The sequence below is a fragment of the Pinus tabuliformis genome, chromosome 8 (genome assembly GCF_031772625.1).
Source record: "Pinus tabuliformis cultivar Carrire ecotype Pingquan chromosome 8, CPIR1, whole genome shotgun sequence".
NCBI classification, from domain to species: Eukaryota; Viridiplantae; Streptophyta; class Pinopsida; order Pinales; family Pinaceae; genus Pinus; species Pinus tabuliformis.
Window position 1 is genome coordinate 1283595578 of NC_142294.1, and position 72089 is coordinate 1283667666.

Here is a 72089-nt window from a genome sequence, read left to right on the forward strand (position 1 = left end):
AATAATATGTCGTTCGCTGAAATATTATACAATAACAATAAGCATGTACAAACAAACACTCTCGGTAGAGCACATCACAGTGGAAATGTTAGCAATACTCATTTAAACAATTATGGCACAAAGATATCGTCCATTAGCTAAACCATGGTCACATAGTGAACTAGAATGGAATCTTTTGAAAAAATTATACAAATTTTGTCGCTTGTAGCAAAAAAAATATTATTTGAACTCAGAGATTTTTTGGTCTTGTTCAAGAACCATTAAACAATTATACATTGTTGTCAAAAAGAAGTCTTACCTTATATACATAAAAGGGAAATTTGTCCACACAAATTCCATAACCCCAGCCATCTGAATTCTTGCATAGAGAAGGGTAGAAGCCAAGAACTTGGAACAAAGAAAATTCCCCAGATAATTAGTTGTCGTGGTTGAAGAAGCTCGACTTGAAAGAAAGAGAAACTGGAACTGCAACTAGAGACATGAAATGGGTATCTTAGAAACTATACAAAGTTGAGAAAGGCGTGCAGAGGTTTACAATCATAAACCTTCAGGAACCTTACCAAGAACATTAAAGTCAATACCTATAGAGATTCCTGGAAAAATGGCAGACGTGGGTGATTTCATGGAAAAGAGTTAGGGTTAGTAACATAGCTGAAGACAACAAGAATACAGGGAAAAGAAGATCAAACCCTATGAAACCCATTACCTGAAATGAAATACCTTGTCGCATGTTGGTGAAGGAATGCTGAGAGAAAATGTGGCTCCAAACTGCTCTACCAACATCACCAAAAAAATTAAATCCCATGAAGAATCTTTGTAATTGATCCAAGCGGATGTTAGTGGCCACCTGCCAATTCCACTTGGACCCCCACCATTGTTTCTTTCAGTTTTTCAATTTCCTTAATTGTAGCACAATTTACTATTTTTAGCAGTTTTTCGTGTCCTAAACTTCCGGAGCAGTTTTGAGGACCTAAACGACGTTTTTTTGGCAAAGTGATACAAACATTTTCTATCTAAATTCGTCTTTTTTGTCGTAGTCCTCGAAGAGATCTTTCCAACGGGGTATAATGTGTGTCAAATATAGATAATAAGAAAGTCGCGACCCAAGGAAGTTGGCTGACCAAGGCCCATAAACTCTTGGTGTTACATCTCCTCGGGCTAGGGTTTTGGTTGTTTAGGGTTTGCTCTTATTGTTCAATAATAAAAAGGCCCTTGAGCCTCATTGTAATGTAGTTCAGAGGCATGTAGTTGCCACATCTCTTCTTAGAGATAAGCTACCATCGCCCGAGCTAGTTTATTTCTATTTCTTTTTGTAAGCATATTTCATTATTTTACATTAATGAAATGAAGTATTATTTCTATTGCATCTTTGTATTTTTGGTTATCTCTGTAATTTGTTGCGTTCCTATTTAAATCCGGATCAGTAATGGTGCACGAACAGTTGCAGGGATAACCACAACAAACACACTCACATGAGTGAGAATTAAGCGGAAGAACGCCCAAAACCCTAAAAATTCTGGAAGTTGTAGAGCTGTGTCGACAGGCAGATCAAATGTGGATAAAAGTAGGCGTCTCGAGTGTGAGCGGTTGCCATAATGGAGCAAACACCTTGTCACCGTCAGATGGAAACCCAAAGATCGGATGTTGAGAACATCGACATTTGGATTCCACTGAAGGTGACATGATCACCACGCTCTAGAGAGTTCCTTGAGTTGAGGATCATATTCATGCATTTAAAAATACCATATGGAAGAGTTAATGTAACAACCATAGTGTAAAGCTCAACCAAGGTGTGAGTCAATAATGCCAGCAAGAGACATAACACATTTTATTATTGCTATGACAAATCAAGGGTGTGTTCTGTATCAACAATTACAAGAATTCTTTACATTTTGACCAAGTAATAAATTATATATCCATGTGGGAATTAATCATGTGTAATTTTTCTTTAATGGATAGTTTTTTCGATGGATAGATGTTACGAAAGAAAAAAAATAATGACTTTTATTCACGCACGATTTTGTTTTATGAGAGAATACAATTCAATGCAATATATTTTACCTGGTTGAATTATAATGAGTCTATTAGTGAATCTAAAGATGTGAATATGCAATGGAGAAAAGTGACACCAGTCTTAGTTAATTGGCCGTGCAATCATCAAAGTTGTCTTATGCAAGTGGAGATTAGTAGAACTCATACATGCACTTGTTTAACTTTCTCATGTAAGTGAAGACACTCCTAGTTAATTAGCCATGCGCTCTCATGTAAATGGAGATTAGTAAAACTGATACATGCACTTCTAAAATAGCCTCTTGATAATAATAACAAAGTTGTCATACATGACTCCACTCACTAATCTAACTAAAGTACAATTTAATATATATTATCTCTATTAAATCCTAACCAAAATTACTAAAAACTTTAAAGTGGATTCAAATGATTATTAAAATTGTGCCAAGGCTTTTCAACATGCCTTTCAATATATTCAAGTGGAAACAAAATTGATAAAAAGACTTTGGATTAGATTAAGTGGCCAATAATAATGTACTTATAATAATAGTAATAGATTTGAACTTTACCCCTCTTTTAAGCATTAAAGATTCTTTTCTTGAACTATCCACCTGTCCCAAATATTATTATTTTTTTACTTAACCCATACCCATTGACAGATACCTTACTAAATTCTCCTCCTATCTCAGGTATTAGGTGTTAAGAGATACCTTGCTATACTCTTATTTTCTTTAAAACTTTACGCTTCTCTCAAACGTGAAGATACTTTACTAAACTTTACAGTTAAAGAAACGCATCAGGGTACTCTTTATTAAAGGCTGCACCTGTTCCATTAACAGTTCATTTACCGCGCAAGAGTAAACCGCGACCAGTAAAACCATGGAGGATGGTACAATTCTTTACTCATTCTATTCTTGTTTTGGTTTGGAAAATTCTAAAATTTGTGGGCGGGCTCTGGTTTTTCACTGTGCGTTTTGACGTGCTAGCAGCACAAAACGAGACAGTGAGCCTAATGGAGAATCCGCAGTTTGACAAGTCTAAGTTTACGTGGGCAATTCAACATTTCTCCAGCTTGAATGGAGGAAAGTACTGCTCCGAGATTTTCAGACTTGGAGGACATAAATGGTGCGAGTGTTTCAGATTTTTTGTTTACTCATATAGTTGGATTGAATTGGGCTGTTATTTGCATTTATGTAGCTAATTTATTTCTGCATTTGTCACGCTGCAGGCGTCTGTTAATATTTCCCAAAGGGAGTTACAACCTGGACTGCTTGTCTATTTACCTGGAAGTGCCAGATTCAGCCAAATTACCACATGATTGGAGCAAATATGCCGATTTTAGCCTGGCCGTTGTCAATCAGATTGATCATCAGTTAACCGTCAAGAGAGGTATGCCCATAATTGGTTTGAATTGAATGTACAGGTTGCATATGCTTTATTTTCAGCTTTTCCAAATTTAAGCTTGGATTAGAATGGGAGGAGTTTCACTGGATGAATTGGGTTGATTGAGTTGCAAATGAAACATTTTTTTTTTGAAAGGGGAAGTGGTTAGAAATGTCAGAATTATGTTTAAATTATAAAGCTCTTTTAGTAATTTTTGAAAGGGAAAGTCGTTACAGAACTTGGAATTAAGTTTAAACGAAACCTTAACAAACTCTAATCATTATATAGAATATGCTATGTTGTATGAGTTTTAGGAATGTAGGTATATTGTGAATTTAGATATCGGTGTGGGGAATGGTTAGAAGTTTTTCGAAAATTTACTGGAAATTGCTAATCAGGAGCGATAATATTATATAATAAAAATATTAAAAATAAAAAATATTTTTTTAATTATATAATTTATATAATAATCAAAATTAATATTGAATCAAAATATTCAAATATTAAAATCAATTTAAATATATAAATAATAAATATATAATCTCTATTATATATAAATATATTCTTTGGGTGTTTTTTTTTCTTTGAGTCTCTCTCTTATATATATATAAAATATTAAAATGTCAAGTTCATTATGACAGATGACGAGCCTTTGAAACAATCTGGCTTAAAAATACAAAGGAACAGTTTTACATATATTTCTCTAGTTATTATTAAGAGAAAAAGTAAAGCAACTCTAATGTTTAAGCATTCACTGCCACATACAATATGCACACACAATCTTCTGTGATATTATTACATAAACAACAAAAGAAATACATGACATCTCAGATATCGCCCTTACATCCAGGTGCCACACGCTTCCTTAACCCATCAAGAGATTGCTCCAGTTTCTCAATTAAGAATATCTGTGTTAAGTATGCCTTTGGCCTTTCTTCTTGCGAATGTTTCAACTTAGGCTCATGTTTTGTGGGTAGTTCAACAGATTTCTCTACAGACTTTGTATTCCCCAACCCCAGGAAACCTAGAAACTCCAAAAAAATTAGTCTTCAAAGCTCCCAGAACTTTCCCAAATTGCCATTGCAGCTCCAACACGGAACATTACCATATAGTTCCAAAGCTCCCGAAAGCACAGGAACCAGTGGAATGGGTTTCCCAACTCTTGGGAGCAGTTCCGTGTAACAGAGAGAATATGTGATTAAGAAACAATAGGTAAGAATGCTAAAAAAATAAAATATAAGTAAGAAACATATAGGTAAGAATGCTAATCTAAGTTTCAGAGATATAGGTAAGAAACATATTATATCAAAGATTTATAACCCTCTATTAATGGCAAGATTTTTAAGTATTAGATAGACTTATCTGAAATGTTTCTCTGGTCACTTTGATTTTATATTTCTTTTTCTGCTTTGAATTTCCGAGAACATTAAAATTTTATCTATATTTTTGTTGTTTTAAAATTGAGGTGAATTTTATGTTGCAGGTAAATTTAATGTTAAGATTTGAAATTTTTTGAAAAATTTCTCAAAGTTTGGTAAATTTTTTTGTTAAAAGCTATAATTTTGATAAAAATTTTAATGATCAAATTTTACTTTTTTAACATTTTTTAGCCATTTTAAAATAAATTAAAATAATCTATTTATTAACAAACTCCATCCAAAAATTTAAACCAAAATATTAAAATTACAAATTACAAATAAAGAACTAATCACTTCAATGTTTCCACAAAATATAGTGACCGACTCCAAGCATTTTTACTCTAAATATTTCCAACCGTTCGAATTTTATACCCATTTTATACCCAGGGTCCGTTGATGGTCCATCTTTTCTGTTCACCAAATTTCAAAATCTTTTACAATGAGAACATTCTTCACATTACACAAATTCCTTTTAAATTTTATTGAATTTTGTATCATTATTTTAGTAAGGGTTAATTTTTATTAATGTTAATTTATATTAATATACTTGTACAAATATCACAATTTTCCTTGCGTTATAAAATCCCATCCCAACTCAGGAGTATATGGTTCTACCTATCATTTCCAAAAATAGCAAAATCTAAAAACAATATAAGTATACAATTAAAAAAATACCATAGCCAAAACAGAAATAGTATCCATGTTGAAAATATCCCATATATACAATACAAAAGTGATGTATCAGATCCAATATATAGATATAGAATACATGACCGTCAGAATTAATGAATTCCAGTTCAGCTACATGGAAGCTCTAATGAATTCCAGTTCAGCTCCATGGAAGCTCTAAGGTGTCCTCAGCAATGAGTGCTTTGTGCTCCAGGAGGCCAATGTTCCTCATAAAGGCCTTAGCAGAGAGTCCTTTCATAGACATGGCATAAGTAATGGTATTTCTTTCCCTGTGAATGTGATGCAATGTGGTATTTCTAGAGTAGGGATATTCTTTAAATACTAGGGATATTCTTTAAATACGTTGCGTTAGCAAGGAGATAAAAGGGTAGGAATGATTTAGCAATAATTTCTAACCAAATTTAAATATTAGGGATATTCTTTAAATACGTTGAGTTAGCAAGGAGATAAAAGGGTAGGAATGATTTAGCAATAATTTCTAACCAAAATTGTTTTAATGTCTAATAAAATTCAATATAGATATTTTGATTTTGTTGGTAAATTTCTTTTAATATTTGGTGAATAAATTTCTTTTAATATTTGGTGAATATTTTTTTTTTAGCATTTTTAATTGATAGTGCAATTTGAAAATTCTAGTGTTTTAAAGATTTTTCAGTGGAACTTGAATATATATATATATAACACCATAAAAAATTCACAATTTTATTCAAAATTATATTACAGAAATCTTAAAAAAAAAACACTGAAAATTCTACAAAACTATGTAATTAAATTATTCAAATGATATTGATAATCATTTTAATAATTTTGAATAATTTATTCTAACAAACTACTAAAATCTATTCTAAGAGATTGAAATAATAATTCTATTATTTTCTATTCTAAGAGATTGAGATAATAATTCTATTATTTTCTACTTAATACATGATGGGGGCTGCTGATAGCATTTTGATAAATGTAATAGTCTAAACATTCAATATTTGAAGATTGTTCACTGGTATATTTTTATTAGCCTTTAAATAATTCATTCATTTCTCTCCCTCGCCAAATTTTGCAATGTCGAAGCATTTTGGATATTTCAAGAAATTGAATGCAAGTATTTGGATATTTTTTTTTGTGACCTCTGCTGTTCTCTGTACTGGTTCAAATTGCACACAATTACTTTGATGTAGTAGAACCAAAGACATGATTTATTGTTTTTGTGCAGAAACAAGTCATCTGTTTAATACTCAAGAGAGTGGCTGGGGCTTCCCATCATTCATATCTCTACGTAACGTTCATGCCCTGACAAAAGGATATCTGGTGGATGATACCTTGATTGTGGAAGCAGAAGTTAGTGGTCAAAGGGTAATTGACTTTCAGGCAGATGATCTAAGAAAACACACAGGTGCTAAAATCACTTCCCTGCTTTTTTTTGCTCTGTAAATTTATGTTTAACCTATTTTGTCCTTTCTTCTGTTTCAATCTTTTGATGTACTTACAAATTTCCCCTGAACCATGGGTTTTTAATTGGTACTGCTTTCCACTTTTGACATTGCAGCAGGTCAAAGAGGGGCAGGTAGGCCGTCGCAAATCAGCGAGGTGAATCCTTTTCCCTGTAACCTCTTTAATGGCCTTCTGATGTTACTATATTTTTATACAGTGGCTTGACCTATATTGAACAAACATCACCTTTTTTATTTAGTTATTAATTACCATATCTTTTTTATATATTGATTTCACAAGTGGTTAATTTCATTTTTTTTCATGTAACTTCTTTAATGGCCTTCTTTTAGTGTAGGACCTTGATGTTACTATATTTTTATACAGTGGCTTGACCTATATTGAACAAACATCACCTTTTTTATTTAGTTATTAATTACCATTTCTTTTTTATATATTGATTTCACAAGTGGTTAATTTTTTTTTTTTTTTTTTATTACCAGCAGATGATTCTAGAAACAAACAGATGTGTAAATGGATTGAAGAATCAAGAGACTAGAAGTTACATTACTCCTTTGTTCTTTTAAATATGCAAACTTAAACTTTTTCATACTTTATTATTATTATTTTTTTTTATGCTTTTAAAAAATTCTGAGTAATGTTTTTTTCTTAATATTGCCTTTCACCTATGAGTAGGGCAAAGTTCGAAGCAGGGCTTGGATCCTTTTTTCTTAATATTGCCTTTCACCTATGAGTAGGGCAAAGTTCGAAGCAGGGCTTGGATCCTCCGCCTTGTTTAAAGTTTAAATGTTTCTTTAATTATTTTTTTAATCAATTTTCTAAGTTAGGTTAAAAATTGAAAAATTTGTAATTTAAGTTATCCAGCTTGAGATTTATTTAATGATAAAATTTACTTTTTCTCTAATCTAAAAAGAGGAATCAACCCCACACAATATGCTTATTTTAAAAGTTCAACATATCACTTCTAATAATTGAAAATGGATGTGAAGTATAACAATAATTTTTCTTGACTATCCAAGATAAACCTAATTCAAACATTGATTTGACATACATTAAGCTTCATATTTTTATTAATGATATTAGAACATAGAGAAATTATGATCCACCAATGAATCAAGAGACAACAAGAAATGTGATTTCTTTGTTTCATTTTAAAAAGAATTTTATTCTCCTCTGTGAATTTAAGGAAGTTCTAATCAATTTTGCCCAAAATAATTTAAAATTTAGAAATATTGTTATATTTATATATGTGGATGGTTGAAATTGCATAATTTAGATGACCTAAAGGTTTTTCGGATGCTAAAATTATCTTTATATTCAAAAAAGACATTTTGAGTACTGAAAAATTATATTTTTATAAACAATCATGCCAAAATTTGATAACGATTATTTAAAAAAAAGAGCTAAGTATTTACATTACTAAAAATTATATATATTAATAATATTATTCTTTTTTCATTTCAATTTTTTCTCTAATTAAACCTTTTTTTTTATTACACGATGTTAATGTCTTTCCCAATAGTAAGTAAATCCCCGTCTTTAATGACTTTCTTTAATTGCAATGACTTTCTTTAATTGCAGGAGGTTATATTATATTTTGTTTCACTGTTAAATATGTTTCATATTCTCCATTAATTATCATATTTTATTTATTTATTAATTTGAGAGATCTTAAATTTAACAAATTTTCAATAATATAATGATCTAGAAACGGAAAACAAATAAATTTAAATAAACTAATAATTTAAACACCACTCACCTCACCTATTTATTTATTTTAAATAATTTTCTCAGTGAACTTACCATTATTTCATTTTTTATCTCTTTCAATTTAATACATTTCTGCCTCTGAACTATTACTTTTTCCCTTTTTTCGTGTCGTACAAAGTCGGGGAATGAACCATTTCTCTACTAATTAACATATTTTATTGTAATATGTTAATGTCTACTGTATTTATACTACGATTTATAAGTGAGTAATAAGAATTTAGATTTATTAATTTTTTTTTGGATATAACATCATACACTCTCATATTCAAAATATTTAAAATATTTAATACTTTATAGTCCGATACTTATTATTAGTTGTGATTTAACATATTTTTTTTTTTTAAATTGAAATAGTTTATTTTATGTTAATTATGTATATATTAAGTTTTGTTTTTCTTAATTAATTGTTTTAGTTTTGATTAACCACAAACTTATATTTACGAATATTTCTTAACAATTTTGTGCTCCCTTCTTTATTAATGTGGTAACCTGAATGTCCAACTTGTAATGATAGCTCCAAAAGCAAAATCAATATTTTCATTGCACATAATTAAATTAGAAGACAACCAAAGATGGATACAATAAATATTTTATTGTATATAATTCAATTAGAAGACAACCAAATCAATATTTTCATTGTACATAATTCAATTAGAAGACAACCAAAGATGGATACAATAAAAATATTTATTGTACATAATTCAATTAGAAGACAACGAAAGATGGATACAATATTTATATTAGACATTATAAAGTATAATAAATGATACACTAAGAAATATTTAAAAATGAATATTTTCTTGAAGGATTTTAGCATAAATAAATCATTGATGGCCATCTTGACAATTTTAGTGAGAACCTCATCAAATTACGGACTAGTTTCCTTTTAGTTTTCACTTTGTTTTGTGTTTGTATTGGATGTTTGTTTTTGTCCCATTAAGCCACCTTTTGGGGTAATTAGTTAGACATTTATAAAATTATATTATCTATCGTATTTTATCTTGTTTAGTTGATACAAATTCCATTTATACAAGACCTTAAAGCTAGCAAAACCTACACATTTCATAATATTGTTCATTGTGTTTGATTAAGCAACCAAACTTCCGTCATATGCTTATTAATATCAACCTTGAATGTTGTGAGGGATGGGTCTTTTTACTTTAGATCTCCCCCAAAATCACCTAGGTAGGTCTTGTTGGCCTTAGAATTTTCCCTATATGACATTGTCAAACTTTGCATATTTGTAGTGATTTGGGATGATAGAGATACCTCTTCTCCTTTTGTCTCTCATTGTACTTATTCCCATATTTCCCTCTTGAGTTGAGTTAGGGCTTTGAATCTTTTAGGGTTTTGCACTTTTGTAATACCTAATTCAACTAGTTCTCACTTGTTTAATGTCATTTGCATCTCTTTTACTTTGTTAGTTTTTCATTACTTTTCAAGTGTGTTCTTGACATTCATAATTCATGGAAGATTTGTTGTACTTTCTAATCCCATTGATATTTTCTTTGGTCCTTTGTGGGCATTAATAAAATTATCCTATATTTTCTCATCTTCATGCCTATAAAAATGTACAAAGTACACATCATATATTTTCATTCCTTGGGTTTAATAATGTTTCATGGAAAACTTGAAGATTTGTAGTTAGATTTATCCCTTCCACACGATGAAATCATATGAATGGGGATGCCATTACAAAGTGTTAAGAACCATTTGATTCGACCAGGTAAGAAAGAGCAAACAAATAAAAGTGAAACTAAAAGAGAAGGAAAAGGCCATATATAGGCTTACCCCTTATGGGGTCTCCCCTCTCCTAATGTTTAATGGTGATGGTAAAGAAAAATCTTATCCAACCCATTGTTGAAAAGTAGAGTTGGGAATTTGAGGAAAATGGAGGTGACTTATGTTGGCATCATGCTACTAAGGGATAGATTTTGACTCTTCTAGAGATTAAAATGCACACTATGTGTGACATTTGTTTTTTATTTTATTTGTAAGATTAGACAATTTATATTATATTAAAAAAGTATATAGCAACCCATCAACTATTATTGGTCTGCCATAGGGGAAACCAAACCAGTAACAAAGATTTAAATTCTTAAGATTGTATGTCAAAAAAATTATTAATTGAATGCTCTTGACACAATTCAAGCCATAGTAAATGAACATGCTTATGATTTGCAGAGTCCTATTATATCTAAAAAAGTTAGCCTCATGGCTAATAGAAACATAACAAAACATGTATCTATAGACCGTATTAACTAGAAGGAGAGTCCACTTGTGTGGGGGGAGATAGATCAATGCCATCTTTTGGTGCAATGACTAGAATGTCATCTAGCCTACTAGAATTGAGACTCTATCATCTAATTTTTGCACCTTTTGAAAAACTTCATCAATGCACAGCAATAGTTTTCTTAGAGTCTCTGAACACTCCACTAGAACTTGTTTCAAGAGAGTTTTGATATGCCAATAAAAGTCAATTGTTTACATATAGCGGATTCGGTGAGCCTTGGTATTGTTAGTTTTAGGAATCTCACTGTGATTTTCCATCACATGTTGATATGGGATAAATCGTTGACAGAAACACAATTTCTCTTCCATGTTTGGAATGATGTTGCGAAATTCCACTAGGTTGGACTCATTATATCTTTCCATGGATCATTGAGCCTCCACTTGGGTGTCTGATTACGAGGTTAACAAACCCCTCCTTGCTCCTTGGCCTCTTAATGAAGTTGCTCGTTGCACCATATTGAGTAAGAAGCCACGTAGAAGACCACCTATCTCACTTGTAAGAAAAAAAGCCACACCATGACAAAAAGCGAGCATAGTAGATAAATAAAGGCTAGAAAGGACTAGGTACCAATTGTACCAAGTGATCCCAAAAATATTACAACCTTTCCAAAGAAACTATAGAGCCCATAAAGGAGAAGATGAGATGGAATTCCAGACGAGACAAAGAATCAAAACCCCCAGTTGATACTTTAAGGAGCGAGAATGAAACTCATGTTTAGGAATTGAGGAAGTAAAGTCAATGGGTGCACTAAACCAAAATCAATTAAATTCCCATAGGTTTAGAAAGGAGACACCCGACCAAAGAGCCAATTCCTATAACTCAAAAGAAAAACAAACTTGCTCAAGGATAAAGACCTAGAGCCAGTCAAGAGAATCAACTAAGTGTCAAATTAGACAGGTACAAAAACAAACCAATGCCTAATGACCAAGGGCACATAGAAGACAATCAAACTCTTCCCCAACTTAGAAGCAAAGAATAGGTCAAATGTGAAAGGAATTGTGACACAATAAATAGATGGGAATCCATACTACATGTCTGAATTACAAAGAAATTCTTCTGAAATAGAATTAGGTTAAATCAAAACAAATATGTCAAGCTTGGAATACCTCGACCAGGTGCAAAAGTGTTATGAAAACATGATGCAGTAGTCCATAATACTTCCCTTTAAAATTTCTGCAAGAGTGTACATTGATATCCACCACCTTGCTACATGATAAAAACCTCCCTTCTTACCACCTTCCATAATAACGATGAGCATTACTAGAGAGTAGAGAAAAGATAAAGTTGTCTTGCAAGGACAATCCACTTCCCAAGCCTCATCATAATGTAGACTATCCATGTGAGGCTTTGAATGCATGTTGGATGGTACTTGTGGGGTGGTTCATGCCCCCTCATAAAATCAATTGCCAACATCTAGAGAAAGGGGTTGGGATCCCTTGACTTGACACCCACCATGGGGAGGTGTGAAATTTGTTAAGAGAAGATGAATTATGAGTTCCATTTTCAATTAAAGAGGCATTGATATAACAATGGAAATATTCAAAGGGTTAGAAATTGTGAGGACAAATTTGGGGGATGAGTCTCCACACCTAGTAATCCTACCTCCCTTTAACCATATGAAGACATAGATCACTTCTGAAGATTGGGAATCTTGACCATAACATTAAAAAAGTAAGAAAATACCCACGAGACGTTCAAAAAAGAAAATAACATTTGAATTTAGTCAAAAGGGGAAAAGAGTAAGGGTACTAGGCCCAAAGATAGATGGAAAAAGCTCCAAGGCTTTGAATCTAATGGAAGTATTGAAGAGTAAAGGTAAACGAGATGAGAGACAAGTCAAAGGAAGTGTAAAGGGGTTGGTGGTGGTGTATCCAAAACCTTACTTTCAATGCACATTAAAGAACACCTTATGATCAAAGCCAAGGGAGATGATGACCATAGGAACTCTAAAATATGCAAACCAATGGAAGGTAAGGGATAATGAAGGAGACCTGTTGAAAAACCATATCTAAGGAAGAAAATTAGGGTTCACTCCTCTCATTCTAAATGATCCAGATGGATATTGGTGGCCACCCACCTATTCCACTTGGACCCCAACCATTGTCTCTTTTAGTTTCCTTGATTGTAGCACATTTTACTACTTTTGGCCTTTTTTTGGGTCCTAAAATTCCAGAGCCATTTGAGGCCCTAAACGATTCTTTTTGGGAAACAGGGAACCTTATAGATAAAGGTAAGGGTTTGAAGTTGAAAGTTGTTTTCCTCGGATATATATTTCTAACAAGGTAGCATCAAACGAAAGTCATATGCCAAAGTTATGACCCCATGAAGTTGATGTACCAACTAACCCCAATAGGGCCCATAAACTTTTGGTGCTTCATCTCCTAGGGTAAGGTTTTTGGATGTTTAGGGTTTTCTATTATTTCCCATTAATAAAAAGGCCTCCGAGCCTTATTGTAACATAGTTCAGAAGACATGTAGCTGCCACATCTCTTCTCAGAGATACGTTGCCATCGCTCGAGCTATTTTATTTCCATTCTGCATGTAAATAATTTTCAGTACTTTGTTATTAATGAATTGAAGTTCTATTTTTGTTGTAGCTCTATGTTTATGTTTATATCTATATTTAATTTCATTCCTTCGTAAATCTAGATCAGTGGTATTAGAGCGGTCTGCTCTTTCTCTATTTTTTTGTGCATTTCCCCAATGATGTCGGGGTATAAGGACTTGGGACTAGAAGAAGAAAAGGAAGATGAGGGACCAAGAGATCCTATCAAACTGCTACTCGAAGAACCCCTTGAGCGACAAGGGAAAGAGATGATGGAAAACTTTTCCCAGATCCTTTGGTGGATGCCCACCGATGATGCATCTTCATCCAACAATCACTTCGGAGGCATCGCCCCCTTCAAGGTACACATGAACTTCAATATCCCTATATTTGAAGGTCAAATAGATGCAAATGTTGTAGATAAATGGTTGAATCTGCTAGAGGGTTATTTTACAGTCCATAGTTTCTTCGATAGGGAGAAGACTACTTTTGCACGGCTTAAGGGCAGCCCCCATGTCAAGGATTGGTGGGAAACTTAATGTGAGAAAAAGGACAAGGAACTCTCTTTGTTCATAGTCAAACCCTCTTGGAACTCTTTTGGAGACGTTTTCAAGGAATAATATTACCCTGTGGGGAGCGATGAGGACAAGTATATACAATGGACCACACTACAGTAGCAAAGGGACCAATATGTGTATGAGTTCACAAAAACTTTTCATACTCTACGCACAAAGTTGAGTATCAAAGACTCTAAGCGACATTTGGTAATTAAGTACCGCGACTATCTGCACAAATATATTCAGGAAAAAATGGAGTTCCTAGACATCTCCTCGCTTGGTGCAGCATACTGATATGTCGCCTAGATTGAACACAAATTTAAACAAAAGAAGTGTGACTTTGGATATGTGAATCAGAAGTAGGGCAAGAGCACCCCCAAACCGCAAAACAAAGGACATAGCCAATGTGGAGCAGCCCAGGACAACCCATCGAAGCCGCAAGCAAAGAATGGCACCACAAAAATAAATTAGGACACAGGGAAGTGGTGTGAGTTCCACAAAAGCCCCACTCACAACACAAATGAGTGTCACACCAAGCAGTCATTGGTGGATGAGTTGAAAGCTTGAAAGTCTGATGAATGTTCTGATTCTTAATTAGAACTCGACAAGGGGAAGCAGATTATTGACGTAGAACTCAACGCAACTGTTTCTGCCACCAAGGTCCAAAAGACTGAGCCTAAACATCCAAAGGAGGGGGAGCGTCTCTTCCACTCATAGATGTGGGTGAAGGGTTATTCGTTGCAGTTTATTTTCAACAATGAGAGCCAAAAGAAACTCATTTCAGCAGAGGTTGTTAACTAGTTGGCCCTGACAACCTCACCACACCAGAATCCATACACTATCGGGTGGCTCCACCAAGGACAAGATCTCCGTGTCAGCTAGTAGTGTCACCTCCCCTACAACATCAAGCCCTTCACGGATGAGGTATTGTGTGATGTTGCTCCTCTTGAAGTTTGTGATGTGTTAGTAGGTTAGCCATACTTGTGGAAGCATCATGCTGTGTAGGAGTCGAGGCCTCGCACTGTTATTATCACTTTGGGAAATAAGTTATACGGGATACTGGAGGTAGACCCGCCTACCGCCATCTATTTGATCTCTGTTAAGAAATGAGGTAAGATCATCTCCTAGATCGGGAAATTTGATTCCTTTTTTATTTGCTCTCAAAGTAAGGGGAAGATAGTGGCCACATCTATGGCCCACGAGAAGGGTTCCCCCACACAGTAGAAGTAGGTGGATAAGGTCATGGAAGAATACAAAGACATCTTATCCTCACCCATAGGGGTACCTTTGCACTGTCAGGTCAAACATTCAGCGATCTGACTCCCAAAGCATCTCTACCTAATGGGATGATATACCGCTGCTCCATTTTGGAAAATTAATAAATCAAGTGGCAAATCGAGGAACTACTACAAAAAGGGCACATTCAACAAAGTTCCTCACCTTGTGGAAGCCCGATTGTATTTGTATGAAAGAAGGATGGAACCTCGATGTTTTTCATTGATTAATTGACACTTAGTAAAATCACTGTCAGGAATAGGTATCCAATCCCACATATTGATGTCCTTCTTGACTAGCTCAAGGGGGGCAAGTATTTTAGAAAGATTGATTTGAAGTCTAGTTATCACTAGGTTCCCATAGATCCCACATATGTATGGAAGAACACCTTCAAATCCAAGGAGGGCCTTTTCGAGTGGTTGGTCATGTCTTTTGAGTTGACAAATTCACCTGCAACTTTTATGAGGCTAATGAATGACATCTTGTGGCCCTTCACAAGCTCATTCGTGGTTGTATATCTAGATGACATCCTCATCTTCAACAAGAGTTATGAAGAACACCTACAACACATTCAACAGGTCCTTCAAACCTTGGGTAGCACAAACTATGTGCCAACTTGGAGAAATGCACCTTTGGAATGAGCCATGTCCAATATCTAGGCTACATCATTAATGCACAAGGCATGCACCTGGACTTGACTAAGATCTATTTTTTTCGGGATTGGCCAACCTCGACCACTCTAAAAAATATTCGCAGCTTTTTGGGCCTTGCCAATTTTTATCAGAGGTTTGTGTTGGAATTCTCTCATATCACTTGGCTTTCGAGTCAGGTTACCTAGGGCGGAGCGAAGGCAATGCTTTTCTGGTCTGAGTCCCAACAAAAGGGATTCATTGGGCTGAAGCACTACCTCTACTCTGCACTTGTACTCATATTGCCAAACCTACAACAACCATTGGAAATTGAGATAGACGCTTCTAACTATGCTATTTGTGTAGTTCTCACCTAACAAGGGCATCTGGTGGCATATCACAGTGAGACACTTTCCGATACGATTCAAAAATACCTTACTTATGATAAAGAGATGTATTCTATCATGCAAGCGTGCCGACAATGGAAACATTACATTTTGGGGAAGGAGATGGTCATCCACCTTGATCACTGATCTATTCCATTTATACAGACACAAGGGAAGTTGTAGAACAAACGACATCAGAATTGGTCTACATCTTTGCAAAAATTCCACCTGAACATTAAATACAATAAGGGAAACATCACTCATATTGCAGATTGCCTTAGTTGGCCCCCAGTTGTAGCACTGACTAATGTTCTCAAATCGTATGGCCATGCGACCTCTAGATGGTCGCAACTATACAAAAACAATCCAGAATTCACCACCACATACCAGATGCTAGTGGATAGCAAACAAGTTCCAAATTTCCACCTCTAGGATGCCTTATTATGCTACCTAGGCCACCTTTGTGTTCCTTTAAGTGAGCTTTCCAAGTTGATTTGGGAGGCACACTATAGTTGGGTCGTAGTACACTAGTGTGGAGAAAATTATGGTTGTACTACATAAGTATTTTTATTGGCCAAAACTTCGACAACACATTGGAAAATATATTAGATCCTGCACTGCCTGTGCCATCACCAAGCCAACCATAAAAAACAAGGCATGTATACTCCTCTTTCTACTCCCAGCCAACCCTAATAATCCATCTCCATGGACTATTTGTCCTGCCTCCCTTCTACCAAGCATAGTAATGATTATGTATTTGTGGTTGTGGAAAAATTTTCTAAGATGACTACATTGTGGCTTGCAAGAACAATATCACAATAGAGGACACTACTAAACTCTTCTTTGAATGAATATGGGTATATTTTGGGATCTCGTAGACCATTATCTTAGATCAGGATAGTCGGTTCCTGAGCACATTCTGGTTGAGCATCTAGACATTATTATACACCAAGCTCACCGAGTTGATTGCATTCCATTCCTAGACTGATGGCCATACAATAGCCATTAACAGGATGATAGTGCACATACTATGCATGTAAAACTCCAAGAATCCACAAACCTAGGATTAGAGCCTTCCTTATGTGCAACACAATTATAATAGAGATCTCTGTAGCTCAATTGGCCACATTCATTTTCATGTGGGTCTGGGATTTCAGCCATTGTGTTCGATTAATGTTGTCATGCCTCATGCAATTACACAAATAAAATCTGCACATGTATAGTCTGAGGTTGATAAAGCAACCCAGTTTATTGAACACATCCAACACATCCACTAGTAAGTGCATGACATCTTGGATAAGTCCAATGCCAAGTAGAAGTGGAATCATGATCAACATCAGGTGCCACACAAGTTTCAGGTGGGCAACAAAGTTTGGTTGAATTTGCAAAAAGAAAATCTTGCAGGAGCCCATAAGAAGCTCAAATCACTCCAATGCGGGCCTTGCACAATCACCAAGGTTGTGGGAGATAATGATTTTGAGCTCAACTTTCCCCCATTCATTGGCTTGCGCCTAGTGTTCAATGTGGACAACCTTCGATCATACTTTCCACCATTACTGGGAACATCAAACATTGCAGAACAACTACCACCTGTAGACTGCATCGAACAGACCACAACTGATCACATCATGGACACATAGATCGAGAACATTCGCTAGCAGAAGATCCAACTGTATCGCTTTGTCAAATATGGACAACTTCTGCACTAAGGAAAGTGGCTCATTAGGGACCAAGTTCAGCAAAAGTTTCTCCATCTCATGGAGGCACTCAACACAATGGGGACCGTTGCTTCCTAAGGGGGGAGGACTGATCCAGGTGAATATTGGTGGCCACTCACCTATTCCACTTGGACCCCCTCCATTGTTTCTTTTCAGTTTCCTTGATTGTAGCACAATTTAATATTTTTGACATTTTTTTCAGGCCTTAAATTTTCGAATCCACTTTGAGGCCTTAAAATATGTTTAAGTTGTTTTCCTTGAATATATATTTCTAACGAGATATTGCATGCATCAAAAAAATTTCGCTCGTATGCCAATGTTACAACCCTGGGAAGTTGATGTACCAATTAACCCCAATAGGACCCATAGTCTTTTGGTGCTTCATCTCTTAGGGTTGGGTTTTTGGAAGTTTAGAGTTTTTCATTGTTTCTCAATAATAAAAATGTGTCCAAGCCTCATTGTGACACAATTCAGAAGGCATGTAGTTGCCACATCCCTTTTAAGAGATAAGCTACCATCCCTTGAGCTAGTTTATTTCCATTCTGCATGTAAACAATTTTTAGTACTTTGTTATTAATGAATTGAAGTTATGTTTGTTGTAGATTTGTGTTTCTATTTATATATGTATTTTATTTTGTTCCTTCATAAATTCAGATCACTAAAGGAGAAGAACAATTACAGGAGAAGGTTGGCCCTCATGCAAAGGCCAAACTAGTGGTTAGAAGAAAGAAATGAGTATGGGTTAATCAAGATAAGGTTAAATTAACTTTTAGTGAAGATCTAACCATGAAAGAAATCTTGTAGCTAAGTGAAAGTGCACTAACATAATTCTTTATGCTATGTTGGTGGTTGATAAATCCTTGTACTAATGGATGGGAGTGTGTGGAATAAGAAATTAGGATGTATGCCAAAACATCATTTTCTAATTAATGGATAATTGGTTTTTGAATTCTAAAAGGGAGAAGATTCAACAAATTTTTTGCAAGAGAATTATTTTGGGGGTCCTACTGTGTTGATGTTGAAAATATTGTCAACCTATTTTGAACCAACATAGGAGAGAATAATTAATAGGTTTTAATTTATAAGTGTGGGGTGTAAGGTTATTGAAATCCATAGGCAATAGCCTCAGGAATTTTATAAATTATGATGAAATTTCTTTATCAAAATCACACAAGGAAATACCAAGGATTTGAGATATGGTTTACCAGGCCTCATGGAGATAGTGGTATCAAACTTGAATCATAATTTTAATCTTCTATGCCATAAAAGTGTGTGTAGGATTTATTTAATGTCCCTAGAAAAGAGAAACAACAAATCAATTTCTAGAAGGAAAGTAGTAGATTATTAAGGTGTCTCTTATAGTAAAAGTGACTTGGCCATTGTTAAAACATAATCATCCTATTATCACCGGGTTGGAGCAGGTTGGGCTGTGTCAAACTTCAACCTAGCGTAACTATTTCAAACCAACTTTGACTGGCCGTCAGCCCTTCCAATCTGAGAGGATACTCTTAATATACTTAAAAATTTGACTATGATAAGCTCAAAAATAAAGATGGTTAACTCTGTGTTTCGTGTGATTTTGCAAGTGAAAGAGTGTGAGGAAAATCACCATTGGACATGGAATCAATTAAAGAAAATCAATTACAAACAACACTGTTTTGTGGAAGCTGAGGCATTCTTTGGTTTATTAATGTGAATATGGACATTTACAGTAATCATAACCAAATTGAAGGAAGTTGGAGCAATATAACATTGAATTCCAAGTAATCAAACAAACTATGAAAACTTATAACAACATAGGAGCATGATAGGATGGAACTGAAACCAAACATGGATCTTAGGTTAAAACATAGTATTTCTACAAACTTTATTTTTATTAACAGAAAGTATACAAAAGTGGTGTTCTCACATCATTGATACCCCTTTTGAAAGTCAAGAAACCACCCATATATAGAGTGAGATCTTCTTTTACAAAATATTCCCCCTAGGTTGGATTCGATCGACAGCTATAATATCCAATCTTATTTGAGTTACAAAACCTTGAGCCATTATAGGGATATTACGTTTTAATAGAGTTTGAATACAAATGGAAGTCGCATAAACAAAATCTATCCAATTGTTACAATAATTTAGGAAAAAATTGCAACTGTTGGTAATGTTGGCACTGCATTTGTGGAAATTCATACATCTGGCCTTCGAATCTTGATGTGATTTTTGTTGATTAAAACGTGTTGAAAGTGTCTCTCTATCCTATGTGTCTCACTGCCCTCTTTTCTCTGCATTCTGTTTCATGATCGTGTTGCTGGATATACTCCGAAAAACACCCTTGTTGTACCATTGAGCGGAAGCAAAATGGATATTTTGATGCTCGTTGATCTAGGTCATTGATCTGGGCTGATTCAATATTGTTTTTTGATCTAGGCCTGTTGTTATCACAATCACAATACATGAGGGGGGGCCTTTTAGTATATTCCATAATGTTTTGCCGATGAGCTGGACCCAAAATTGTAACGAACTGCAATATATAAAATATCACATCCATCATATAAAATATCACATCCATCCAAGTCGGAAGGGGCTTCAGTGGAGGAGGAACTTGTGACTTGAGCGATCCTCGATTGTGATATCGCAATTGGTGGGGGAGGACATATCGCAATCGGCAGGCAGGACGAAACTTTATGCGATATCACAATCGACAGGGAGGACTTGCGATATCGGCAAAGGTGTGGTGACAGGACTTTGTGATATCGCAATTGGTGGGCGGGACAAAAGTTAATGCGATATCGTAATTGGTGGGGAGGACTTGTGATATCGGCAGAGGAGTGGTGCTGGGAGTTTGCGTTATCGCAATTGGCAGGGAGGACATGTGATATCGCAATCGAAAGTGGAGGAGTGACTTATGATGTTGCAATCGGTGGGGCACTTTGCCATATGTGATATTGCAATCACAAGTGGAGGAGGGACACGGGCGGATATGGTTTCGAAAAAGGGAAGGGGCCAATAGAGATATGGTTTGCGGGTCCTAACCCTTTAAAAAGAACAAAAATTAGAGTTAAAAAAGGGATGCGGCTAGAGTTTAAATACGGGTTACTGCTAGAGTTGAAATATGGGATGCAACTAGAGTTTAAATATGAATTACGACTAGAGTTTAAATATTGAAAGGGAAATGGTTAGAGTTAAAAAAAAGGATGAAATGGGATTAGTGAAATGGGTTTTAGAGAATATGGGAATTTCTCCAAAACAAATTAGACTGGACCTGTCCTTCCTCCTTTAATTTCCAAATGCAAATCACAACAACCTTTATCAAAAGAAACAGATAGATACAAAAAGCAGTAGTGAAAAAACCTTATATAAAATGACTAACCAAACTAAAAATGATTTCTAAGGGTTATCATGAATAACTCATCCCTTCCCTCAATTCCAACAAAGTAGTAGCCTCCCACAAAACAAATTATCCCTTAGGAGGTTGGTGGAAAAATATAAACCTAAAATAATACTTATTCAAGGAACTATTTGTGAAGGGGAAAAAGGTAGAGGAATTCTTCTCCATTTTTAAAAGATTAGAATTGTAAATCTCTAAACTTAAATGGGAAATTTTGAGGATTAATTATATGTTGGAATAACTCCTTTAATTATATTGTTATAAATGTTCGTTTGATCATAAAGTTGTGGTCTCTATAATTAAGGAGGTCCTTCTATATCATAAACATGTATGGGCCCCACGATGATAGAAATTATTTGAGGAAAACCTAATGGATCAAGAAATTTTCAATATGGATCATGTTACTTTTGGGTGGGGGTGTAAATCTCATCTTAATGAAAGGAAAAGTTTAGGAAAATGCTCAAGTGGATTCAATGGAAAACTACTTTATCCACATCCTTAATGATTTAGCCTTATGTAATGTGGTTCCTCTAAAACTAGAGCCAAGAATGGAAAATTGTAGGGGCTAATATTCGCAAGTGGGCTAATTTTCCATGCTTTTTCCAAAAAAACAAGATTCTCTAATTTCCAATTTTTTATAAAAATGATTCGCCCAAATTTTACAGTATAATATTATTTTACCTTTAAAAACGCCAAATTTTTATATAGAGACTATATAAAGTTATTATACATTTGAATATTTTTACAAAAGTATCATCAAATATTTTACAAATTGCATATTATGGACTGGTGAGATTGGCCAAGGTTTATAAACTTTAAGATAAATTTCCATCCTTAAAATTTTCCCTAGAGCCAACATGAATTATTAAGGATAGGTGATGAAGGAATCTCAAGGTTAAATAGGCTTATGGTTTCTAAAAATCATGGTAGAGGAAGAGAGTGCTTTTAGATCATCTCACAATCCTACTCCAAATATAAAAGGTTGAGAATAAATCCCAGGCCTTTTGTAAATTCATTCCAAAAGGGTTGGAGATGAAGTAATTTCTCGGTAAAATTCCATTGGAAAAATTATGATCCAATTACACATATTATGCAAGTTTCCAATTAATAAAAAGTTTGAATGTGGATAAAAAAGTTGTAGGTGAATGGGTAAAATCAATGTTTTAGATTTTGAAAAGTGAATTAAAGGAGGTGGATACTTAGGCAAAAGAGACGTTGCATAGGAATGTAAGAGTACCTTTCACAGAAGAAGAAAGAAACAAGTGAAAGTATTTTGAGGAAAATAAAAGGAAGATGTTGGAATGAGAGGAGGAAAAGTGGAGGATGAAAAATAGAGCAACATGGTTAGCAAAAGGAGATGAGAACATAGATCCTTCTCAAAACTATTCAAATAATATGAAAACCATTATCACAATATGGGAAATGAAAAAAGAAGATGGAACAAATTCAAGTTGTTAATGGATGTGGAGGGAGTATTATATTTTCAAAATTTCTATAAGGAATCTCCCATAGAAAAGATTAAAGATATTATAAAAGGTCACCCAGTAAAGGAAAAAAATATGACATCAACTATAAAATTAAACTAGAAGAGTTGTGAATTTATAAAGGAAAAGAAAGAAAACTACATTACACTAGTCACCTAGGTTTGGAAGTAAATAAAAACAAATGTTGTATCCTTTGCAATAAATAGAGGGGTGTCAAGGAGGTTTAATTTTTTAAACAATACCATTTAAGGATGATAGAGTCATGTACCCAGGTTATTATCTAAAGTTAAATGAGTACACATTTAAGAACTGGCTCTAGCTTTATGTAAAATTATAAAATAGCGTGATAAACCAATGTTAAATATGGATTCCTAAAGGAGTTAGACTCACATTTTTTTGTTTTTCAAGTTTCCCGTGACCCTCCAGGATTGACCTGTGGCTTGAGAAATTGTGACCCACGGGCATCTAATCCGTCAAAGTCACCCGGGGATCGCACCTGACCTGGGCCACACCAGCCCTAAGCTAACTTGATTTTTTAGCATGTCTCCCCCCCTTAACACAAACACAACCACCCTCGTGAGGTTTGATCTTGGGCCACCTTTCTAACAAGGCCCATCCTCAACCGAATGAGCTAGTGGGACTTGCCGAGTTAGACTCATATTGATTTTAGTGTTAGAGACAAATTTTGTGTATTGGAAATCACTAGTTCACATAAAGTAATTTTGGAAAAAAAAAGAATCACTTTAACATTTTATGGATTGGAAAAAGGGAGAGAGAAGGCATTCCCTCAATGAAATAAAAGAATATAGGTAAACCTAAAGAATATATGGGATGTGTTATGGAAAACACTCATCAATTTGGTCATGCTTTGGTAGGAAAAAGTTTATGGAGTCTGATAAAAATAAAGAAATGTAGAAGTAAGTGATTCTTTGAAATGCATTACTTCACAACCCATGAACAAATGGATAAGAAAGAAAAAAATATATTCACATGCAGGTCTATTATTTGGAATGCATTAGTGATGGATTTTCCAATGGAAATTAAATAGATGACATGGACAGTTAGAAACAATTTAAAGATAATGGTAGGAGAGGACCCACAGGTGAATTTTATAGGGTTGCATGGACTCCCAAAACATTTAATCCTCATCCTTAACACTAATGTGTTTTTTATTTAGAAAAAATAGTATATCTAGAGACCAAGTCCTTTTGGATTCAAGGGTGGAAAGAAGCTAATATACTACAAATTGAAGGAGAGGAAGTTGAGGTATGTATAGAATTTATATAAAGGTTGAAATAGATTTCTATAAGGTTAAAGGAGATAGATGATCAATTAGTTTGTTCCAAAAATTTCTTATGAGGTAGTTTCACATGAGTAAAAAATGGGCACCGACCAAGTTTGAGAATGAAGAAGAAGGACTAGAAAAGTGGTAATGGAAGAAAATTTGGGAATCAAAGGCTCCCTTGGAAACATGAATATTTCTATTGATTCTCTTGGCATATAGAGTTTTAACATAAGGCAATTTCAAGAAGATATTAGCATAGGTTGGTAATATTTATATATGCCAAAAAGTAGAGGAAACAATCTCCCATATATTCACTAACCATCCTTTTATGGAGAAAATTTGGAGAGAGGCCTTGAAGAAGATATGAGACAAATAAAAGTAGGAGGAATCTACAATGTAGGAAAACATGGGTATCTAGTTCAAAGAAAAGACATTAAGAGAACACATATATTTACCTAGTACCATCCATTTGGCTTTATGGTTAGCAAGATATGACATGATCTTCTAAAGTAAGGAAATAATGACACTAGAAATAGTGCGATATATATATATATATATATATATATATATATATATATATATATATATATATATATATATATATATATATATATATATAGATATGAATGAATATCAAAAAATTAGAAAATTTAAAGACCTTAGAGTTATAAAAAATGCTAAATTGGATAAATCTTATGCAAGGGAAAATTTTGATGGAGCATGCTAGAATGAATCGAGGAAAACTAGGGCGGGTGGATTACAATTCTTTAGGGAGGAATAATAACGTATGTTTAAAGGAAAGTATAAAGTTGCGAAGGAAAAAATAATTGGATATAATTAAATGCATTGTGGTTGTCATTGAAGTGTGCAATGGAGATGAGTGGATAGCCACAAATAATGGGAGATTACAAAATTGTGATCGATTGGATAATGGGTAAAAATAGTTTGCAAAACATGACTTTAGCCTCAATAATGTATTTAATAAAACAAAATTAAAAAAAAAATGATATTTTACTCATATTCATATAGAGATAAATTCAATATATGATAGTTTCTCTAAAAATAAAGCCTCTCATTAGGTTGTTTTAGATCTCAAGTGGTTAAAGTTGGAGTGTAGCAAGGAGCCTCATTGAGGTCCCTATTTTACTAGATTTGTTTTAGTTTAAGGAGGAAAATAGATAGATAGATAGATAGTGACTCTTTAGATTATTAGTTGGAACTCAACATCCTTACTATTTCTAGCTATGGAGAAAACCCCGTTTTAGAATAAACATGTATGTGTGTCTATTTTTGGGTATGCATCAATGAAAAGAGAGAGAGAGTTAAGAGTTTAAGTTGGATGACATATAACTCCAATATTAGACAAGGTAAGGAGATATTTCAATATTAGTTGGTGCCCTAGTATATATCCTCTAAGTTGTATTTTTAACAATGCAAGGATGGGTTTCTTCACCATTTTAAAGTCGTGGTAGGGTCATGGATTACTAAAGGGTGTGGTATTTTTATCTTAGTTTAACTAGAATACCTAATTTGTGAGAACCAGATGAAAGACTCAAATGACTAAAGGAACACGAACCCAAAACCATGCTATCGAACTAGTCTACTATTTAAAGGTTAATTGATCAATTGAAATATAAGCCAATATACTCATAGTCACTAAGTGTCCAAGACAAATAGTTATTTCTAAGCCCTGGCAATAGATGGTGGTGTAAGATACAAGGAGGGCTTCATAATATGGTAATGGTAAATGTATGATTAAGAGGTATCATAGCCTCGAGGGTTAGCTCAATTTGTTGAGTCACCATTTCTAAAGTACCTCGTCATTGGGAGGTCACGAGGTTAATTCTACTCGACATCCTCGAGGTTATGCTTTGTTGGTTTGGCCAACAGGATGTGATCCATTTGGGTTGATATGCCTATATTTTCCACAAAAAAAATGATTAAGAAGGATAATGAGAAATAGGATGATAACATTTTCCAAGTAAGCTAAGGATATATGTACAATTAAAAACCATCAAAACAACCTACAAAAATGTTAGATCATGTAAGGAGTTGTTAGAAATAATTATAAACTAATGAAATCAACACACAAAGAAATGCAAGATAGTGGAATTGGATAGTGTCATTGCTTTTCCCCCAAGCTAATAAACAATGCACGTGTCTGTCTTCATGTTTTGGAATTCTAGGTCATTGTTTGATTAAATAAATTGCAAAAATAGATTAAAGGCATTGAAAAATAATAAAAACTGTTTCCTATTTGGAAATATTGAGAAACATAAAAGGAAGATACCAAAAAATATGTGCATGTATGAGAAGTGATGGCAACAAAAATTGTAATTATGAAAAAGCAATGTAAAATTAGAAGGGTAATTCCATTTTACTTGATGAGGCAAGGGAAACTTGGTAAATTGTTGAATCATTGGCGATCAGAACTATTGAAGAGGAACGATCATGGCATAGGTAAAGCTTCTAAGACACCAAAATTGATATTGTTGGATTATTTCACAATTTTATGCATGCTCTAGGGTTAGGGAAAATTTTAATTTTTGATTATTTTTAAGCTACATGCTATAAAACTTGAATTAATTGAAAAACAAATATTGCTATTTCATTGTAAATCTTTTATGATTTTATTTTTATTTTTATTTATTATTATTTTTTAATTACAATTCATTTTTGTGAATTTTGTGTTATGGGAAAAATCCATAAGGGGCATGTTTCATTAATGGGTTTTCACATTTATGTCATTAATAACAACATGAAAGTGCACTCTAATGAGTGAAAACATGAAATTGAATGAAACCACATTGTTTTTGGAAAAAAAATGTTCTATTTTTCAATAAATTTGACTATGAGATTCAGTAATGGTTGTTTTAATTGTCTATAGGATGTTGGGACTACACTTGAAGAGAATGATTATTTTGACATATACATCCAAGCGAGTGATCATGAGGGGGATCCACAAAAGAGACCTAAAAAGCACAAGGGTGGAGATGGAGGAGGGGAAGGAAATGCTCATAATGTACAACAGAGAGGGGTCCTACCAAAAGATCCTAGAGGTATGTGTAAAGCATATAAAAATTGATATTGCATTTTTCTTTTCGGTCCTATGTTTTGATGGAAAGTAATAATGCAGTGTGTTTGGATGTAGGCACACTAGGTAAGACAATGACAGAGGCACAAATAACGATAGTTTTAAGAGACATCACTAGAGGGTTGATACCTACTAACCTAGAGGATCTTAAATGGCCCTCTAGTGCTGGGGAGATGGCTCCAACATTTTATCCTGTGGTCAAATTGGTTGATGAGTTTAGGGCTATGAAAGTGGAGTTAGAGAGACTACGCACAAGGGTAATGAACCTAAGCGATGCCATGAAATATTGTGTTGAGAAGGTGTAAAATTTTCGTAGGTATTCTGTATTTTGGATTAAGAAGGTGTAACAAAGCCACACATATATGGACTTGTCTTTTGAGACACTCTAAACTTTTGGTTTATGAAATTTAACTTTTATTTTTGCAAAAGATAAGATTTATGCTTATAATGACATGTAATGTAAATGAAATGACATTGAGTGACATATGTTTGTCATCTAAATATTATGTTTTCATTACATTTATTTATCTCAAAATGTATTGAAATTAAGAATAAAATAAACAATATAAGATGATAGTGACATATAATTTATTGCATGTGAGGAAGAACAAAAGAAATAATGACAAATAACACAAACATGTAAAACAAATTTAAACTTACTGAGCAAAGAAATGTGCATAAAATACATTTTTTTAAATTTCTCCCCTTTTCCAAATTGAAGGTTGGTTATGTTTCATACAATCCATCATGTGGGGAAATGAATCCTTGATATGTGGAACAATGTCGCTAAAACAAATCTTTAGGGAAATTGGAAACACATGGTGTTGGAGAGAGAAAACTAAAAGTAAAATGAAAAATTGTAGCAAGGAGTACAATGCCAAGGGAAAGGAACAACAATTCAATGTAGCATATGGGAACCTTCTAAATAACTCTGAATGCGAAGTTAGGGGATAAAAGAAGGCGAAGAATCATTTCTATGAAAAATTGGTCAAAGCATGTAAGTGTAATATTTTTTGATAACAATTTAAAGGTTGTGATCTCTTTGTGGGATAGATTTGGATGAAGAGACTTCGTTTAAGGGGTTAGTATTTTCAATCATAGGACTCTTGAAAACATGATTTTTTATTTGATTGAGCTATAGGTGGGCCCTTATATTGGGCTGCCTTTTGTTTATTGGTTCTTTGTTAGGTAAGATAATTGTTACTATCTTGGCTTACAAATTGATTTAGGATAAAACAACTGTTGAGATTGAATGGAGGAAGCTTTCTCTTATGGGATTGGTTAGATTATTTCTTATTTTCATTCTCTTGTTTTCTTTTGTTTTGTTTTTGGAATTTGTGTATGTCTTATCAAGTGCTCTACGACTTCATCTCTAAAGATGCTAATGTCTCATCCTACATTAGAAGGAGGTTTTATAGTAAAGTCTACACCTATGCCAAAATTAAGTCTTTATGCTTACTAAGTAAGGCACTATTTTATGGCATTCTCATATGATGTTGTATGTTTAGTGAGCATGTCAAAGAAAACTTGGTGTTTTCAAGAATTATTGAACAATTTGGAAAGTTGATAAGAGTTAAGCAATGTCCAATGTGAATGATTTTATTTTGGTACATTATTTTGGTCAACACATGTAAGTAACACCTTCCAACATGGAACATTACAATGAATAAATTATGTCTCATAATTACTAGAAGCAACCTTTCAACTAAGATGCAACCACTAGGGTGTATATTTTCTTGTTGAATTCACCTAGGAGTTTTACTTGGACCATGTTAAGACCTATATAAGCCCCAAGTTAACACTAAAAAACCTTATTAAACTCTATATATTAAGTGATTATATTTATATTGTTATATTGTTATGTAGTCTAGAACCTTTCATGGTCCCATTTTATTATAATTGTGCCCTTTGTCTCTTATATATACCAAGGAGACTTAGTCATAGGATCATCAAATATTGTCTTGTACATTGTTTTCATTATAAAAGGAGGACCTACCTTCGAATTGGACTATATTATTAGTTTATTATCATTTTTAAGGTGCAAGGTTCATAGCATTTGATATTAGAGCACACAAGCCTAGGGTTTTGCTGCTTCAAATAGGTCATCGTGGAATTTTTGCAATAACTTTTTTTTGGAATGTTTTAGATAGTCAAACTTTGAGGATATTGAGGAAATATCTTGGGGAACATTTGGTTAAAATTTCAGATTACAGTTTGCTATAAACTTAGGATATACCATCTATAAGCTATGGTTTGTAAAGGGTACTGAAACGAATTTCAAAAAAGTGAGCTTGGTATTTTCGTTATAATTTTTTTTTCCTATGATGCCTTGGAACTATGTATTAGGTGGACTAATCCTTCTTGCGGACAAGATGGATCTACCTAAATCTCAAACAAAATCTAGTAGCAAACAAGAAAGGAACTGCTACCTTTCCTTAACTTATGATTGATTGAAACAAGTAATGTGCAAGATATCACTTACCAATTTAACGAAGTGCCCCTTGAAGTCCTTTCATTTCCTTCCATAGTTGGCTTCTCCTTGATGCTTTAGACACCATTCCAACTCTTTCCACAACTTCTCCATGATGTTTCAAAGGACATCTACATAGATAGAAACACACAAAGGATCAAAGCATCTAGTATATAGAATGAAAGATAAATGAAATTCTTAAATCAACATACATCATAAATTGAATCAATAACTAGTCATAACCTATGTGAGTGATCAAGGAATCTCACAAATGATATCATAATAGACATGATTAGGAAATAATAGTTGTTTTTTATTGAATAAAAAGGAGAACAAACTTACAACCTCATTGCCTTGATGTTACAATCCTCTTCCCACGATCTCCAACCTTCTCCTTGGATGAAAATCCTCCTATCCCTATTTATGCAACATAAGCCTACTTTTAGTGGTCCTCTCTAATCCTATGTGCTTTGTTTTATTTATAGGCCAAGAGGAGGAGGTTCGGGATCCTCTTCCTAAGCGATGAGACCCATAAATAGTGGGATAGGGGATCCAAAAATAGAGGGAAGTAGATCCATGATGGGAGGGATCAGGGTTGAGTAATCATCAATTTAGAGTTATTAGTTAGGAAATATTCAACTAACAAAGCTTCTAGAATTTAATTTTTATTTTTACTTGCATTGAGTCATGTGCATAGGCCACAGTGTAAGACAGTGTGCACTTTTCCACAGACTCTAAAGGAAACTTCTACATATGCATAGAAACTGATTAGGGAACTATGCAGACAATTAGAAATAGGCTTTTGGGCCTTGAGATCTAGGAATTGCATTCTCTTTGGAATTTTTTAGGTTCTAGCCTTTCAAGGGGATGCTTTGGAACACTTTGATGGATAGTGAAATATCCAGATTGACAGTCATTTTCCTAATGCGACAAAATGGCGTGTAACATATGGGGAGTATTTTATCACAATCGGAGAGCACAAATATTGAATTGCATAACCATAATCATGATTTTTCTCTACAAGATCCTCATCATCAAGGTTTAAATTCAACACCAAGGAACTAATACATCTTGAAGATCGATATGAGGAAGTTTGAAATTAACGATCCTATAACATGGATATTGTAGATGAAGTAATACTTTGATCCAAACTAAGTGTCAACCTTGTAAAAGGTAAATATTGCAACCATGTTTTTAGAAAAAAGTATCAAAATATATGGTATCAATGGATTTGTGAAAGGAAAAAGGATTCTATTATAACTTGGTCCATTTTTATAGAGGAAATGATATCACATTATGGGGATATTAAGAGAAATAAATTCTTAAGGCAATTGGTAAATATTCAACAACAGGGTTTAGTTATAGAGCAGATTCAATTCCAGAAGTTGAGCCTCACGATAAAAAACATTTAAGAGGATCATTTGATAGACCTATTTATGGGAGTTTTAAAGGAAAGTATCCAACAAGAGGTGCGTATCTTTGAAACTAAATCTTTAGAGCATAATTTGAGTCTAGCTAGAATAGTTGAAAGTAAAAATATGGCTACTAGAAAATTGGTCACTAAGGACTATAAAGAAAATCATGCTTGATCGCCTAAATCAACAAGGTTGACACCTAAACAAATTGATGAAATAAGAGTATGGGACTATGTTTCTACCATGATAACAAGTATAACAAGGGGCATAAATATAGTGAGAAAGAATTATTCTACTTAGACTGTGAAGATGAAGGAGATCAAGAAGTGGAACCATCCCAAGATTTAGAGCTATAAGAGATTACTCCAACAATATATTATCATGCATTAGTTGGTAGCAATATTCCAAAAACCTTGAAGATAGAAGGATATATAAAAAATAAAAAGGTAACAATATTAATTGATTTAGGTTGTACACATAACTTCATCAATTACAATTTGACAAACCTTTTTAATTTCTTTGTATATCAAGCACTAGAAATTGTTCAAGGAAGTGCCATAGTATTAAGCTAATATGGAGGGATATTTGTGGGATAGTTCCATGATTTCAATCCAAATGAGTGATGTTGATGTTTCTGCAATAGAGGTCCAACGGTTACAATCATTGGGAAAAATGACCCTTAATTTTCAATATATTTTCATAATATTTTTGTCAGAAGGAAAGGAAATTGAGCTTATAGGCATCCAAAGGAAACATTATAAAGTGATAAGCTCTAATAGGATGTAAAAATTACTAAAAAAGGACAATGGAAACCAAGGTGTAATTGGAAAATGTGTTCATCAAATGTTCAAACATCTATATCCTTTGCTCCAGTGGATCTCCAGAAGTGATTAACAATCATTCCAAGATATTTATAGAGATACCTAAGAGTCTTCCACTCACTTAGGATCATGGCCATGCTATTCATTTGCAACCCAGAAGTGTACCACCTAATATTAGGCCTTGCATGTATCCATATGCACAAAAGATTGAGATTGGGCGCATGGTTCAAGAAATTTTATAGGTTGGCATCATTCAACCTATCCAACCTTGATTTCTCTTTACCAGTGGTGATGGTCATAAAAAATTATGGTTTATGGAATATGTGTCTAGATTGCAAACAACTCAACAAACTAACAATCAAATATAGGTTTTGTATTCCTATCATTGATGAATTATTAAATGAATTACATCAAGCAATTTTTGTTACTAAGTTGGATATTCTTTCTAGATATCATCAATTACGAATGAGGCAAGAAGACATTCCCAGAAACAACCTTTAGAACACATGAAGTTAATTATGAGTTTTTGGTTATACTATTTGGAATTACAAATGCAACTTCAACATTTCAAAGCTTAATGAATTCTATTTTCAAACCATTCCTTGGAAAAAAACTCTGATGACATACTAATGTACAACAAATCTTGGTAAGAGCATGTACATCATGTTTATAGGATCTTAACAATATTGGAAAAGCAACAACTATATGAAAACCTTATAAGTGTTCCTTTGGGGTTCGAGAAGTGGAATGTTTGGGTCATATTATATCCCATGATGATTTCAAAGTGGATCCTAACAAAATCAAAGCTATGAGGGAATGTTTGATCCCTAAGACCTTGAAGAAACTCATAGGATTCTTAAGATTGATAGGTTATTATCATGAGTTTTTCAAGAATTATGGTAAAATAGAAACATCTCTCATAAAATTATTCAATAATTAATCATTTTCTTGGACTAGAGTAATGAAATCATTTGAAAAACTTAAAGAGGCTATGTGTACAACTCATGTCCCAATGACACCTGACTTCACCAAAAATTTTGTTATGGAGTGTGATGCCTCAGAGCATGGTATTAGTGTAACTTTAATGTAATAAGGAAGGCCCCTTGACTTTGAAAGTAGTAAGCTTAAAGGAAATAACTTACTCAGACCCATTTATGAAGAAGAAATGTTGGCCATACTACATGCAGTTAAGAAATGATGTCCATACCTAATAGGAAGACACTTCAAAGTGAGATAGATCATGATAGTTTGAAGTACTTCTTGGAAAAAATAATATATTTAGAAGAAAAACAAAAATGGGTTACAAGCATGTTGGTTTATGTTTTTGAAATTGTATACAAAAAGGTAAAACAAAATATTGTAGTAGATGCACTCTCAAGGAAAGAGGAAGAAACAAAGTATTTACTATGTGCTATTCCCATAACAAAATTTGATTGGGTGGAAGAAGAAAGGACATAATTCAAGCAATATGATAAGGTATGAAAGATCATTTAACAACTACAGAAGGAACTTGAAGCACTATGAAAATTTATGTGGAAGAATGATTTGTTGTGTTATTAATATTGCTTATGCTTATGTAAGTATTCTAAACTCAAATAGAGGGTCCTTTTGGAATTACACACTATTGTAGACAGTGCTAATACTTAGGGGGGCGATGAATTAGTATTAAGGCTAATTTAATTTTAATGCCAATATATATTTCCTTTTACTTGGAAACCATTCATGTGAGATACCATGAGCATGTTATGTAAACAAAAATTCAAATCAACACATGAAAATACACATCAACACCATGAGAAACATACACATATAAACACAGAGGATTTAATGTGGAAACCCAAAAGGGAAAAACCACCAATATTTGGTTATTATGATGCAAAATGTGAACTCTTATTCTATTTACATCATATGTCTTTATGAGCACCCACTCACAGGCAACACTAACTCCCTTACATTGTTTGCTATCACCCACTAGCAGGAAGCACCAAATCCCTCTTTTGTAGACACCTAACCAGCTTACCACACAGAAGAAACTTCATTGATTTTTTGCAAGCACCAACTTTTAGGAGGCACCAACTCCCAAGATATAGTTTACCACGAAGCACCAACATCATGGATTTGTTGCAACACCAATTTGCAGGAGGCACCAACCCCCAAGCTATCCTTTATATATCCATTAAGACAGAAGCACCAACTCCCTTTTATTGTAGGCTCCAACCCATAGTCATTAAGGAAATTATTTTATCTCTATTCTTGGTTCACTCAACCTAGTTTCAACACCTTGTATTTGACAACTCTTGGCCCTTTGTCCTCTTGATCATCATACTCAGATACACAACCCAATTTGTCTATACCTTCTTCTCTACAACAACATGCTCATACACAAATCACTCTTCAACAGCACACTCAAATCTCACCCATCATACACTCTTCATACCAACTCAAGGTCATGGCTATTCCACATGCTCTCTTGATCTCTACAACACACTCACTCAACACTTTGTTGCATTCCTCCCATAATGCTAATTTTGTGTCCAGAGTTTTGTTCAATGAAAACATAGGGATTGATGTTGTCTTTGATTATTCACACTCAGTGTTTATAGTCCTTCATCATGGTTCACTCTGTGCTTCACACTGCCTGGGTGCATTCTCCTATAATGCTTACCATCCTGCTATTACATCTAATTAGTAAGCCACTGCAAAAATATTAAATCAGAGAATGATCTCTGGTGTTTTTCCATACTGAGAATTGAATCTTAGTCCACATGTCGTCTCAAGGAGTCCTTGAATTAAATTCTACCTGGTAAATCTCTGAACATCAATGTGTCTCTCCATTGTTTCTCTTTAATTCTCATAGGGATCATGATGTACTCTAACATGACTGTGATCAACTCCCCATTACTCTCAGGGATTTATTCTCATTTAATTATTCATGGCATGAGAAGCACCCATGTTTGACTTGTTCTATTTGATCCAAGAAGTTTAGTTCCATGTCCTGCTTGTTGTTTTGGAGTCAATTTCTACCTCCAAAAATTGTGGTCCTTGCAACCCTAATTCTATATTCTATACTACCATATTTAATAAAAGTTATGCCTTTTCCATATTTAGTGAAATCGCCAAATAAGACTTTCTATTCTAAAATAATTATCAACTCATTCAAGACTCATTAACCATGACTATAGTGAGCTTCTCTTTTGGAATTATAGCCAATTTATTTCCAAATAACCAAATATGGCACATATTACCAAAGCTGCTGACTTGCTCAAGCCTTTTAGACATAAGCTCGTAAGGTAAGCCCAGAGTTCTTAGGGCTTTTAAAATCATGTGTGTACGATGTTTTTCATTGTAATAAGTCTATAGGCCCAAGGTCACTTACCATACAAAAACACCACAAAACCGATCCTTGGGTGTGCCTTTGGCCACTTGATAGAAGTGACGTTTGATGAGAAAATTTATGTCACGAAATCTATTTACTCGATGATTTCTTATGGTGTTCCCTCGAAAAATTCCAGGGGATAACCACCAGGGTGATGAGTCCTATGGGGCCACCCTAATGAAAATTCATGCCAATAAAAAAAAATTGGGATTGCATGTCCTTTTCATTGAGCTTTCCATGATGTCTTAATGCCTCACCATCCTAGAAAATAAAACTCAAGTTGCAACTGAAACTCCTAGGGAATAATCATCAGGGTGATGTGTCCTTGCAGGACTAGCCCCTGCAGTCACAAACTAATTAGAAAATAGTTACATGTACCTGCCACCTTTCCACCAGGTCCCACGCTCCCTACCTACGATAATGGGAAAAATGCCAGGGGTTACGTGTTTTTCCAACCCTACTAACCTATCTACCACTTGTACTTCTATGTGATGTGACATGCTCCAAGTGGTTCCACATGTCACTTGTTTTAGGCCCACTTGGACACATGAAAAGGCTAAAGCTACATGCCACATGTCATCATCCTATAGTTCCATGTGTTATGGGATATTCAGATGCTAATGTCATGCTAATATCATCCCAGAGATTTGAGATAGTAATGTCATCTGCCACCATGGCACCATGTCATTTCTATCTTCTAATCAAATTGTGCCATGTGTCCTTGCTCTTTTGGTCCAAGCTATCAATCATCTTAGGTTGGGACAAGAAATCATTGCTGCAATCAGTAGACATATTTCCGTTTCCATAGAGTTGTTTCCCTAGAAATAAAACTTACGACTCAAATGGAAATCATCAGGCTTATGTGTCTCGTGGGGTCCCTAGCTTTGATGGCTTGTGCCAATCACTTGCTGCATCCGACCACCTCATCTGCCTCGTCACCTTGTAACATAACACTTGATCTCTTTCAAAAAATTATGGGGTGACGTGTCCCCTAGTGGGACCATGTGCCATCCTTCCTAAGCTTTCCATTGGTCAACCTTCTCGCCCATGTGGATACTCTTGCCACTTTTATGATGACTATGATGTGGGGGTCATGGCCAGAACACAAAAATTTGACTTTTAACCTTAGAAATTTGACTTGTAATAAATTTTTGATCCAGGAATCCTTTTTTAGACTTCCACATACAGTTGGAAATCTCTTTCCAAGAACTATCCAATTGTGCCACTTCTAGGATCATATGAACTGATCTCCTGAGGTAGAAATTCCTTCAAAACTATAACTTCCCCTTTGACTTTGGTCAAGGCTCCAAGTCTGATGCAGGGGAATTCGTAAAAATCCAATTGACCGAGAGGTCAAAATCCTTTTACCAGAGGAGTTGGTTCCTCAATGTGTGGGTATGGTAGGATGGAGTTGTTTTTAATTGCAATGTAATGTATTAAATTTATTAAATTGTTGTAATTTGTTCTATTATGCCAAGAATGGCCCAATCGATCCTAGTTCCATGGATCTAGAGCAACATGTAATGTATTCATATAAATATTGATTTAGTAAAATTAATTAGGGTAGTGTAGAGAACGCGATTTTTTGATAATATATTGTAACTAGTCCTTTTGCAATCATTTTTTATTATTAAACACATGCATATATATATATATATATATATATATATATATATATATATATATATATATGTATCTGTTAATATATATATCTATATATATATATATATATATATATATATATATATATATATATATATATATTTATATATATATATAGATATATATATATATATATTAACAGAGTTGTAGGGGTCTGTGTTATGCCCAAGCCTTGATTTGAATCCCCGTAACCAAAGACAATGGTGGATTCAGTTACAATAACCAAATGTTCAAGATCTGTACGAGTTGGAGACCTGTAGGGGTGATGGAGAGAGGTAGGAGTGGGGAATAAAATAGAAAGACAAGGACTTAGTTTTTTTTTTCTTTTTCTTGCAACAAAAGTTTGTTTGTTGATAGGCATTGGGGAGATAAAATTGGGTTTTGTCACGAGAGTATGTTATGAGATAAAAATCTCAAAGGAAAGACACCTTGGGGGATTTTCCAAGAAGCACCTTTACTTAAGTTGTGAGAATTTACACCTGATAAAAAGCAAGAGACTGTCCGTCAAGAATTTTCTATCTCATAACAGAACCTCAGAGAAAACCCTTTCCTTAATCGTTGAGATTATGAAGGATAAAGAGACGAGGGAAAGGTGGCACATGATGGGAATCAATTTCCATCTCGAAACATACTTCTTGAAAGAAACTCCTTGGATGAAACTTCCGAGAAACCTTTTTCAGTAAATGTTGATATTTCAACACATAACGGGACTGAGTAACTAAAAAATGAGAGATAGTTGATGGAATAATCTTAGAGTTTGTGGTCTAAGAATATTGGAGCAGAGACACAACAATTTGGGTTTTTGGCGAGGTGTTATTTAACCAACTCAAAAAATAGAAGAAAAGATATGTCAACAACTTAAAATTTAGCTTCTTCAAGGGGGCAACCCCCTTTACATTACATAAATGAAAAATTCTTGGATGATACAAATGACAAGGCCTACTTGGTATATATAGGAGTCTAAGGGGTCACAATATAATCAAAGATTACATAACAATAATAACAATAGTGGACTTCTTTGGGGCACAATAGTAATAATATGGGGAATACAGGGGTACAACAATAACAATAGGGGGCTACACTAACAATAACAATAAGTGGGCCATACTAGTATTATGGGGACCTAACATGCCCCTATCCTTCAAAAAAGTGTTGTCCTCAACACTTGAATAGTTATGGATGCTTTTGTATAAAATTCTCATCCTCCCATGTGGAATCTTCAGTAGGTAAGTTCTTCCACTTAATGTGATACTCTGAAATTGATTGATTTCATAGCTGTCGGGTTCTTGTTTCCATGACTGCTTCTTGCTCCAATATGATTTTTCCTTCTTCATCAAGTTCTAGAAGTATTATTTGAATGGGATGCTTGTCATTGATGACCTTCTTTAAGCATGAAACATGGAAAACTGGGTGTACTCGATAAGATGCAGGAAACTCCAATTTGTATGCCATAGTACCAATATTTTACAACACCTTGTAAGGACCATAGTTATTGGGTGATAATTTATTATCCTTCTTATCTTTCTTGAGGGACATTTGTTTATATGGTGTAACGGTAAAAACACCTAGTCTCTTACATCAAATTATTTATTTATTTATTTTTTTAATTTATTTAATTTTTTTTTTTAATTTATTTTCATGTTGATATGCATGTTGTTTCATTCGATTATGCACTAGAGTGAGGTTATCCTTTAAGAGTTGGAGAACTTGTTGTTGATGCTCAATGTGATCTTCCACTGCTTGAACCTTATAATTTTCTCTTAAATATGATGTGATGGATGGTGGATGATATCCACAAAGTGCCATAAATGGGGTCATTTTTGCTGCAGTATGGAAGGAAGTGTTATACCACCATTCAGCTAGAGGTAACCACTTGACCCATTGTGTTTTTTTATCAAATACAAAGCAATGAAGATATCCTTCCAAACATTTGTTCACTATCTCAGTTTTCCTGTTAGATTGAGGATGATAAGATGAACTATGAGCTAATTGAGTACCAAGACAAGAAAATAATTTTGTCCAAAAATTTCCAATGAAAATGGGATCTCTATCACTTACAATAATCTTTGGGTTTCCATGTATATTTTGAATTGTTTCCATAAATGAAGTAGCAATTATAATGACTTTAAAAGGATGAGATAATGTACAAAAGTGTTCATACTTGGTAAGTCTATCAACTACCACCATGATGACACTCTTTCCTTCAGACTTGGGTAAACCTATGATAAAATCCATTGAGACATCCTCCCAATGCTGGCTTGGAATGGATAAAGGTTTTAATAGATCTGGGGTCCTAACTATCTCAACTTTATTTTGTTGGAAAACCAAACATTCTACCACAAAGTTCTGAATATTAGATCTAAGGCCATCCCAGAAAAGTCCGTTCTTGATCCTATGGTAAGTTTTTAAAAATCTTGAGTGCCTTCCTAAGGGGGAGGTGTGCAATTCTAAAAGAATATTTTGTTTGAGTTTGGAATTCTTACAAAGATGTAAGTGATCTTTATACCACAATGAATAATTTTTTCAGATAAATGTATCAGACGTACTTGGATCTTGTTGCAACTTTTGAATGAGTGTCCACACCTCTTCATCATTCTTCCATTCATCCCTTGCTTCAGTTATCCAATCAGGTTGGATAATTTAAATGACACAGAGTAATGCTTCCACATCCTCATCCTTTCTCGAGAGTGCATCTGCAACAAAATTTTGTTTCCCTTTTTTTGTAGATGATTTCAAATTCATAACCCAACATCTTTGTGACCCATTTTTTTGTTGTTCTAAAGATAATCTTTATTCCAAAAAGTATTTAAGACTACTGTGATCAATTTTTACCTTGAAGTGTCTTCCCATTAGGTAAGGTCACAATTTCCTTAGTGCCTGTAGTATTTGCAACATTTCCTTCTCATAAATAGGTTTATGTAAATACTTTCCATTGATTGGACGACTTTCAAAAGAAATTGGTCTTCCCGTGAGCATTAAAACAACACCAATTCCATTTCTCGAGGCATCACATTCCACAATAAAGATTTTTTTGAGTTCTGGTGTAATTAAGACCGATGCTCATTACATTTTCTCTTTAAGTTGTTCAAAGGCCTTGGTTTCTTATGGAGTCCATGAAAATGCATCTTTCTTCAATAGTGTTGTTATAGGCACTGCTATTCTCCCATAATTCTAAACAAACTTGCAATAATACCCTACTAACTCGAGAAATCCTCAAAGATGCTTTATAGTTGTAGGGATTTTCCATTCCTTAATGGATTTAATTTTGTTAGGGTCTACCCTATCACCCTCATGAGACACAATATGACCCAAATATTCTACCTCCTGTATTCCAAAGAAACATTTGGATATTTTTGCATATAATTGTTTCTCCTCCAATAGTTTGAGCACCTTGTCAACATGCTGAACATGATCCTTCCAAGAGTTGCTTTAGATTATTATATCATCAAAAAATACTAACACAAATTTTCTAAGGAAGGGTTTGAGAATGGAATTCATCAAACCTTGAAATGTGGAAGGTGCATTAGTAAGGCCAAAATGCATGACCAAAAATTCATAATGACATTCATGAGTTCTAAATGCTATTTTTCGAATGTCTTCAGAGTTCATTCTAATTTTATGATATCTTGAACGAAGATCTAACTTAGTGAAGTAAATTGATCCATGTAATTCATTGAATAATTCATCAATGAAAGGAATGGGGAATTTATCTTTAATAGTGAGCTTGTTGAGCTCCCTATAATCCAGATGCATACGCCATGATCCATCCTTCTTGTGCACTAATACTACTGGAGCTGAGAAAGAACTTGGACTAGGTTGAATTATACTGACCTATAGCATTTATGCAACCATACATTCAATTTCACTCTTTTGGGCACATGGATATATGTAAAGCTTGATGGTTGGAGGAAAACTTCATGGAATCAAATGAATAGCATGATCATGATCACAAATAGGTGGGAGGCCTTTGGGAGTCTCAAATACTTTGGAATGATTGTGTAATAATATTTGGATATTTAGAGAAACATATGATTTTTATGTTTGAACATCTAGTGAGCATAATTGTGCAATTATGACATTTTGTTATTTCTTAAAAATATTTGTCATGCCATTAGAGATGATTATCTTCACTGGTTTCCCTGTGATACCCCTTAACTAAATTTCCTTTCCTTCCCAAAAAAATTTCAAGAAAAGTTCTTGAAAATTAAAATCTATCTTCCCCAAAGATTGTAACCATTGGAATCCTAGTAAAACATCAGCACCACCCATTAGAATGGAAATCATTGGATTATTCAATACATATTCCCCCATGGTTATCTTGATATTATGGCACTTTCCAGAGCACTTTATAGTTCCTCCATTTCCAATAATTACTTGACACTCTGGTGTTGGATATAGAAAGCAATTTAATTCCTTGGCTATGTTAAAATGAATTAAATTATGGGTACTACCTGAATCAATAAACACTATTACATTTTTCTTTTTGATATATCCTTCTATCTTGAGAGTTTGAGGAGTGGTAATTCCCGCCAATGCATTACAAGATATGGTCATATTCATTTCTTGTTTTTCTGGGGTTGGTTCCTAGTGTATATCCTCCTATTTTGATGTTTCTTGTTCCTTTTCTTCCTCCTCTTCACAATCTATGTAAAATAATTTCTTCTCAACATACTTATGACCTTTAGTGTATTTTCTATCACAACTATAACAAAGCCCTTTCGTTCTTTTTTTCTCCAATTGTTGTGGTGTCAACCTTGTAGGTTGTGGAAGGCTAGGAGAAACAACACTTTCATTTTTATAGTTGTGAGTGGTAGACTTCCTTGTTGCCATAATTTTTTTTCAACTTTTCTTTCCACCTTGAAAGCTTTCTCCAATGAATCAGGTTCCCAAAGGTGAACCTAATGTTGGATGTTATCCTTTAAATTCCCCATGGATACATCAATCCTATCCTCCTCTGGAATATCATTTACCTTGATATTCAAACTTTGGAAGTCCTCAATGTGCTCCATCATTGAAACCTTTTGTTTGAGATTATCAATTGGCTAAAGAAGGTATTGCTCTTTGTATCCTCATAATGTTCTACTTGTTATTCCACAAAAATTGTCCAAGTGACAATTGATTTACGAGAATAAAGCCATAGATACCACACAAAATGATTTTGTTCTAAACAAAAATATGCAATGCATACCTTTTGTGTGCAAAAAATCATGTAGATCAAATAATTTCTCCATCTCTAGTATCCATGTTATCAGATCCTTGCCATCAAACTTCCATCAAACTTCCTCATATCAATATTTGTAATGTGGTGGGTCTTAAATCCAATGTTTGAGTCTCTAAAATCATATTTCATAGACCTTTTATCCTGGTCCTAATTTTCATAGAGTACCATGCCATCACTAGAAAGAATTTCTTGTAACAATTTTGTCAAACCTTCCTTCAAACTTTCCATGTTTGCTTTCAAACCATATATCTTAGCTTCCATGGCATCCTTCAAACCTCCAGTGTCTAATTTTAAAACATTATTCAAACCATCCATCTTAGCTTCCATTTCATTTTTGGTTACTCTTTGCAAGAGAAAAATCTGTTGCATTTGGTCTCGTAATTTTGATATATCATGTTGCATTTCTTCCTCTTCTTCATGCGTCATAGTAGAGATTTCTGGTTTCTTACTGTTGGAAATAATACTGAGAGGGGGGGGGGGGGTGAATCAGTATTATCAAGTCAAATATTCCTTTCAAAATCAAATGATATACGCTACTTCAGTTAATTAAACCCGTGTATATACACAACTATGCAGAAGGAAACCCGCGTATACAATGCAAAATTTTAAATGACTTTATCTTCCTGTTGTTGATTATTAATTTGTGTTTGAGAATCAAATAACCAGTAACCAGAAACAGTAAAATAGAGCAGAAAGACAATCGCACACAAGAACACAAGATATAAGGTGGAAACCCAATGTGGGTGAAAACCACCTGCTGCAATTCGTCTCTATCTTCTCTTTAATTAGAAACTTCTTTTTACAATTGTACTGGTGCAGTCCTTTACCAGTACGCAGGCTGCAACCTGTAGAGAGCTACAACTCTCTCTCGTTTTCCAGCTTCTCCTGGAAGGGAGCTACAACCCCCTTAGCTCTTGCACTAGCCAAGATACTAGTACGTAGGTGCTGGCCTACAGAAGGCTACAACCTTCTCTTTCTTTCAGGGACCACGTTTCATGAATTTTCAGACTGGATCCACAAATAGCATCAATCAAACATCAAGAATTTCTGCATCAACCAATCACCTTTTCACCAATCAAAACTAAACACTTCTCTAACGACTGTACCCTGATCACAGTAACAGTAACCACACACCAAATCTGAACCCAGAACATTGCAGCAATAAACAGAAGCAACAAGATCAAAATATATACACTACTTTAATAGCCTGAAACCTACGTGCATATGCTTCTGCGTATGGAACAACCTGTGTATACGCTGTTTTTCTTCACTGAGACAGCGTGTATACGCACCTTCGCTTCACTGAACCTGCGTACAGATCTATAAAGGATAATTCGCTCTTTCAGATATTCAAACACTAATTCACCCAGATTATCAGTTTTATAGATCATGCAAGCGTCACATATAACAGATCAAAATCATACAAAAATACTATCATTCAAGCTTAAATATTATGATCCATCAATAGAACTTATCCTTCTCTTTGCGCTAAGGTTCCTCCTTCATTCAGATCCAATTCTGCACCATAACCCAATTACCAGTATTCCAGATCTAGCACTTTATCAGATATTCAACAATAATTCCGATGATGCTTTGCCAAATGATCTCCTTCCTCTTTTATAGTCTTAGGCCTTCCACAATACCACGGTCCAAAACCATAATACACCAATACCACGGACCCAATACTTGGGATCAATACTTCTAACAAGGTACCATGGTCCAAAACCATAGGTTCAAATACCGAGGACTAACTACCACGGACCAAAGGTAAGTTCTCCAACATATACGCGCTTTTCCTTGCATGAAATTGCGTGTATAAGCGTACGCGCCTTTGAAACGTCTAACCCGCGTGTATACGCATCTTCGTCTAGATGAACCTGCGTATATGTCTTTTCCTTCATTCTGAAAGCCTGAACTAAGATCTGTTACCAAAGAGAGTTGCCATCAAGGACAACACATGTGCCATAGCTCCAACACTTACTAGGTGTTTCATTTCCTTGATTCAAGTAGTTTTGGAACCAAATAATGATAGTTGTGCTTCACTACACCCTTTGAATCACTTCAAACTGTTTTTTCAAACAAAACTTATGATTTTTTTTGAACAAATACACACATTTTTCTTATTTTTTAGGAGCTCGATATTGAAGCTATTGTATATCTGTAATTTCGGATCTCCAAGGTATCAAATTTATTCCCATGGGAGCCTCGTGAGTCTTATTTTTAACCCTACAAGTTATATTGAGATTGGATTCGTGAAGAAAGAGTTATGCCCAATATCTCACTATGACATGATTATAGACTGGTTTAGTAGATTGAACTCGTACATAATGCCACATATCATTATTTATACCTTTGGCTATGAAAATGATAAACAAAAAAATACAATTCGTGTAATTTGAGTCACTCTTTACAAAATTCAAATCTGATGCTCAAAGATAAAGTTATGATGATTTTCCCCAGGCACCTGTTTGAGACTGATTTCTAGAGTCCACAAAAACCCTAAATTCCTCGGATTATATCTCCAAAAATATAGCTAACCAAGACCTCAAATTCATACAAAAAATTTACCAAGATTTCGGCTCCATATGGTCACCATTTCAGCTTCTGAAGCATCATAGAAAAGAAGTTATAGAAAAAATTCCAAGATGACATGTTTGAAGTAGCGAAACACTAGAATCCAAAGCTCTGGTACCAAATGTTATGGAACCAACTCACAAAATAGAAGAAAAGATAGATCAACGACATAAAATTTATCCTCTTTGAGGGGGAAACCTCATTTACATTACATAAATGAATAATTCTTGGATGATGTAAATGACAAGACATCCTTTGTATATATAGGAGTCTAAGGGGTCACAATATAATCAAAGCCTACATAACAATAATAACAATGATGGGCTTCTATGGGGCACAATAATAACAATAGGGGGCTACACTAGTAATAACAATAAGGGGGATACAATATTATTATAGGGACCTAACATGAGGTCAGAGATTTAGCATGGTGGTCACATGTCGGGTCATGTGGGTGGGTTCCTCGCACTGAAGTTGAAGTAGATTGGCTGTGTGTTGGCTACGACAACTATTAAAAAAAAAATGCTTGAGTCTAATGGTTTTACTGTAAGGTAATCCTCTCCTCTTTTGACTATTATTCGATCTTAGCCATGGTGGTTTTAGATTTCAAACATTTTGGGATTAAAGGATTAAATCCCACCGACATAGAAATTAAAAAGTTAATGCTTGCACCAGTTGGTGTTGAGAAACCAAGATGCTAATTAGGGTTGATTTCTCTTGATAATTAATTGTGAATTTTTGTTGACTTCTTATTAAATTTATATTCTCTTCATCAAGAAATTATTAAAATGTACAAAACATGAAGATCACAAAAACACAAAGGACACAAGAAATTAGGCTCCAAGCCAGGGCAAAACCCCATAATGGGGAAACCCAAGAAACATCTTCTTATAGAATCATATCAAATTGATATATCCAATACCCAAGACCAATACCAAGACCAGGACTACCACAAATATCCCGTGTAATCCCTCAAATTCTCCTCAACAAGTCAAAGTCAACAAAAGTCAACACTGGTCAAATATTAATGAAATTTGGTCAAAATAAAGAAAATATTAGACCTACAGTGAAGGTTGAATTTTAGCCTTGTAACAACTCTGAAAAACTACAGAAAAACTCACATATGTGGACAAATTAGGCTAGAAAATGAGAATTTATCTTTCCTCTGACTTCACTCTCTCTCTCCTTTGACTTTTGATGCTTTTCCTTCCTCTTCTTTCACAAAATGAAGTGATGGATGGATGATTAAATGTGATCAAACTTCCTTGTATTTATACATGTCTAGGAGGTTGAATAACTTTTTCTTGAGGCTGGATTTTCTAGGGAGGAACGACTTTGTTTTGTCGAGGACAAATTGATCCTTTGAATCAAATAGAAATCTATATATTTTTTTCTTTTCTTACAAGAAGTCCAAATGGGATTTTGACTCAATTAAATTTCTTTGAATCATAATAAATTCTCTTTTGACTCAATAAATCCTATAAGCATGAAGAACATGATTTGACTAAAAATAAAATAATAATGATGAATATAATATTAACGATATATTTGTATTACATTATGAAGACCGACACTAGTTACATTTCCAAAACTCCCTCTTAACTAGGGAGGTATTCATAATGAAACAATAAAGTACTCTCAAATTGAAATATTCTCATAAGAAGGTATTCAAATTGATAAGCATCATCATAACCATATTGTAAAAAATAGCAAGGCCTTGACTGAAAAGCTCTATCTCTCTACTAGATCAAAGCACAATGTTGGGAGGCCTAAATTTGGACACGACCACCTCTCTAGGAACATACCCCATAAAAATGTTCACTAGGTATGCCCTCACAGGACTATTTTTGTCTTCGATAACCATCCTCAAAGAATACCATTCCTTGGGATTATTCTTACCTTGGGTACAAATTGTCAAAGAATATCAGTCTCAGATTATCATCCAATTCACCATTCTCCCTACCAGTGCCTTGACTAGGCTTACAGTTGTTAGTCCTAGCCATGGTGCTTGAAACATGGAGAATACAATGTCCATCCTCACTCTCTCTCAACTAGGGAGGAGATTCTCAATCCCTGTTAAGGAGAAATTACCACAAGCCTAAGCTTGTGAAAAATACTCGTCAATGCATCGACTACTTGTTCCTCTGTGGAGATCTTATTGTAACTTCTTGTATCCTATCAATATAACGTCATAACAAGCTTGGACCTTCCTAGTTCTATGACAATCTTCATGTGACTTTGAATCCAACATGTCATCAAGTAGTTCATCAAACATCTTATGGAGCCAAATTTCTTCACAACTGATTGCACAAGCCCTCACATCTTCTTTCTTCATAATAGGTTTCTATTATCCTTAATTTCCAATAAAAAATAAAATCTCTATCAACATCAATACAATCAACCCAATAAATGTGTTCCTAGATAGAACTAATCAAATGTCGGTACAATGATATCAAAACTATTCAACTTCCTTCTACAAGATATTTCCCTAGATCATTCATATTCTTGTTTTGGTAAAAAAATATTCTTTGGTTTTCCTTTCAAAATTCAATTAATATTATATCCATCAAAGATCTTATAGCTCCCTCTTTCCATTTTAGGTAGGTGAACTTCTTCGTTTTCATGTTGCATACTTAAAATAACTTTCTCTCTTTTCAAAATCTTCATGCTTTACTATGTTATCCCAATTCTTTCATATGTTAATCAAGTTTAAATAGTTCTTGTCTTGACCTGCAAGCTTTATTAGAATACCATGAAAGAACAAGAGACAAATTACAAAGACAACAACATTAGTAGTAATCAAGGAGATGTAGAGTACTTATCTTTTGAAGAAGGTCAAATCCCTCTTAATATTTGACATCAACTTTGTCTTCACATTAACATGATGTCATTCTTGTTGTTGTTTCCCTAGAGACAATTCGTAGATGAAGGGGAACTAGTGCCTAGGAAATCATTTTAAATCTGATAAATTTGTTTAGAATCTTGCCCAAAGACAAACCTTTCTATGGGTAATGAGAAATTAATTTTAGGGTTTGAAAAACAACTCAAACGGGCTTGATATTATTGATCATAACTTTTTTGAATTTATATAATAGAGAGAGGAAACATAAAATAAAGATTTTATATATTGGGCTTTACATAATCCAATTTACTAAACCCTAGAAGAAAATTTCTTGGCGAAATGAAAAAGGATAATGCAATGATGGAGTAGTGGAGTGCTTGTTGAGGTTTATGCAATTAAATTCATAGTTATCTTCTGTAACCCTTAAGAAACATAAATAAATATGTTCATTTAAATAAGAAAACATGTTGCATTCATACACATACTTCAAATAATAGAAAACAATGATGAATGCATTACAAAAGAGATGTTGGAGAAATAGGGAGGCTACTGAACTAATGTAATTTCTCCTTTATTTGATAATTTCTTGTGAAATTTATTGGCTTCTTATTAATTAATTTATATTCTTCTTCATCAAAAAATTATCAAATGTAAAACATGAATATCACAGTACACAAGAAACATAGGATATACACTCCAAGAGAAAACCTAGAAAATTCTCTTATAAAATCAGATCAAATGAGATATCCAAGGCCCTTCAGCCTTTTTGAAGCCAAGTAAAACCCTCCTTTATAAAATCCATCAAAAACAAGAGACCAACAACACGTAGATCATTAGAAGAAATCTTCAACAATGGATATGTCAAGGAAAAACTTCCACAAAATTGAGCTGGAGATAAATATTTTTTTCATTTTCCTATTTAGATTGTGACCCTTCTCTCTTTCTGCAAAATTTCAGATCAGATGCCCCAAATTGTGTTGCCAAAATGAGCTCCAACTTTCTTCTATTTATACTTGTCTAGAAGTGTGCAAACAATCATGTCTTTTGTGGCATGGCTGAATTGATAGGTAGGCCAATTTTATCCAAAATTCATATTGAAAAAATCATTTTTCCTTTTCCTTTACAATAGGTCCAAATAGGACTTTGACTCTTTGAATCATCAAATCCTAGAAGCTTTAAGAAGATGCTTAACTAGTAAAATAATAATAAAATTCTTTTTCTTCTTTTTTCCTTTTAAGAATATACATTGACAATTATGAAGACCAAATCTAGTTACATTTTCCAACACTCACTCTTAACTAGGGAGGTATTCATAATTGTACAACTGGTACAAGGATAATCTCAAACTAAAATAGTCTCATACGAATATTCATATTGATAAACCATATTCAAGCATCAACATCATAACCAACATTGTCAATGTAGCAAGGCCTTAACTAACAAGCTATATCTCTCCACTAGATTAGAGCACAATGTTAGGAGGATTTAGATGAGAGACCACACTAATTCTTTAGAATTTTCATCGGGTATTTACTTTTAGGAATATTCTTATATTGGATTCCCAATCCTTAAATAATATTGGTCCTCTTCGACCAATCTTATCTTGGATACCTTTTGCAATCCTCAAAGAGTGTCAATTCACGAGACAACTTCCTATCTTGGATTCCCAATCCTCAAAGATTACTAGTCCCAGATGCTTATTTAATCCTCCATTACCCCTACCATGGCCTTCACTAGATGTAAAACTATTCATCTTTACCTAGTTCATGACACATGATAGAAGAGAATACGATGTCCATCATCACTCCCTCTCAACTAGGGAGGAGATACGTAATCCTTCTCAAACATGAAGGAGATTACTTACTCCCCCTCAATCAGGGAAACATCATCATAACCACTATCTAGTCTCATTGTTGGGTGTTGATCTTGTATGAACAATTAACTCAACACTTACTTGTCAAACAAGGGGTCATACACTTCGAGGCATAATGATAGGGAATTCCCAAAATAATTCTAGAAACCTTGCAAACCACTCTTCACTCCAATATATGCTCTAAAAATTAATGCATAAGTCCCCAAATAAATTTCCACATTAATACTCCTGATTGAAAACCCTAGCAATATATGGAAATTTATTAATAAAACCCTGAACTACCAATTAACCTTTTGAAGCTAGAAAACAACTCTTGAAAAATACTTCTTTTTGGATCAAACAAATCAAAGGCTTTTAATCATCAAACAAGACTTTCAATTTCAAAGAAAACTTTTGTTAAGGTTATTGTACTTTAACTTCTGTGCAAACCATACAAATTACCTCACTCTAAATATAAAGTGTGTCACTCAAATTTTCCTTTGGATCAAGAATTATATCAATCGAAAAATCATTGTTGTGTGAAAATCAAATTCATCAGTTGAACATGTATGCATTAGCCACTCAAATTTACTCGAAATGATGTTTTCCTATATTGGAAATCTCACTACAATGAAACTCTCTTCAACCCACTCATCGAAAATAAAAATCTAATTCATGCATAAAACAAAACAATTAACCTCTAATAAAGTATGCAAATTTACAATTGCCGAGTCTATTTGTTTAATACAGTGCAGGATCTCAACGGAGTCCACTATATCAAAATTTCTATGCATAAATCTCCACAAGGACCGAAGGTAAAAGATTAAATATTCAGATGATCAAAACATGAATGCCTTGTACTATATCAAGTGTTGTTCCTATTTTCTGAGTGAAAGCCTTATTTCACTTAACTTTAGATCACTAGGGCCAATAATACTGATTGAAAACCTCAGATCTGGAAAAAGATCAATTTTCTTCTTGTTCCGATCATTGAAAATTTTAGGGGTTAATATTCGCAAGTGGGCTAATTTTCCATGGTTTTTCCAAAAAAAAAAGATTCACCAATTTCCATTTTTTAAAAAGATGATTCACCCAAATTTATAGTATAAAATTATTTTACCTTAAAATTTGCCAAAATTGTATAAAGAGTATATATAAAACTATTAGAAATTTGCATTGTTTTACAAAGATATCAACAAACATTTTATAATTTGAAATTTAGGGACGAGTAAGATTCGTTAAGGTTTCTAAACTTTAAGACTCAAGTTTACTTATTAATGCCAACACTCTGATGGCATGTCCTCAAATCTTGTAAACCCTAGACTCGTTTTAGTGACAAGGTTCCTTTGGTTCTTGAACTGTAACACTAATTCAAAGAACAAAGTATTAAGTCATTACAGATTTATCTTTGAGTCTTTTAGTCATGGGGAGTTGAGATTTTGTGCCATGTTCAAAGATTATCCCTCACAAACCAGACAAATTTTCACAATAGTCTTAGGCCTTTGCAAATCCTAGAGTAGTTAGAGTTTCATTAATGTCCACAACCTTCAGGTAATTTTAGATTATATGCTACACTAGTCTCGTGCACTAAGGTTACCAACTGTTTAAGAATCTGAAATGCTTGTTGAAACTTATTTAAACCCTAGACTATTATTTAACAACAAAGATTGAGGGATTCTTCATAAAACAATAAATGAATGCATAACCAACCTCATCCTTAAACCCTTGTCTTAACTCACCCACAAAAATCACTTAGATGTTTTTTTTCAATACCAAAAGTGACCTGTTATTGTCAAAGAAATGATTCTATTTTATATTCAAAACAAAGTATTGGTACAATAAAATATCTCTTTAATCATAAATAAAATTCAACATTCCAAATAGAATCATGCCTTTAGCTTCAAAACTTCCCATATCTAAACATTTGGAACCACACATGAAGAAAACCAGCCTTCTTAAGGAAAACAACATTCAAAGAAGAATTCATTATTTCATTAAAAACCTCTTATCAACACACCCTTACCATTTAGCACACCAAACAAAAGGCAGATCTGCACCACACTTGAAACTACACCACTAAAGGGATGATGAGCTAGTCCGATGAGCCCTACCAGTCCAACTCACACCCTTGTTTAAATATTAAATTTACAGAGCTGAGATACTCATCAAATACACAAGAAATATGAACAAGAACTTGGTATTAGAAAGCCTTTGTATTAAGTTTGAATAACCCATTTAAATCAAGATATAAAACCAGATTCAACTGAAGAACGACACCTTCATACTAGCAACATCTACTTACAAGAGGTACGCTAACTGATTTGCAACCAAGAATTAGCTTATATACATATTCAATACAAATAATAGTTTCTAACAAGAAAATCTATAAAAATAATATTAACAAACAAATCATAACTTCCTGCCATCAATAGGAACATGCTAACAAAAAATTAGATCTGGTGATGGAGTCTCTGTTCTGGAAAATAGTCCCTTCTTCTTCGACTTGTCACTAATAGTAAGGGAGAGAAGCACGCCTTGACCATGATCAATTCAATATGGTTTCAAATAACACATACTGCTAGCTACCACTAGATTTCATGGCAATCTCGTGTTGGAGTGGTCCATTCAGTGTTTGACTTCTAGTGTAGGAATTTCGAAAAAAGTACATTTCTTGATCTTGGTGCAAGAACTCAACAAAGTGCAGGAACTACACAAACTTGGGTTAATGACTTGTTATGATCATAATAACTTATAAAATGCATACAAATAAGTGAATTTTACTTATAATAACAACTACCTATAAAATTCTCCATATGATTGTGATTTAACATGAATTACCATGACTATATAAGATAGATAAGAGGAATGCTAGGAAAAAGGGAAAATTTTGGTGAAACAGGGGAGTGAAAGAGGGGTAAAATAAGACAATTTATGCTCCTACAATCTCCTCCAACCCAAATCCTTTGTGTGTCCTCACGCAAACAAGGTTATGTTGCTTCTTTGCAAAACAACCAATATTGTAGAATTCCTCTCCTTTCACATTTTAATTTGAATGTTAATCTTTGTGTCTGAACCATGGATCTCCTTCAACTTACTCTTGAGTTTACTATGCTTAATCTTTAGAAAAGCATGTTTCATCCTCCACCTTTTGACTTTTTCTTTCCTTTCTTCCACTTCCTTTCATAACTCTTCATTCCTCGTTGTCAACATGGAGTTATGTGATTTAATAAGATGATCCAATACCTCTGCCTCCTGAATTTTTTCTTTTAGCCCTCAAATCTCCTTTTTCTACTTAACTTGGTCCATGAAAGTATTGAGTGACATTGATTCATCCTGTCCTTCACAAAATTCATCCTTATGAGTACTAGTGGGTTCATTCATAGCCATAGGTGTGTCTGCCAACACAAATATTTTTTTCTTTTTAAATACAGGTCCTCTATCAAGAATGAATTCCTTATGACTCACTATTTCTTTTCACATTTGAAACCATAGTAATTTCTTTTACGGAGCTCTCTCCTTCTCCCTCTCAATGATATTCCTTACTAACAACCTAAGGAATAGTGTCTAGTGGAGGGGTTGAAGGTCTGTATCTATCTCACAAGTTTGAAAATATGCATCTGATAGCGGAGTCTTCACAGGGAAAGAAGGGGTACGACTTGTTCTCAAAAACCCTCGTGTTATCCTACAGGTCACTGCTAGCACCGATACCATAGATCTGGCGTAGATCTGCGGTATAGATCTGGCGCTTGCTCGCATTTACAGTTTATAGATCTGCGGTATAGATCTGGCGCTTCTCCAACTCTCAGTGCTTGCTCGCATTTACAGTTTTGTCGAGGTAATTCGACCCGATTTACTGGAATTTCAGTACCTTGAACGGCGAACAGGTCGCAGGTTCGATCCCGAGAGGTCAAGGAAGAAGAGATCCGCTTATCCAGTCGGCTGTCTAACGATGCCGCTCATTCCTCGGCAAATTCTTGCTAGGATTTTTCGTTAACAGGGTTCTGTGGATGGGGAACTGCCGCGTCGGTGCAGTAAGAGGCCATTACAGTTCTCTGGCCGAACGATGTCAGATTGAGGGTTATACGAGGTTGATATTTTTCACGGCTAGGTTTTAGATCTAATATTTTGAGGCTAGATCTAGATCTAGGCGGCTAATTTTTTGCGGCCAGATATAGATCTAATCTTATCTTCTGCCTTATTTTTCTGCGGCTGGGTTCTACGGGCAAGTAAAATATGGCTCCGAGCTTCGCAAAAATAACTGGTGGCTCATCCGCCTCTGGAGGGAAATCTCCTGCCCATATCGTGAGTGAAGACCCAGCTCCCACTATCCAAGTGGTCCAGGCCTCACTCGATGAAGCTTTGAAGTTCTCCAAAAGTGCCCTAATTTTCCGGTTCAATGGTTTTTGGTCGCGGCTGATAGCACTCCACAATTGGATCTCGGAGGTATGGAAGCCTGTCATTTCTGATGAAATTAATATCTACCCCTGTGCTAGGGGTTTCTTTATAGTAGATTTTGAAAATCCTGAAAGCAGACAATGTATTCTAGATTCCGGCCCTTGGTTTTGGGAAAAATTAGGCCTATTCATGAAGCCATGGAACCCATCATTCGATCCCTCTACAACAGTGATAACCTCAGCACCAGTTTGGGTGAGATTGCCAAGCCTACCCTTGCATCTCTGGAATCTCTCCTCGCTAAAAGCCATCGGAAATGCAATTGGGAAATTTTACTGCAAGTGCCTAGAAACAGAGGAATATGCCAGAACCACCTATGCACGCATCTGTGTGGAAATGGACTTCAGCGCCGGATTCCCAGCTAAAATAAACCTAGCAAGTAAAGACTATATGTGGAACCAGAAACTTGATTATGAAAGTGTCCTCTTCAGATGTCGATCCTGCTTTGAGACAGGGCATCTAGCCAAAAATTGCCCAAAAGCCTCTGAGAAAAATTTTGCTAGAAAAAACCACCACAGATCTACATGGTGGGAATGAGCACAAAAAGAACATTACACTGTCATAAAAGAAGAATATTCTAGAGAAAACTCTGAGCCACAAGAAATCAGGGAAGAAAGAAACAACTCTCAAAACAAGCAAGGAGAAAGCCCGCCCCAACAAATCAACAGTTATGAGGATTTGAATACCGCAGAAAATAAATCTTCATTTAACAGCAAAGCAGATCTCCTAAACCAAACTTCTTCTCCAACTATTTTCAAAAGAACGAACACAATAGATCGTGAAGCTAAGACACCAATTTCCCAAGAACCAGAAGAGATGAAGGAGATGCATGATAAAGGAGGTTGGAAGACCGTAGAGAAAAGAAAGAAAGCTACAACACCAATCTCGCCAAGAAAGACGAGGAGCCAAACAAGTAAAAATTAAGAAAATTGTAGGTCTGATAGACAAATTTGGTCTCAGTGGACGTTAACCATCATCATCATCATCATCATTTACCCTTATTGAAACACTTTCCTAACTGCTTAAGGGATCCTCATTCCTTTTTCGCATCAACCTTCCTACTATGAGTAGATTTTGACCTTGAAACCTTAGTTTTTATTTCACGACCCCTAGTCATTGGTTCTCCAGGATTAAGATTTTGTATGAAATTACTAGACTTATGAAGTGTAAGAAAATAATCCCAATTACTACCTCTTTAGCTCAACTCCTCAAAAACCAATATTTTGATAAGCCCATAATGACATAACTTGTAACCAACTTAATCAACAATACTTTTTTGAACAGTTCGTGACATCTTGGTTAAGATTTTTAAGAGAAAATAAGGAAAGTTAATACATTGACCTGCTTCAAAATGTAGCAAAATCTAGATGTGATAGAGAAAGGTGACAAAGTACCGCCCTTTGCATGTCAAGAATTTTTGCAAGATGTACAACAAACTTTTCCATTTGTCAACCATAAAACTTCTTTGTATCCCAAATTTCCAATTTACCTTGTAGCTTAGGTCCATAATAAACCACTGTCAGGCTCCCTTCTCTATATATGAATTATTAAACCAATTTTCTCCCTCACAAGGAAGTCTAGTCACTCGTGCAATATTTTGTTCAGAAACTCTAAAAGCTAGGGTTCCGATAGTTGTTGTCTTACCTTCAAATTTATCTACAAAAGCCCTTGTAATCCCAGAATCAAACCCTTCAAACTTTTGTAAGAAAGGAAACCATCCAACAATCTCCAAAATTGGAAGACTATCCTAATACTCCAGAGTCCTTTCCACCTAGCTCAATTAAGATTGATGCCATTTTCTCCACAATTTGTTCTAAAAAAGATATTGCACCTGCAATCCCGTAACCTTACTAGTTTATGCCTCAACTGATTATCTATGAACACAAAGAGGCAGTGCCTCACAATTTCCAAAAAAATTCTTTATTAGAAAACAACAATAAACACCAATTACAATACAAAACTCCCCCAATACCATAGAAACCTCCACCTGTGCTTTTACTAGAAGAAGTACAAAGCCAGTCTTGCACTGTGGAAACTCGACACAACTTAACAGGCCCAAAAATAATTTAAATTTACTGAAATTTTAGCTCAACCCTTTATAAAAACCACTAATACAATTCAAATTGAAATTTCAGATGATAATAATAATGATGTGAGAGATAGTGGTGTTCTCACCTGGATTGAACCTTGGGCTGAAGGGAGGCAAGCCAGGGTAACCACAAACCATGGTTAGCCAAGTAGCTAGCCCTACTAGGCCGGGAGAGGGCTCTCTCTGTAAGGATCTCAGCCAAAATTACTGGATCGGGTAAAGGATATTAGGCTAGGTATAATAGCATGAAATTTTTGATTGGATTTTGAAGGGGTTTTGCTGGATCAAGAGGAGCTGGGTAGTTTAGGTCTGGGAAATTAGGTTAGAAATGCAGGGTGTTCTATGGGAAAGGTAGGCATAGGCTTTAGCACTCTAGGGATTGATGAGGTGAGATGTTTAAGACTAGTGAGAAGCTAAGAAGGGCATGTGACAATCATGGATCCTTCCTGGACTGCAGAAAACATGAAATGGTGAATGGTTTCCCAAAGCAGAGCACTTATATAATGTATTCTGCCTATCAAACATGAAAACATTCAACTAGAAGCAATGAAGTGATTTGATGGCATACATAAACCATATAAACATATAATCACAGAAGAAGAAACTATACTAGAACTCCATACCACAGGGATCCCATAAAAATAGCTGCAATTCTTATTAATCTCCTACCAAACTGCTTACAAAGGTGTACAATCAAAGTCTGAGCATCTAGCTGAGTCCAACCCTTTACAATGAGGAGGAAGAAGAAGATATAGGAATTGTTTCAACCTTCTCCCATCCTAGGGGTCAAATCCCCAAGATGAGGAGCTAATCTAACCAATACTAAACAAGAAAACAGGAATATAGGCATCTCAACAACTTGCCACTAAAAGTGAAAAACTGATTCATTTGAGCTCAAACTAACTCCTAAGCAATGAATCTACCTTCTATTAACATTTACCCATAATATTTACAAGCCATGACATCATTTACATAGGTAAATTTTCCACCATGAGATAGAATCCATGATTACAGTAAAAAACTGGAAAAATAGCAACCCTGAGCAAAAACTGTGAAAAGTGCAGCGCCAATTTTAGGTCCCTTTTGGAGACCTTCCCGACATCCAAATTGAGCCCATGATAGCTCATTGGAAATTTCTTCAAGTATACTTTCCAAAACACCTATAATTTCTTCATTTGGAGCTCATTTGACCCCTCAAAACTTGATTCTCCCAAGGTTGTTTCTGTGTGTCCAAAAAGTGGCAGAAAGGTCATTTTTAGGGTGTTTTTTGACCTTTTGGTGGACCAGTTCTACCCCAAAACTTATGAAACTTGCTAGGATGCATGTCCTCATCACTCGGAATCCAAAAATGCAAACCATTCCTTCATTGGGTGCCCCTAGGAAAAGCGCAACACCGGTGGCGTTGCGCTTTTAGGCAGTTTTTCTGTGTAATGAAATTCAAAATTGCAAATGAAAAAATTTGTTCCAAATTTGCCCAAAATTGGTGAGAAGCACCATCATCATGTGCTCTGATGATCCAAGGAAGCTTCAGCCAACATCCTAAGTCTATCCTCCTCCCTTGTGTGGTTTTTTCTGTTGCCTAGCTCTATCTGCTGAGGTGTCATTGCTTGTGTTTTCTTCCTCCTCATAGTCTCGATCTTCTTAGTCCGTGTTTGCAAGGTTGAGGTGTATGAAGGGAATGAATGAAAGTGTTTTTAGGAATTAGGGGATGGGAGATGAGCTTGTGACTAGGAAATGAATGGAGGGGTAGGAAATGAGAGGGAGGGCTTGCTTACTTGAGAATTTGATCTTGGGGAAGAGGGACAAAGGGAATGAGAATGATATGGAATAGGGGTGAAGGGAAAAATGGACAAGGTGATAGGGGAATATGGATAGGTGAATTTAGAGCTGTAGGGATAGGTGATAGGATGAACAGTGAGGATTTAGGGTTTTAGGCATCATTAGGGATATTTTAGCGTTTCATATTAAACATGGAAAATGATGCTTAAACACTGGATTTGCGAACCAAAATTGAAGTGAGGGATGTCAAATTACTGGAAAAGATGAAAGGAGAGAGAAATTTGAATTTTTCTTGAGAGTTTGAGGGTTTTTAAGCTCTCCCGACAAAAGTGCAGTACCACCCTGCCAAAAGTGCAACTCCACTTCAAGTCCACTTTTGACTACCTTCCTGATGTCCAAATTGGGCGTGGGATAGCTCGTTGCAAATATTGTCAAGTCTAATTTCCAGAAAATCTTGAATTTTTCAATTTGGATTTCGTTTTCCCTCTCAAACGCTTAATCTCCCAAGACTGGTCAATATGTGCAGAATGAGGCTGCCAAAATGCAGGGTGATGTTTTAGTCAACTTTTGAAGTTCTTCCTCAACTCCAAATTGAGCTCATGATAGCTCATTGGAAAGATCACTGTGTCTAGTTATCATTTGACTCATAAATAAAGTCATTTGGACATTCCAGCTAGGATAAATATTGATTTTACCAAGGTCACTCCAGAAGTGTAGCAACTCTCTTGTAGCAATTGTATTTTTGACATTTCTCTAAAACCATGACACCTGTGTAAAAATTGAAGGAGGTTTTTCTTCTTGAGTCTATTATGGACAAAAATCTCTCTTACTTTTGTCAAATACTTCCCTGTTTGGTCTAAAACATAGTTTGAAGAAAAACCAGCCCTATGTGTGGCAAATGATTTGTCCCTTGTAATGACTTATTGAAAAATGATGGAGACATGATGTGTATGAGTTTGAATGGCCTCATACTCGCTGAAATGACCTCCCTTATGCCTCATATACTCAGATGTTTCTAATTTCACAACCAACACTAGCTCAATGGGTGAGGAAATTAGGGTTTAGTGCTTGTGGAAAATGATGATTTGGACACCCTTGGGAAAAACAACTCCCTTTGGCATGCACTTAACCATTTGAAACTTTACCCTTTCACTTGAATATTTCCTTTGAAAAATTGATCTTTTGATGGTCTGGCATCTTTGGAACACTGAGTTAACAGCTTGGGATGGTGAAATTATTACATTTGAAAGACATAAAATTACATAATGAAATAAGCATTTCTCTTTACAAATCATCTTCACATGGTGAAGGGATGTTATTTGATCACCCTTTACTTTATGGTCCTATGCAATGGAATGGAACCTTGGCAACCCTAATTACCTAATGAAATCTTGAAAAACCCTAAAGACCTAATGAGACCTTGAAGGATTGACTTTCAAGATGACATAATGACCTCATGACTGATACAAATGACATGATAAAAATAACTTTATGGATGATGTACAGTCAACAAGATATGAAACTATGCCAGAAAGTAATCACATTTAGGGAAGAGTGATGTTTTTGGACTAGGACTACCATCAATGACTAATTTTTTGCATGACCTAGTGGAATGATAAAAAAATTATGAATCGGACCCTTCAAATGATATGAAAAGAGGATTTTTGATCACTGATGGCAGGATGAAAATACTAACACTAACATCAGCCTTATTGGGGATGAAAACTCCTTAGAGGTGTTAAGAACACCATAGACCTAATGAAATCATGCCCTATGACCTAATGAAATGAATTGCAGATTGATTATGAAACCCTGACTGAAGACAATCTGAAAAAGGATCAGCGAGTATAATCTGTGAAGGAAAGATTTTTTGAAGAAAAAGTGGATCAATATATCATGACCTAATGGAATGATGCAAAATTTTCAATATGGGACTCCTAAAATGAAAATGAAAATAGTGAATTTTGATCCCTGATGGAAGTATGCAGATACTAACACTAACAAGTGGGATGAGTGGAAACTTAGGATCGTGACCATTTAATGATTTCTAAAACCATGGTAATCATTTAGATAAAAGGTAGGGATGATAATTCAAGTAAGATAGTATAACTTGTCATCATATCAAGGATAGTGATGGGGAATGCATAATCCATAAAATTCTCTTATAATGATTATAATCATGGGTTGGTTAAATATCGCATGTCAAATGTACAAAGTTAATATAGGTTAAAAAAATGTCAAAAATCAACTTATTTGATGCACTCCCAAGTATTATGTTAAATATAAGCCATGATTACCAAGATTCATGCATAGTTACCTACCCTCTATTGCAAAAATTATATTGCATATATAGATCTGATTGCAAATCAAACCAGTACACACTATTGTGTTCCTAGAACCAGTCAAAACTGAAAATAAATTTGTACACAATGTTCTTGTACTTTACACTAGAGCTCAAAAATTGAAAACATGATTTGGTTGGTTGCTCGAACTTGATGCTTTCTAATCAATTATCTAAAATAAGGTGACCTCAACTGAATCATTTATCAGAATGTAAGTGCTTTAATTCTAGGGCTTCCATTAAATTTTGCTCATTTTATACAAGAGCACTTGGAAAGAATTGGCATAAAATTTTTACTTCTAAAATAACGGGGAAAAAGAAGAGGGAAACATGGAGTAATTCTTAAGAATTGGAAGGGATATAATAAGGGTCATTTAGAAATAAAATAGAGCACAATAATAGGAGAAAGGGGAAAAAAGGAACAAGAGATAAAATTTTAGGGGTTATAAAAGAGGGAAAAGCAAAGATGGGACAAGGAGTCAAATTTAGAAGAATCAGTAGGATAATATATATGGAATAATGAAGAATAAGAGGGATTACAAAAATGAGAAAAGAGGAAAGATAGAGTACTCAATTATGAAATGATGATGCCTCTGTCAAGATAATGCTGAGACCTGTAAAACAATTAACTGCAGTGGGATTTCCATGCTTCTTGCATGCAAATTAAGCATGTCACATGGCCTGAACTTTGATAAGGGTTGCATTTCCACTGGTTATTTTTCTGCTGCCACCAGAACCTTCCTATAGAAACCTGATTCATCTCAGAGATAGGTTAGTCATACATAGAAATTCAAGCAACAATCCCATTTTATTAAAAAGAGAATCTACCTACCAGTAACCTGGTTTTCAGGTAGACCCTTACACAACTGTGCCAACAAGATGATTTTCACAGTTATATATTAGAAGTAAAAGGAAAAGAGATCATGAAATACTCACAACAAGTTGGATATTAGCTTTTCCCACCTTCTTTAGATCTGCTTTCTGTTTAACCTTCTTGACAAATTCTTCCTTGGTGAGGTGCCACTGATATAACCTGAGTCAATTCCCATTAACTAGGAAGACAATCCCATTCTCGTTGATTGTTCTAATTTCAACAACTCCATTTTCAAAGGCTCTAGCCACTTCATATGGTCCCAACCAGCGTGTGTGAAACATCCCTTTAAAATTTTTAAATTTTGAGTCAAAGAGAAGTACCTAAGATCTTGGCTGAAACTACTTTCTCTTTATTAACTTATCGTGCCACTTACCACATTATGAGCCTCATCATTGGGTAACTATATGGACCTTAATACACCTCCTAGCTTATTTAAATCAACTCCTCTCATAATTCCTTACATATTTTGATTATATTTTGCTTAATGAGATGAGCAAAAGTGAGATGTTATGCCTAGTGGACTAATGTGTATTGATTACATGTTTTTGAGAGAAAATCATGGAAATTTTGGCTAATTAAGGGCAGAAAATTGAATGAGACAAGGAGGAGAGATTGTAGGAGATATATCCTCCTCATTTACTCCTCACTCATTCGAATATTCTCCATCAAATCACACTAGCTCGGAGTTGCAAGCAGTTGAGCGAGTGATAGTTAAAGAGTTAGTTCATCTTGAGTTTGGGAGGCAAGCCTCCCTAGATATAAGGAAGTCATTGGAGGCTTCAATTGTATAAATAAGGAGGCCTAGAGCCTCATTAGGATTTGATTTTTTATGTAAAATAACTAAGCATTTTTTGAGTTCAAGAATTGTGGAAGACATTGTTATGTAATTTTCTGATTTGATAATGGGAATGAGCATTTCCTTCATCCAACATTGAGTTGACTCAAAGGGCTGAAGCTCTTGGGTTAGGGCCCAACCCTAGTAGAAAAGGCTCCTCTTCTTGTATTTTTATGCTTAGTTTATTTCATAGATTAATGGTTGAATTGTCTTTAGCATCATTTCATTGCAAGTAGTTGTGGATTTAATTAGTTTGCTTCCATTTGTGCATTGCTTCAGCATTAGCTTAGGAAGATAAAGGAATATCAAAAATCTGATAGTAGGTAGCTTTGGCCTCACTCCTCCCTTCAGGGACCATGGTTTGAGGAAAGAACTCCTATGTAGCCCCAAAAAGACATAATTCTGATTTCTTATGGAATTTAGGGTTTTTTGTTACTTAGGCCAGCATTTTACTAGTTTTAAGAGTAGGATTTAATTTTCATTTCTGATATCTTCAACCTTGCACTAGATATCCTAAAGGTTTCACATTATTCTGCAAGTTTTCCCATGCATGAAATAGGCAACTAGCTCATGAAATTCTGTTTTCTTTAGTTCATTGAAAATATTTCTTGTTTACATGATTCATTGATAAACGCGAGTGATTGATGTAGTGTAGGAGTTTCAGAAGTGTAGAGGGATTTCATGACCAACAACCCCATCCTAGCCTCATCCATCTATGATTATCACTTTTTCCACTAAGTCACTTCGCCAAATTCATCATTCCATAAGGATACTTCTCCGTGACTTCTCCAAGCTTGTTGAGCAAATCCAACCATCTCACAAACTCTGTTTTGAGCTCTGAAGGAGTCCTAGGCACTCCCTCACCTCATTTCTCCCACCATTCACCTTCCCTAAGCCCTACACCACCTCCAAATCCATCCTCTTGCTCTCAGTTGTATCCTATAGGAATACAAGGGATCCTATAGGAGCATTAAGACATCCTGTAGGAGGCATTAGGACATCCTGTAGGTTGACCTGTAGTGGCCTATTTTGAGGCTGTATTATGGAAAAAACACCTAGGAAGATAGGGGAAGACCCCTACTTTCCTCCCAAGTCATTTGACCATTCACCATCATCCCTAATCCACCTGCCACATCACCAAGAGAAGTTAGCATTCACATTTTGACACAAAAAGAAAAAAAGGAAAGGGAGTTATTTTGTTCATTTACATGCTCAGCAGTAGAATGTTTGGATGTTTCAAATTGCATGCCTAGGATAGTAGGATTACACACATGTTAACTTAGCATTCTTTTGCAGCAAAGACTCTTAGCTGTTAGTTAGATGAATGGTGTGTTGAAGCATTTGATTTCAGCTTTTTCCTTACTACAGTAGACAAGAGTTCATTTCATGTAAATTTCCCTTTTTCCTCATTGGTAATCAAGCTTCTTTTGAATCAATAGAAGGCCAGTTTGAGAAACAATAGTGGTCTATCGCCAGCTTAGTAGTGACAAAGAGCAGACCCATTGCATCTACTTGTGTATACAACAATGTCACCTCCAAGTTTGTATGAACCCCAGGTTGATGAAGTAAAGATGGTAGCCCCATGAGTTGCAACATTCTTGCTGCAATACTGATGCTCATCACTTTTTGGTGCTGTTTTTTTCCCCTGGGAAAAATCGTAATTTTATTAAAAATAACAAAATTACATTTTGTAGATGAAAAATCATAATTTTATTGAAAATAACAAAATTACGTTTTTTAGATGCGGAAGTGCATATGCAACAAGCAGCACAAAATTTTGCAGTCAAAAAAAGAAAAAACCAGAAAATATAGTACAAATTGGGAGGAAATTATGTTTTCCTCCCCTTTTTCTTCTCAACCTTTCGCCACTCCCCCAGAGTCTGTGAGGATGAAAAAAGTACGAGAGAAGAGTCCTCCACAATGCAAGGATTATCCTTGTCTGTATCAGAGTGATATGGAGAATGTTATCTTTTAGCTCCGCTAGTGTCCTCTATATCTTGTATCTTCTCCGACAATGAGTCCATCAATTCTTGTGTTGCAATTTTCTCAGATTCTGGAGCCTTGTGTATTTGATTGTTTGCTATGGGGATGGATGTTGTGGCTTCTTCCCCAATAAGATCATCATCATGTTCAGGTGGAGGGTTAACTACCTCCTCGTCCTCAGTTTCTTCTTCTGGATTCACTGTGCATTGCTAGCCTCTTGGTTTTTGTGCTTGTTTCTTGTTTCTTCTGTTTTCTCTTTTGACTTGTGGATAGTTATTATGGAGGTGACCTATTTGTTGACAGCCTCGACACCTGAAGGCCGTGTTTTCATAATCTAGTGGCTGTTTCCACTGTGTGTTGTTATGGATCAGAATTATGTTGTCAGGTAGCCCTTGAATAAGATCAACCTCAACACAGATTCTGGAAAAAGTATGTATGCATCTTGCAATTCTTTCCACATCTTTCTTGATGTATTTACGTATCACATTCCCCATTGCTTCAAAAACTTTGGGAAGCCAGAAGTGTAATGGGAGGTTGTGTAGCCTAACCCATACCAGCATTTTGGAAACCACCATAGAGGAGGGGTCAAAACCTAGGAACTAGGGGGTCATGAAGAGTCCTGAATTGCCCCAGGACCATGGCTCCTCATGGAGGGCATATTCTTTTTCCTTGACCGTGTCAAATTTGACAATAAAGAAACCCTTGGAGCACAAATGGATGTCACAATTTGTTGTCCACGTGGAGAAGATCCATTGTCTTAATGCATCTGTTTTGGGCCAAAAGCCATTGAATTTGCATATGATAGCCATGGAAGAGAAATCAATATAAAAATTGTTTACCTCAGGCAAATCGATTGTCAGTACTGGAGTTTGCAATCTTTGCTCCACAATATAGGGTCCAGGTAGATCTTGTATTGGTGCTGGCTTGTTGGTGGCTTCCCCCTTCCCTTTGACAACATCCTTGAAAGAACCTGTGCCCTTTGAGCAAGATCCAAAGCTTCCACCTCTCAGCCTCATAGTGCTGCACTGTATATTTATGCTGTAGAATTTGTCCTGCATATACCAAGCTTAGCAGGTTTTCTGAGATGCCTAAATCTTCTTGTATTTCATCCTTTATATTTTTTATCAGCATCCCTGTCCAGATTTTCTTGAAAATCGTATTCCCTGATAGGGTTCTGATGAATATTTGTGTCCATTCCTAGCTGGGGTCCTTGATGGCTAGTTTTGTTTTTTTTCCCCCGGAATCTTCTGCTATTCGGGTCATGAATGTAATAGAGGGTGCAGGCTCACCAAGGTCATATTTCCCCTGCTCATATAAAATACCCACAGGTCTTGTGTGTATTAGGGAAACCCTGTCCACTCGAAGAATGGCATATTTGATGGGGAGGGCCCGAGTCTTGTATTTCTTCTCTGCCTTGAAATCATGCTCCCACGTCTATTTGGAGGTGTACAGGGGTGCATCGAAGCAATTTTAGCACGACCCAATGCTCCCGTCCCTTTCTAGTTTGTCTACCTTTCCTTTAAAAATTTGTCTGAGAACGGCGGTTCGGTCTTCCCTCCCCAAAAAGGTTCTCGAAACAACGTCCAAATGAATATAAACCCCATCACAATGATGCACCAGAAGGAAAATACATTCGTATTTCTCCACGGCTAAGAGGAATCCCACCCGGGGAACCCTTAAAAATAAACTATAGCAAAGGAAAAAACATGGAGAGAGGATTACCCACGCAACAGTGGCCTCTCCATCTCGCTTCGCCCGCAACGACAGATAAAAAACATCCGCATCAATGGGCTCAGATCTTTGAGCATCAAAATGTATGCCATTAACGGTCTTTTGTCTGTCCACCAAGCAAGATGCATCTGTATAATCATGCTCCCCTGTTTCATGTGAAACCCTCGGAACAATATGCCATATTTCCAAAAGAGTCTCTGCCAGAGAAGTCGTTCTATGACCGCTACTACGGTTTTTTTTGTTGAATATCTTAGAGCCCAAAAGCCCCCGGCTGCCATAGTCTCCAGCAGTGGATTGAGCCCAGACGTTGGGGCCGAACTGCAAAGAGTAGAGACGTGAAAACCTAACGAGAGTGAGAGACATTTTTTTTTTCCTCAACCTACCCAAAATCAACACTTGATAGTGCATAGATCCCTTTTTGGTGCTATTGCCGGGGAGGTGTCAGAGTAAGATGTGATTTCTGCTTTCTTTCTTCCATTTCTTATCTCTGACATTCTGCTATTAGCTTCATTTTTGCAAAAGTAATTGTAAGCTAGTTTGCTTTCTTTTCCATTCTGCAAGTAAGATTTCATTCAAGGAGTTAGTTTCCATTTAGTTTGTGATTTCAATTTTGCAATTAGTCTCAAATCTTAAAAAACACAAAACAAAACAAAAACACTTATTTCATGCCTCGTAGAAATAGGGATAACTTAGGAAAATTTCTACCAAATACCTTCACCACTTCAAACAACCAACCTTCCCTCTTCTTCGGTGGCTGTGAATTGGAGGACCCCTTAGGTGAACAACCAAAGATATTTGAAGAGCCTACAGGGGGGGAAGAAGAAGGAGAACCCATTCCAACTGACCTAATGGCTGAAAATAGAAATGACAGAGGAGAGAAAGAAAGAATTGAGGGTGCCTTTCCCATCAGAGAAACTAATGGGGACACCAAGATGAAAAACATAAGCCCCTATGCTCTTCCTCATTTTCATCGCATGACCTCAGAAGATCTAGACACTTTCTTGTTTGAGTTTACTGTCATATGCAGAACTTATTATTACACCAATGATGAGTAGAAGTTAAAACTATTCCCATCCACTATCAAGGATGCAGCTCTACGCTCGTTCATGGGTTTTCCTAGGGATAGCATCACAACCTAGGCTCAGATGCAACAAGCCTTAAAAAACAAGTAACGAGACTACTGCAGGTCCAAAGAAACTAAAGAGGAAATTTTTAGGATGACCTTAGGGCATGATGAATCCCTAGAGGATTATGAAGAAATATTCTAGCTTAGCTACAAAAGGGCCAGGTGCACACTTGATCCTGAGTCACTGAAGCTAGTCCTACTCAGAGGGGTAAGGGAAGATCTCCTGGATACCCTAAACCTGCTAGCAGGAGGGGACATCTACCAGCTACCCTATGAAAATATCAAGACTATCTTTAGGAATCATTCTAGGGCATCTAGAAAAAAGGGTAGGGGTAGTCAACCAATGGCCAACCCATCCTCTTCCAACACATCCATCAAAGGTGAAATTGGAAATATGCTAGAATATTTCAAGAGTGAAATGCTACAAACCCTTGCCTTACATATGGACACTATGCACATCAAGAGAAAGTAGGAGAAAGCAGAGAGAGCATTAGCCATTTTCTACCCTAGATGCATAAGGAGGCACCCTAGGAATGAATGTCCATTAAATCTGATTGAAATCTGCTCGGTCTACGAAGAAAACCACTCCACAGACAAGTTACCTTCTCTACCTGGACTAAAAGCTGTGTATCGGGGCACTGAAGTGGTGATTGAACAACTCTTCTACGTAAATCAAAGGACACCTCATGGGTCTCAGCCATTATAGCAGGGCACACAAGGGTCATCCCATGCATATTACAACCCTAACCAGAACACATTCATTCCCTCTTGGGGCCCCACTGCTTATCCCTCCTGGTCTACACCTCCTCCTTAGTCTTTTACACCTCAGTACCATTCCCAACTAACCAGCCAGTCATTTCAGCCATATACTCCACCATAGCCTCAGTGGAATGCACCACCTCGGGGGTGGAGGCCCCCATACAACATTGATCTAGCTTTATTTCCTTCACCACCTACTCAACCACAACTTTTACACCCTACTCCACCTAAACAACCTCATATTCTTGCACAGCCAAATCTGAGCCTGAACAATAGACAGGACCAACAAGTGTGCAGTGGAGAAACATCCTACCATGCTTATGTTGTGGAGATTTAGGAAATCAACCTAAGATCTGGGAGAGTAATCCTAGAAACCCAACCTCCACCTCCACCTAGGGAGAGTGAGGAGGAAAGAGAGGAAAGTGTGCCTAGAGTGAATCCACCACCCTTTCCTCAAAGATTAACTCATCTAGTCCAACCTACCCCAGAAGAGAATGAGATTCTGGATGAATTGAAAAACCTATGTGGAAAAATTCTACTTCTCTAATCCATCAAGGATGTACCTATTTACAACAATTTGATTAAAGAGAAGTGTTTCAAACATCCAGGGAGGCAAAAAAAGACACCCCTACCATTAATGTCATTGAACAACTGTCTAACATAATTCTGAGGCATGTAATTTGCCCAAAGTATTTGGACCTTGGAAGCCCTGTAGTAGATGCGTACATCAATGGCACCATTGTCCCACACACTTTGATTGATCTTGGGGCTGCCATTAATGTAATGACTAAGGACACTATTGTACCTTAAGAAACCAATTTCCTAGCTGTAGGGAAATTGTGCTTAAGACATTAATAAATATTATTTACTATCACTTATTTGCCACTTAGATATATGTTGTGTCTTGTTGAAGCCCCAAAAATCGGGTCTACAACAAGGGGGGTACCCACCCGGTCTGGACCTTGGTTAGAAGCTCCTTTTCTGTTTGGTATAGTGGGTCCGATTGGGGATATGGGACCAGTTTCCAAATCTATGTGTGTGTGTGTTGAGAATTGATATTTCCTTTCTAATAATTCCGAACTAAAATGATTTTATTCTAAATCTAATGTAACAACATGCAATTGTATTCTAATGAACATAAATATATAATTCTAAAACTAACCCGGGATGTAATCTTTCTGTTATGCGATCTAAAATGATTTCAAATGGCAATTGGTAATAAAGATCATTCAACTGCTATGAGAAAAGAATTCAATAAAGATAAACCGTTTTGTATAAAAAGTTAGACGAAACAATTGTGAAAAACATATCGCATAATAAGCTACTCATATATTAAGCATAAATAAATAGCTATCACCGTACAGAAGTGCCAAATGATAACTCAAGCATTCAAGCATTCATATATAAATAACTGAATATGAATATCACCTTAACACATAAGAAGAAATAGTTAAGAGATAAAAGTACCATTTATAACTAGTTCTACTCATGAGCTTCAACAATAATGATCTATTTCTTCTTAATCCAACATCTACTAAGAGTAAAAAAGTGCAACATTAGTAGTAGATATTAAACGCATATATCAATAAATCCTGTTCCATTCATTCATCAAAACCTCCTCGGAGGGTGCAAAAGTGCATGTTCTGAGGACAAGTTTTTGACAAATTTCAGGACCCTTCTCTAAATGCATGAGAAGGGTTTAAATACTACTAGCTAAATCTAAAAATAATTTATTACAAAAATGTAGGATGTGGTTTAAATAACCGTCCTCATTTCAGGCAAAAATAAAGCAAAATTAAACTAAAACTATCTATGTATATGTTCCTTGTAATCACAAGCATTTAGCATTTGCTTGAGGAGAGTTGGCTCGCCGACTTTCGACTTTAGCTATCCTACGAAAACAGAATCGGCAAGAGTTGGCGCCATCTTCTCAGTAGAATTAATGATACATTTGAGAGTCATGCACTGGTTGTGTGGTTTTACCAAGTATGTCTAGTAAGAATCCCAATTCAACTTGGTTAACCTTTTGATGGACTCTGCCTTTTCTTGAGCCTTCTGTCTCCAGCTTGTCTGAAGATGCTATACATTTGGTAGATATTTACATACCACTTGAGGATATTATTGATAAATACCACTGGTTTTAGAGTTCAAGTTTTTCCTTTTTCCTTTAGCACTTTTTCCTACAGCTTTCTGGGCTTACAGGCGACTGAGCGATTCGAGGCTTTCCTTCTCAAGGGGTCTTTCCTCGCGATGCGCGATTAGCACTAGGCGCTAATTGCGCATCAGAGACTGCCTCCATTTCTCGGTCCGGGCTTCCCTAGTGCTATTTTTGCATCCTGCGTGCTTTTTGTTAGAGGATATAAACCAAAAATTTTGTAGAAATAACGACTCCGTGAGTTCTTGGTTCCGAGTTTTAAATTCTGTCTGTTATGTCAAGATAGTCTAGTACCCATTTGACCATGTTTGTGTATGGAAGAATCTTGGGCCTTTTCATTATTCGGTGCAAGAATGAACATGCTAGTTCTGTAATAGATGCCTCAGAAGACCCGCACGAGTCTGCAGTCGCTGTAACCTCCATTACCCTGGGATTTTCTTCCTCGAGTAGACTGTACATGCCCTCCCAAGTAGTAATGCCGACATCTCTGTTACAGGTGGTGTCTATGTACAAGGGCGTCATTTCTTTATCTTCAGAACTTGGAGTTTTACCCTTTTTTCCCATAATGTTCTGAACACTGCTATGTACATTTCTCTACTCTTTGCTCCTGCAGTTTACAAATGAGGCAAGAGTAATGATAAGAAAAATGTGACGGGAAAGCTTTAAATGCCGAAAACATATAAAATATATCACCTTATGTGAAATGGATCTTCGATCAGATCAGAACCATATTTCGTTAATGATTGCCAACTAACTCATTAATTAGCATTAACGCGCATAACTGGGCATCGGTTTATGGAAAAAGATTTTTCAAATGGCGAGCCCTGTAGATCTGCGATGAGGCGATTTTGTGATTTTCTTCGCAATATCGCAGATCACAATATCGTCGTTCCGTTGCGTATGGAAATCATCTGTTATTGTGTTTTCTGCGAAATTCGATTTGCGAGATGCACCATCACATATTGGCAGTTTGAGGCATTTTGGCTTTAAGTGATATTCGAGGCATGTGATGCGATGAGTGTTTTTTAGTGCGTGATTTCGCATCGTGATTTCGCAATTTTAGGATTCCGCTTGTAGGATGGCATCCATTACCTTTTTGCGATGCAACGCTTTTTATTGAAGGAGTGGTTTTATGCGAACTTTATCATAAAACTTAAGTGTTTTTTGGTTTTTTGGAAATTCTCCTAAGTTTATGATAGTAAGTTTTATCCAAAAAGGGAATACAAGCACTAAATTTTTTTAATAAGGGTCCCCACTTATTTAGTATTAATGATAAAACTAAATAAGAAGGGGGGTTGTTGCTGGCCACAACATGTCTTTAAATGAAGGACCTAGAAACTTGGTCTTTAACCCTTAGTACAGGTATGACCAAAACATCTCAGAATTCCATTTGTTGCTAGATATAAATGATGAATGAAGAAAGCTTGAAGGAAAAGTTAAAGATAATATGCTGATCTTTCACAGAAACTACTATCCATCACTTAGAAGAATTATGGAAATGAGAACTGAATCATAGACAATATGCTGCTTAACACAGAAACTACTATATGTGACTCTGGGAGAAGTTAAAGATAATATGCTGTTCTTTCACAGAAAATATTATCTATAACTTAGAAAAGAAGGTGGGAACTTCAAGTATAGGAGCGCTCTTTTAAGGGATTTTAACTTTATCTACATAAGCAAATAAATACTTGCAACTTCATTACTATACCTAAAAGAAGAAAACATAACATGACACATAACAGAGAAGGTTACAAAATTATACCCAAAAACTCATGGAAAATTCTGATTCTTTAATTAATCAACGATGATATCAGGAAAACAGTGGCCTTGTCTCTAGGTTCTCCAAAATTCCCACCCTTTCTTATTAAATTTTCCTCTTTTTATACATTGTGGAATAGTTGTTGATTTCTAAAACTGCCCAAACTATCTAATTTCTTTTCTAACTATATGAAGTAAAAAATATTATAGAATTTTACAGAGGGTAAAAGACACCTCAAAGAACATGAAATAACAAAAACATAACTGGATTTAAAATGGGATGCTAACTACTGGTTTGCTCTGTTGATCTGCTACCAAATTCCTCTGTAAATGCCCTAATGATGCTTAATTCATTTTAGCCATAATGAAACACGTTTAGTTTGTGTAATATTGGGCTTACATGGGCATTCTAATTGGCTGAAATGCAAAGAAACATACCGGATTGTCTTCCTCTTCAGCTTCGGCTCTAACCCTGATTTTCCACTTTACAGAGCGAAATTAACTCGAACCTTTGATTAATATAGAACTCAAAAGAGTTAATCCTGCTTTAAAATCCTGTCAAATCCACCCATTCAGTGCTCCGTTGACTTCCATCGCAAATCGTAATCA

At 35.2% G+C, this 72089-nt stretch overlaps 1 protein-coding gene across 2 annotated transcripts; it reads left to right on the top strand.

Moving 5' to 3' along the window:
• The first annotated feature begins 2780 nt into the window (after positions 1–2780).
• LOC149240101 (ubiquitin C-terminal hydrolase 13-like) lies at positions 2781–27747 on the top strand. Of its 2 annotated transcripts, none has more exons than XM_089367255.1 (7): positions 2781–2899; positions 3000–3135; positions 3239–3399; positions 6709–6888; positions 7042–7082; positions 27156–27327; positions 27420–27747. In XM_089367255.1, the coding sequence occupies exons 1-7, from the start codon at positions 2890–2892 to the stop codon at positions 27665–27667; spliced, it is 948 nt and encodes a 315-aa protein (XP_089223381.1). In that variant the 5' UTR covers positions 2781–2889; the 3' UTR covers positions 27668–27747. The 2 variants fall into 2 exon arrangements, with proteins under 2 accessions (XP_089223381.1, XP_089223382.1); XM_089367256.1 differs by having other exon boundaries at positions 7045–7082.
• Positions 27748–72089: the final 44342 nt, after the last annotated feature.

Excerpts from the sequence above, each read along its gene's own strand:
- LOC149240101 (XM_089367255.1), top strand. Across the intron at positions 7,083-27,155 it reads GGCCGTCGCAAATCAGCGAG|GATGTTGGGACTACACTTGA; the intron begins GTGAATCCTTTT and ends AATTGTCTATAG. Across the intron at positions 27,328-27,419 it reads CCTACCAAAAGATCCTAGAG|GCACACTAGGTAAGACAATG; the intron begins GTATGTGTAAAG and ends GTTTGGATGTAG.